At 42.1% G+C, this 72,089-nt stretch overlaps 3 protein-coding genes across 4 annotated transcripts; 1 reads left to right on the forward strand and 2 right to left on the reverse strand.

Moving 5' to 3' along the window:
* The first annotated feature begins 340 nt into the window (after positions 1-340).
* On the forward strand, positions 341-14,455 carry MFS16 (major facilitator superfamily transporter 16). Of its 2 annotated transcripts, XM_065221160.1 has the most exons (9): positions 341-522; positions 600-797; positions 12,335-13,115; positions 13,198-13,248; positions 13,358-13,541; positions 13,602-13,750; positions 13,819-13,942; positions 14,001-14,078; positions 14,141-14,455. In XM_065221160.1, exons 2-9 carry the CDS (start codon positions 670-672, stop codon positions 14,305-14,307), a joined length of 1,662 nt encoding a protein of 553 aa, XP_065077232.1. In that variant the 5' UTR covers positions 341-522; positions 600-669; the 3' UTR covers positions 14,308-14,455. The 2 variants fall into 2 exon arrangements, with proteins under 2 accessions (XP_065077232.1, XP_065077233.1); XM_065221161.1 differs by lacking the exon at positions 13,198-13,248 and having other exon boundaries at positions 342-522.
* Positions 14,456-29,182: 14,727 nt separating this feature from the next.
* On the reverse strand, positions 29,183-45,738 carry LOC135700610 (chitotriosidase-1-like). The gene is made up of 4 exons (XM_065221162.1): positions 45,587-45,738; positions 45,073-45,529; positions 29,780-30,305; positions 29,183-29,720 (listed from the first exon to the last, which is right to left on the reverse strand). The coding sequence occupies exons 1-4, from the start codon at positions 45,654-45,656 to the stop codon at positions 29,361-29,363; spliced, it is 1,413 nt and encodes a 470-aa protein (XP_065077234.1). The 5' UTR covers positions 45,657-45,738; the 3' UTR covers positions 29,183-29,360.
* Positions 45,739-57,654: 11,916 nt separating this feature from the next.
* On the reverse strand, positions 57,655-59,476 carry LOC135700575 (acidic mammalian chitinase-like). Its single transcript, XM_065221104.1, has 4 exons — positions 59,336-59,476; positions 58,408-59,267; positions 58,225-58,347; positions 57,655-58,166 (listed from the first exon to the last, which is right to left on the reverse strand). The coding sequence occupies exons 1-4, from the start codon at positions 59,400-59,402 to the stop codon at positions 57,720-57,722; spliced, it is 1,497 nt and encodes a 498-aa protein (XP_065077176.1). The 5' UTR covers positions 59,403-59,476; the 3' UTR covers positions 57,655-57,719.
* Positions 59,477-72,089: the final 12,613 nt, after the last annotated feature.

The following is a 72,089-nucleotide window of genomic DNA, read 5'->3' on the forward strand; positions in this document are numbered from 1 at the left end:
GTAGCAACAACCGTTCCCAATCGCTGGAAATGACCAATGGTGGCACCGGTGGTTCAGTGGTAATCATGTCTGCCTCTCATCCCAGTAGGTTTGGGTTCATTCCCAGCCGAGGATGTTGGGATTTTTCGAGGTATTATTTTTAAAGGTCAAAATCAAGACTCATGGTGTTAAGTCGCCTCCCTTGCAGTGACGGACGGAACATAACTAGGGAAAAGTTATAATCAACATAAAGTTCATTCGATTCATGACAAGTAACCTTGTGTTAGTGATGGCGTTGTGTTATTGATTTCATTCATTCTACATTTTGACAACTAGCCAACGTATCAGCAAAACATAAGGAAGGGTCACAGCAGAAGAAGCAGAAGATCCCACATCAGAAACATTCCCTATCTTCTGCTCATTATTCCAACGAGAAGTTGAGTTTAGGTCAGTCAGTTCGAGAATTCTAATCGGAACTAACAGCTTCTAAGTTCCATCTATTTCACAAAATGGAGCTCTGATATAAACTTGTGCCACGATATTGTGAGTCATTATCAATCAGTGTTGGATGCATTCGTGGACTATCTGATACTTGTTCTTTGTTCTTGTGCCATTCTCAGTAAGTTTAGATTTTTCATCAACCACCGCTTCTGGAACGGAGAAGAAGTGCACCGTAAGGAGGTAGTGTTCATGCCATTCTTCCGCACAAGTAAGAGAATTATGAGCACCAGCTACCCAGATGCACCCCTCGGGATTCGACTTGTTTCTGCTTTATGCGGAAAAATCTGTCCTCGATGGCAGATCAATCGATTGCTCTGGTGAGTAATAGCTATTTTTTCAATAACGATAACATAATTATATAGCTAGCATTACTGATTGGGAAAGACGCAGTGCGATTTTTTTTTCATAGCTGATAACACAGCGGCTGTTAGAAAGCAAGCATATACGGACAAATGATGCTAGATGATTGCCTTGACATTGAACTGTTTGTCCAATACAACTCGGTCTGTAGTGTTATTTAATAAGAATTGATTTTGCTGATACATAAAACGTTCCGTAACTGGAAGGAGGGAATTTTTTGATAAATTTCACTCAATTATGTTTTTGCCGTTTTAAAGTTATTCATATACACAGTACCTATCCCCTGAAATAAACAGTATGGCCGAGTTATCAAATATTGATTTGATAATCCGAACGTCTAATCCATACTAAAAATTCAAAACAAAAAGTTCACAGCATAAATCTGAAAACTTTTATTTTGAATTTCTACGGTCTAACAAGATCCGTAAAATGTTCCCAAGAAGCCCAACAACTAACCGCAAATATCTTCAACTTATTCAAAATATCATCGACAGAATTTTTAATATTTACTAAATCTAATACATCGTCGGTCTCATGCAATACTGTCACTCAAAATATTTTCTTCAAAGGGAAGTTTGTTCTACGAACGTCACTTTGTTGCAAAATGTAGGCCTGAATTCTTGGTTTTGTAGCGACCAAATTTTCAATTAATTGAATTCAGGATGTCAGATAAGGTTATAACTATCGATTGAAATCAAATGCTAAGTATATTTAGCATTTTACTATGCCTGAACTGCTTCTTCTGAACAATTTTTATTTTGGAGTTTACATCACATTGCTGTCACACGATAGACCAGGGCCTCTAGTTGACACTAAACTCCTTAGAGCACGGCGACGACGAGGAACATTAGCATGCAGTATTTCGTATAATTTATAGTAAAAGAGGAGTACGTTGGCATCAACAGAGTCACTTTGAAGATAATTTTACTAATCTACCGACGAAAGTTATACATTAAGAGAGACGGAATCGTTGAGATCGAAACAGGGGTGGGATGTGGCTGTCAAATACGAACAATCGTCGCCTACCTCGTATAACTGGTTCCAAACGTAAACAAGTCATAAGAAACCTACATGGTTTGTTTACGTTTGGAACCAATTTCATATAAGAATGATCAGTCGGCTGATTTGACAGCACTTCCCGCTCCAGGATCGAAACCGATGATTTCGGATTGGGAATCAACTTGGTCGTGTATGCATTCATCGGTGTCTGCTTGTAGAACAAATGATACGTGATGAGTATCGATGTTCAACAGTGGAAGCGGAGGTTGTAAAATTTCAAAATCGTCCGGTGAATCCACAAACACCAAATCGAGCAGCCTAACATTGCAGTTTGTAATGGAGATCATTTGTAGCAGATCACAAGTGTCCATCGCTGTAAGTATGAGCTCATGTTCACTGGAGGAATTTGATGGCAGGTAGCCGTTAACGTCTTCGTAAAAGTTGCAATACAGATGAGGAAGATTTACAATGATCGAACAGCATTCGGTCGGAGGTAGATACCGAAGATGTATATGGATCAATGTGGAAGCTTCAAGCGTACGAAAACTTGTTTGAGTTTTCCAATGATATCGCAGACTAGTTTTACTCAGTGTGGCAACGACCTGAAAAAGCCTGCAAACCTAGAATTATCAGGGAATATCAAAAGACCTGAAAATCCTGCAATCAACAGGGAATTGTGCCATCAATCAGAGATTTTTTGTAAAGTAGGTTCAATGAAATGGTTGAATCTGCTCAAATATTTTTTTATTTGGTGACTGACTATATTTTTATGAAGTATTGAAAGCTACAAACTTTTTTGACGTAGGACGTCTTTCGGCAACATATTGGGGGTGCAATTAAAAAAAAAAACAAAATCAACCACGTCTTCCTTCGGAAGGGAAGTAAAGCCGTCGGTCCCGGCCCATGTGTCTTGAAAGCAGGTGCGGAAGCTGCCTCCCTGCACATTCGATTGCCGTCAATGGATGGCAATCGATGTCCGTCAGTGATTGACACTATATTGCGGAACAGAGACCAACTTTAAATAAAGGAATTAAGACCACGTTGCGAAAAGTGGTCAGGTGTTGACCACTTATTACTGTTAATAGCGGATGGATTTTAATTCTAAATAGAGTTCTCCAGATGCACAAAAGTGTGCGTGAGACCGCGCGCTACCTTTTTAAGTAGTTGTGATATCGCGATACCTTTTTGTTTCTTCTTCTTCTTCGTTTTTACGTATGGATGTTGGATTTTAGTGTTCGTGAGATTGCGCTTGGAGATCTCTATAAGCCAATCGATTGGACATTTCTCTACAAATGTGTGTGTGTGGTGTGGATAAAGTCTATCTCCCACTGACCGACAGTGCTTTTATGGAAGAAACCTGTCAGCACCTATTTGTTGATAAAACATGTTTAACCGATAGATGCAAACATATTTAGCCCTGCAGATGAAATGTGATAGCTGATTTCAAGAATGCCTGTTCATAAGCGATATCATTGGTATTCAGAACCATGTGAACTCCATCGGTGCTATTGTTTCCAATTTGGAATTCAATGACTATGCTCTGCAGCTCGGAGATTATAACCGGCCTTTGCTTCGGTGGAGTAAGTCGTACGATGGGTCTTTCCAGGTTGATCCTCAATCGGTTCTATCGGCTTCTAGTTCAACGCTTATCGACGGTTTCGCTTTACATGGCCTCACGCAGATCGATGGTGTATTGAATAGGAACGCTCGCTTTCGAGACCTTGTTCTGTCTAACGAAGCTGCAACTCTGGCATGCACCGTTTCGGAAGCCATAGAACCTCTGATCTTTCTTGATGCAGACCACCCTGCTTTAGACGTCCTGATGAACCTCCCAGCGCCAATCGTTTTTGAGGATTGTTCGGAAAATAATCGTACACTGGATTTCCGTCGAGCCGACTATGTTGCGATTAGTGCTGCTATTTCCGCTATCGATTGGCGACCATTAGAATTAGCTGGATGTGTTGACGATGCCGTTGAATATTTCAGTCAAATGATTTGGGATATCATGGCTAAATTTGTACCTATTGCCCGCCTCGCACCAAAGCCCCCGTGGTCTAACGGTCACTTGCGGCGACTGAAATGGTATAGGGCTAAATCGCTACGAAGATACTGCCAACATCGTTCGTACATTACGAAGTAGGAGTTCAACCGCACAAGTATCGACTAAAGGAAATGCAACAGACTCCTGTATCGATGATATGTCTTCCGTACGCAATCATCTCTTCGCAGAAATCCAAAGCGTGTCTGCTCGTTTGTAAACTCTAAATAGAACGAAGTCGGTTTGTCATTGTCAGTTCATCTCGGTGAGCAAACCGCTGAATCTGAACCAGAGAAATGCCGCCTTTTTGCTCAACATTTCATGAGTTCGTTCAATGAATCTTCAGCCTCACCAAATCAAGTCACGATTGCTATAAGCGATTCTTGAACAGATGCATTTAAGTTCCGTCCGTTTCACATCAGTGAACATACCGTCAATCTAGCTCTTCAAAGTTGGAAACTCTCGTTTGCTCGTATATGTGGGGGACGGGGGGTCCACAAGAAAGGTGATAAAAGGAAAGTCCAGAATTACAGCGGAATCACATCACTATGTTGCTGCTAGAAAGTATTCGAGATCATCATCAATGAGGCGCTCTTCAGCTCTCTTGTAAAAATTACATCTCCACGGCTCAGCATGGATTCTACCCAAAACGGTCAGTTTCAACCAATTTGACCGAATTCGTGTCGCTCTGCGTTCGGACTCTGGCGGACAAATCGACGCGGTTTACACAGATCTCAAGGCTGCATTTGACCGAGCAGACCTCAACATTCTTTTGAGCAAGCTTGAGAAACTCGGAGTGTCTGTATCCTTCATCTCGTGGCTCATATCTTACCTTACGAACGTTCGCTTTTCGTTAAGATTGGAGCTTCTTGTTCTGAAGTGTTCACGAACGTTTTCGGCGTTCCCCAAGGAAGTAATCTTCTGTTTTCGCTTTTCGTCAACGAGCTTTCGTGTCTTCTGCCACCTGGATGCCGGCTATTCTACGCTGACGATGTCAAAATGTATATGGTTATCAATTGCATCGCTGATTGTGGATCGTATGCAGAGTTGGTGCTTCCGTAATTTCTTGACGCTCAGCACCGTGATATCATTTCACGATTTCACCACAAACAAAACCCGATAATATTTGATTATTCCATTTCTGGGCAACCATTAGAGATGATTAGCCAGGTCAAAGATTTGGGAGCAACACTCGACATTTACCGCACTACCATGACATCCTGACTAAAGCTAACAGGCAGCTTGGCTTTATGTTCAAAATATCTGAAGACTTTCGCGATCCGCTGAGCCCGCGGGCGCTGTATTGTTCGTTAGTACGTTCAATCTTAGAGTATAGTGTGCTGTCGTCTGGTTCCCATACCAAGCATGCTGGATAGCCATATTTGAGAGTGTACAGAGAAAGTTTGTTCGCTACGCGCTTCGTCATCTGCCTTGGCGTGACACGGCTAACTTGCCGTCTTACGTGAATCGCTGTCGTCTGCTTGGAACGGACACCTTGGAACAAAGAAGAAGTAACGCTCAAGCTGTGTTTGCTGCTTAGATCAGCGAGATTGATTCCCCCGAATTACTTCGACGTATATGCATTGTTTGACTTTAATGTGCCGTTAACTGTTTTTATTAGAAGACTGTCCTGAATTAGAACGTGTTCTGTTTTTGATTTAATTATACTTTTTTAATTCATTAAAACAACCATGTGTCAGATGAATCATTGGAACAATAAACAAATACACGTAAACTTAGCTGAGCGTTCCAAAGCGTTAGTTAGAACAAACGGCACCTCATACCACGGAACAGGAAGGATTTGATTCTATATTCAGCTCATATCACTTTTCACTGCGACAAACACTAGGGACACGTGGGATTTGATAATTATAACTTTTTAATACCACTTCAGTAATTCAATTTATCTTTTTCTGGATGAAAAGTGTAATCATTTTAATTTTTGCAAGAGCGAAAACGACGCTGCAAAATAAAAAAAAACATCATTTTCGCAGCGCGGCCTACTTCGATCGATTATAAATTATTCTACAAATCTGCTAAAATGAACACTTTATCAACATTCAATTGGTCACTATCGAAAATTAAACAAATTTTCGACTGTTGCAATGGTGATCAAAATTATCACCGATTGCCTGCAAAACACGCTTTTCCTAACACAGTTCCGGAGAACTTTGAGATTTGGGCGTAATTGCTTTTGTAAACAAACAAACAAACAACTCTACTTGTTTGTGTTGTTAGTTTTTGAGATTGAGCTTAGATACGTGAGAAATTTGCAAATGACGTGTTTGTTTACAAAAGCATTTACGCCCTAATCTCGAAGTTCTACGAAGTTTTCAAAATCGAATTCAATTCGGTCTCGCCGAACGGTGCTTATTCGATCATCGTGTGTTGTGTTGTCCGGTCGGTCGTCATCATCATCAGCAGCAGCAGCAGCAGCAGCAGCGGCAACAGCAGCAGCAGCAGCAGTGCTTTCGGCGTGTGGCGTTGAACATTACACAATACACAAGCGTGGTGCAGTCCACATGAGCGTTCATTTATCGAAGAAAGAGGAAGATGCCGCACCGCTACTGATCAGATTCAGTAGCACTTTGTGAGTCGCTGTGAGTCATCTATGCCAAACGTGTCACCCTCGTTCCACACAATATACAGCTCGCCAGCCTCATCTGTGTTGAACAGCCTAATAGCTCAGCATTACTCAACCATCAAGATAAAACGGTTGTTTTCAGGACCACCATAAATATTTTCTGGACATTTGTCAAGTTCATTAATCGGATGTCAGTTCCCATAAGTTTAAATCTAACATACCATGTATGTTTAAGGCAACATAGGGGGTGCAATTTCTAAAACCAAAGTCCGTCGCGGCATTAAAGTAGTCTGATTTTGATCCAGAGATGATGGATTGTAATTCTTAATACAATCCATAGGAATTTTGTTCTACAAATCTGTTATAATGTAGACTTCATCGATTTTCAAAAGGTCACTATTGAAAATTTCACGAATGTGCAACTGTTGCTATGATAATTAAAATTATCACCGTTTTCCTGCGCAAAGCGCTTTCCCTAACATAGATTTCAATATCGAACTCAATCCGGTCTCGCCGAACGGTGTTTATTCAATCACCGCGTGTGGTGAGTGATGGTGTCTTCGTCATCATCAGCTGTAGCAGCAGTACTTTGGCGCGTGGCGTTGTACATTTTTCTCCAATACACAACGAAAGGCTCCCCGCAAGCAACTAGCGATCAAGGCTGCCCTCAAGATCCCTTGATTCACCGAAGAAGGAGGAAGATGCCGCACCGCTACTGTTCGGATTTAGTTGCTCGTCGTGAGCCAATGTAAGCCATCTATGCCAAGCGGCGATTTCGGTATCGCTGATGAAACCGAAAATGCCAGCACAAATGCGGCAAACGTCAAGCTACCACCGTTGGTGCACATCTAAACACGCTCATCGCTAGCTTCGCGTCCATGGGCATTAAAGCTGAGTTCAAACTCAGTAGAATCGGAACACCACACGAAAGCGAAATACGAGCTGCCCACATCATACCTGAAGAAGTCTAAGGCGGAATTCTTCACTCACGATATCCCAGGCGAGAAGCCCTTCAAAGTGGTCATCCGAGGTTTACCCGGCTTTGACCCGAAGTTAATCGAAACAGAAATCAAGGACCGCTACAAACTAGCCCCAATTGCCGTCTGTCGGATGACAAGGAGGGACGAGAACGACAGGAAGTATCCGGATTGCCTTTTCCTGGTGCATTTCCAGAAGGGAACGGTGACGTTCAATGCGTTGAAGGCTATCCGCTCCATCAATTCCATCATTGTTCGATAGGAGCCATACCGTGGCAGCCGTCACGACGTCACCCACTGTCAACGTTGCCTGAAAACGAAGAGTTCAAGCGGATCCGAAAGCAGGCGTCCACAAGAAACCAACCATGACGAAAGGAGGACAATACACCGGCATTCAAAGTGGAGGACTTCCCGCCTCTTCGTGCTACGCAACACGGTCAAGCAAATCCGCGGGTGCAATGCGGCCCTTGTCAAGAAACATTTGGTGCCTCTGCTGGACAAAGCTCCCCATTCCCCCTGGATTCTGGAGACAACCATGAGCACAAAACGTCAATCCCGATATCTTATCTGCGGATGACCTGATGAAGATTTTCGTCGACATGACCAGCACTCTTCGTCAGTGCCGCAGCAAGCCCGAACAGATCCAAGTGCTCGGTAAGTTCATCATCCAGTATAGCGCTAACTATCGTCACCTGGAATGCTTGCTCTGTAAGAGCAAAAGAGATTGAACTTGCCGACTTCCTCTGCAAGAACAGCATTGACGTGAGCCTTCTGACCGAGACCCATCTAAAGCCCAGCGACAGCTTCTGGTTGCCTGATCGCACCAGCTCCAGGGGGGTGGTGTTACGGTCATCGTCAAGAAAGGAATAAAATACCACACTCTGTCCCATATCCGCTCCTCTATCATCGAGGCCCTTGGTGTGGAGGTGGAGTCGTCGACTGGATACGTCCAGTTCATCGCCGTCTACTGCCCTCGTCAGTGTGCCGCCAGCAGTGGACTAGTGGCTAAATTCAAGAAGGACCTGTCCACCATCACCCGTACCGGTTCCCGCTTCGTAGTTGGAGGTGATCTAAATGCTCCCAATGAGGCCTGGTGGAACTACAGGCAGAACCAGAACGGTCGTCTGCTGTTCAACCACTCGCAGCATGGGCGGTACTCCGTTTGGTTTTCGAATGAGCCAACATTCATCTCACCGGCGAGCAACCCATCGACGCTAGACCTGTTCCTGACAAATACCGGTAGCCAGCCAACACCAGCCGGTAGCCTTGAACGAACTCAACTCCGACCACCAACCGGTGATGGTTGAACTGGGCTACAACGTGGCCCCTGCTCCAAGTCTGCACAAGGACTACCACCGCGTAAACTGGGCCCAGTTTGGACGCGTGGTAGACAGGCACATCATCGACAAACCGCCGCTTGACACCGTGGAGGACATCGACCGAGCGTTGGAGGGACTCCACCAAGCCATAACCATGGCTGACGAGGCGTGCGTCCAACGAGTTCCTGCGAGGGGTAAGTTTATTGCCATTGATTCTCACACCCAACTTTTGATTCGCCTGAGAAATGTTCGTAAACGCCAGTTTCAGAGGACTGTAGATCTGGGCAAAAAACGTGAAATGGCCGATCTGAACAGGCAGATTGCTTCCAGAATGAAATCACTCCGAAATTAAAGTTTCGGGCGTGTTTTCCAGAATCTGGATGACCGCACCAGACCATTCTGGAAGGTAACCAAGGTCGTCAAAACTAATCCCAAACCAGTTCCACCTCTAAGAGTCGAAAATGATGACGATCGGCTTTTAATCACCCCACAGGAGAAAGCATATGCGATCGGCGCGCATGTCGCTTCATCACCTAGATTTCTCCCCTTGTGTCGTGCCTCCGGCGGATATGATTACAGTACAACAGATTTGCTCAGCACTGAACTGCACCAAGAACATGAAGGCTCCCAGGTTTGACGGTATATTCAACTTGATCTTGGGAAGGCTCAGTATGAAAGTATAGTCTCTTCTAACCGCTATCTTCAACAGATGCTTGGAACTGCACTACTTTTCAAGCATCTTGAAAGTAGCAAAAATCATACTAATACGCAAACCCGGTAAGGATCCAACATTGTCTTCAAGCTACAGACCAATCAGCCTCCTTTCAGCGCTGAGCTAATTGTTTAAGAAACTCATTCCCAATCGTTTGCTCATGTTTGTCGAGGAAAACAACATTCTCCTACCGGAACAGTTCGGGTTCAGGAAGGGGCACTCCAACAATCACCAGCTGGTACGGGTGATGAATAACATCCGGAGTTACAAACCTGTATCCAAGTCCACAGCCATGGCCTTGTTAGACGTTGAAAAGGCGTTTGACAATGTTTGGCATGATGGACTTGTGTACAAGCTTTGTAACTTCAACTTTCCTTTACATCTGGTTAAAATCACCCGTAACTACCTCCAGCAAAGGTCATTTAAGGTATCGTTGAATGGTTGTCTTTCAGACACGTTTCTATCCCAGCAGGAGTCCCGCAAGGCAGTCTGTTGGGCCCGTTGCTTTACAGCATCTACACTTCCGACATTCCTCCCCTCGGAGACGGTTGCGTGTTTTTCCTGTTCGCAAATGATACCGCAATAGCCGTCAAAGGAAGGATGCCTCGCGAAATAACGAACAAACTTCAACGATGCCTTAACGCCTTTGCTGATTATGCAAACACGTGGAAAATTAGAATTAATGCCTTCAAAACACAAACAATCATGTTCCTCCATCGGCAATCGCCCAAACTAAAACCGGCTCCATCTTGTACTGTAATCATGGGTGGCACAAGGGTTGAGTGGTCTGCCGAAGTTACCTATCTCGGGATGTTGTTCGATGAAAATCTCCTTTTCCATTCGCATGTAGAGACAACCGTAGTCAAGTGTTCTGCCTTGGTTAGGTGTCTGTATCCGCTGATTTGCCGCAGATTCCGCCTCTCAAGGGTGAACAAACTGGCCGTCTACAAACAAATCGTAGCACCTGCGATCCTCTACGCAGCTCCGGTGTGGGAATCATGTGCACAGACCAGGCCAGTGACAAGGCCTATACCAACAGCAGCGTTTGACAGTAGGCAGCATGTCCCGGGCTCAAATAATTTATTTTGCTGTGCTGGGCCCGCTGTCACTGTATAGCATGTTGCCTACGCGCCTGCCACTGGGCTGGCACAGACTCACAGGAACAAAATCCAGGTCGTTCAGAATCAACCTGGTCTATACAAGGTGTGGAATTGTAGGCCTGAATGTATTGGTGCACTTCGTTTTTCACTCGGCTTTCATTCCGCTTCGCGCGATTCGTTTCTTTCGTTCACTCAATCACCCTTATAGTGACGTCATAGCGTTTATTTTGATCGGCGCTTCCATAGCAAAATTAATATAGATTATCGAATTTATGTATGTTACCAAAATGTATGCATGGTCTGCCACTAAATGTTGAGATAATTTATTAAATATTGAACAATCACACTGTATACCATAAAAAAAACAGCCGGTTTGTGAGTTTTTGCCTGTTTTCAAGTAAGGAGTTAATAAATCACCAGCTGATATTTCGCGGCGACTTTACAAAAAAATACAATCAAACAAAATCCTCATGCAAAAATAGCTAGGATTTGTTTTACTTCTTATTTCGCAAATTTCCTTTCGAGTGTTATGACGTCGTCATCGTCTCCCGCAAAGTTTTCATTTTTCCCTCTACCAATACACACCTCAGGGCTAGATCTCCACACCTTGTAAAGACCAGGTTGGTTCAGAATAGAGTGCTGAGGATGGTACTTGATCGTCCTTTCGACACTAGAATAACAAATTAACATGAAGAGGCAGGCATTGCCAAGCTAGATTCCAGAATTAACGAAATTAAGACTAAATTTACACAAAAATGTAATATCTCAGAACATGCTTTGATAAGCAACTTGTATATAGTAGATTAGGTGTATATAGTAGTTGTAAGTTAGTTGTAGTTGTAAATAGTAGTTATGAGTAGTTTCCTTTTTCCAATTTAAAACAAACCAATTCCACCAAGGTGGACATTCCCTAAAACAGGCCTGATAGGACTAGGAACTGTAAATAATAATTAAAATATCAAATGTACTAATGTTGAAAAGACGCATTTGTGTCACTTAAAAAAATCATACATGTAAACCACACAAACACAAGAAATAAAGATCATTTAAAGTAAAAACAAAAGTCATTCAACCAGTCAAAGAATCAAGTTGACAACCAGGTTGCAGGGTGTATGGGCTGCAAAATGCAAGCTTGTTGTGCGGTACTTGAAAGGAACAGCTCATTATTGGCTTCGACTGAGCAGGAACGGAAAAGAGGATGGGATTGTTGACAATTTCAACGTGGACTGGGCGAAAACAATCCTGTGTGTCGCTATCAACTGCGGAGGTGGAGTTGACAGTGCTTTCTAAAACGATTCAGGCGGTGTTATGGTTGAAGATTCTCCTGCACTTTACTCGTGATCAAACAGAAAAGAGTGAAGTTAGGTGCATTTAACCTCCCACGGAGGTAGCCGGCCTGTTGACTAAACCATTGTTGTCTTCATAATATGTGCTGTCGTAATTATCACGCGTCATAACAAATCAAACTGTCCCATTACAATACACCAATCTACTTCAGAGAGATGTACTGTTAATCTCTATTTGCCGGCTTCCTAATCTTCAGTTATCAACACTCTCGGTCTCGAGCAAGAGAGATCCAACAAACAGCATTTGCATTTCAACCAACACGTGCTAAGATCGTGCTGCCTGTAGTAATCTTGCTGCTTCATCCCATGTGCTCGGATGTCGCGTTATTTTGTTTGTTTAGAATGTTATCTTTTGAATAAACTGTGCAACGAGTGTGAATCGCATTACTAAGTCACGCATTTTCATCTTCTGCTTTCAGGTTCAAATGCTCGGTGCTCACGCTTACCTATCTTGCGTACATGTGCTACCACATGGCAAGGAAACCGATCTCCGTAGTTAAGTCCGTACTGCACAGAAATTGTTCCGGTGTGCAGATACCGCCGGAGTTCATCCACAATGGTGGTGAACCTCCGAACGATAGCACCTGGTGCGATTATGCACCATTCGATGGGGCTGATTCGGCAGCATTGCTGGGAACGCTGGATTCTTCGTTCCTGTTCAGCTACGCTATTGCCATGTTCTTTTCGGGATTCATTGCAGAACGAGTCTCTTTGCGATACTTTTTGACCTTTGGAATGTTGTTTTCTGGCATATTTTGTTATCTGTTTGGCGTTGCAAAAGTCTACGATATCCATTCAATGACGTACTTTGTATTCGTACAAGCAATGGCTGGAGTTTTCCAAACCACTGGTTGGCCTGGTGTCGTTACCATTGTGGGTCGTTGGTTTGGAAAGTCAAAGCGCGGGCTGATTTTCGGAATTTGGAATAGTCACACATCGATTGGGAATATCTTGGGCACTCTGATAGCTGGATACTATGTGGAAAAAGATTGGGCAATGTCTTTTGTGGTGCCCGGATTTGTGATGGGGGTGTTCGGATTTGTTATGTTCCTATTTTTGGTTGACCGACCGGAGATAGTGGACTGCCATGAAAAAGTCGGAGATCGAAGAGGAGGTTATAGGAGAATCGAAGATGGCAGGATCGGTGAATCTGGTGGTAATTCCGATGCGGAAGAATCAGTGGGAACCAACAGCGAGCAGGTATGGCGGATATAATTTGGCTTAAAGTAGCTGTTCAGTTTATGTTTTTTTTTGCATGCGTATATTTTCAAAAACAAAATAGGATAATCCATCACTAAGAAGCTTAAGAGGCAGCTTTTATTCTAATATTATTGTAAGTGCATGAATAATTATTTGGAGTTTATTATTTTAAATTTTATGTTTGGTACAATGGAACTATTTCGTATGTAGACAAAAACTGTGCTCAACTCGTTATTTTTTAGGATGTAAACGAACGCACACCAATAATAGGCAGTATTAATCGAGCTCCTGCAGAGGATGATGCTATTGGTTTCGGCGGAGCCCTACGGATTCCAGGGGTGGTAGAATTTTCGATGTGTCTGTTCTTCTCCAAATTAGTTAGCTATACTTTCCTTTTCTGGCTGCCGCTATACATTCAGTCGTCAAGTAAGCTTTAGCTTCATCACTGTTTTGTTTTGATTGGTTTATATAAATCTTTATTTTTAGCAACTTTGGGGGCCCAGTTGAGTGCAGATTTATCGACGCTGTTCGATATCGGGGGTATTGTTGGTGCCATCGCAGCAGGTCTTATCTCTGACTACTCTGGGATGTCTGCTTCCACATGCACTGGCATGCTAGCCTTGGCCGCACCGGCTGTAAGTTATCCTCGTCATTATTATGTCCGTCCCTGATAGATATTCATTAACATAACATTAAATTTCAGTTACTCCTTTATCAACAATTGGGCACTGTGTCTTTGTCGTTCAATATCTGTCTACTCTTTATAACTGGAGTGCTGGTTAATGGACCATATGCTCTTATTACTACTTCCGTTAGTGCTGAACTTGGTAAATGTTACTAATCTATGTCTACTCGTACTTGTATCTAATATTTCTTACATTGTAGGTCAACACAGTTCTTTGAACGGAAATTCCAAGGCACTTGCTACGGTCACAGCTATTATCGACGGAACAGGTTCAATCGGTAGGAATTGGTTTATTTTGCACTAATGCCATGTATTTATAAACAATTTTCTCTCCCAACAGGAGCTGCTGTAGGTCCACTAATTGCCGGTTTGATTTCATCTTCCGGGTGGGAGAACGTCTTCTACATGTTGATTGCCTCGGACATTTTGGCGCTGCTATTGTTGTTACGACTTGTGGCGAAGGAATTATCACGACGTTCCAGGCGACGCAATGTCCGGATAGAATGACGAAATGTAGGTGAATGTTAAATGGTTAGCAAAGAAGGCTGTTTGGAGAATTTCAAATAATGACTACCTAGATAATACCAACTGATTTTTATGCATCATGAAGTCGATATATTAAATCATTTTTTTCCTTTTATGGGGAATGCTTTGAGATGCGGATTAGTTACTGTTGATGAACTTGAAAGAACCTTCAGATAGGCTCGTGTGAACTCGCTGTGCTGAAATTCTAGCAAAGACGTAATAATTTTCGAACCAATTTTAACTGTCAAAGTCGAACCAGTTTTTACTGTTATTTTAAGAAGGAAATGCAGGTATTGAAATCTGAGTGAAAAGTCAACTGTTAATTTTGACTGAATGATTATGAAACAAATAGGGGAATGACGGCTTCGGCATGACATACTATTTTCGGCAACCCAAATTGAAACGCTAATTTCACTGGATTTTCTTATGGAAACACTTCGCTGAATGCATTGAAACGATTCTGTAGGCTTTCATCTTTAATTTGATTATATTTTTACCACTGACAAAAATCAATCTAGCAGAGTTTTCTTGAAATGAAACACACGCACTACAAAATGCAGCTGATTTCGAGTTGCCGATGAAAGCACTGCTGTTTAACACGCAGCTTAAATAGAAAGGTTGCCGAATAAAAAGATGTTGCCTACAATAGTCGCTCTCACTAGAGAAGATTGGAGCTTTGTAAAAGCGTTTCAAAACAGTTATTGATAATTCCTTCGACTGAAATTGATATAGCAGCTGGCAGCAAAAGATTGTAAACAAACCAATACTGCATATGTGTGCGTTCTTTAGAGAAAAAGGCAATAGAAAGATGGTCGCTGCTTAGGTTGCCGAGAATACGTAAATTCCCCTATGTATTGTCTGTTTTTTGTTATGTCGTTCTTATGAATTAATCATTTTGTTCGACCATTTTCCACAGAGATGGCACTGTTCCGCTGGTAGGAAGTGATAAAAATCCTCGTATAGAAATTGAGAGAAGTGGGAATAATTCGCTTTAGGTACATATTCAGGTAAAAAAAGTGAACGACAACCTAAAGAAATTAATCATGGACTTTGTCGTTCAGTTTTTTTCCCGGAAATTATTGTTATACAAGCTACAATTAAATAAAAATGTTTTTTCCCCATACAGTTTTACCTGATTTACTACCAGCTCCCAGAGAGCCAAAAAATTCAAATTTGAGAAAGAAAATTTGCTCATACGATCTCAATCTCTCAACATGCCGTGTATTTTGTTGACACTTGATTTGTGATTTCTCTTTCACAGATTACAAAATAGACAACGTATTTGCTTTAACATTTTAAGTCCCTCCTTTTTTACATAATCTGCGCAAAAGATACTTATAGCCCATACATAAAATTCAGCGCGAAATTCTGTGAGGGGTGAGCTATTTTGTGTGCGGAATGTGTAAAAAAGGAGGGACTTCGAATAATAATCTAAATGAATATATAGAGGTACCAGACATGTTTTGCACTGCAAAGTCCTCTGTGAAAAATTATGGGAAAATAGATTGTGTCTAGTTTCCGATAGATATCACCGCAAACAACAGCTGTGACATCTGATGGAACATGAATGCAGAAGCTTGACGAAATGTTTAATTATCTAATCAGAACACACAAATTTTTCAACTGGGAAAATCACATCATGACCGAATTGCTATAGGCCTTTTTAATGCACCACCAACGTAGAGGGCACCATGCGAGTTCGAGGGAAACTGTAGGGAATGCATCCAGAAAGGCTTTCTAAAATGTGGGAATGAAGGTACTTGATACAACTTATTAGAAACTTCTGGCAACCAAGGTTGCAAATACTCATTTCAGCTAAAACAATGTTTTTTTTTTCAAATTTGAAATAATTAGATGCTATGATCATATTTTGACATATTAAACCTAGCCGGCGCCGGTGGTGTAGTGGTAAGCGTGACTGCTTTCTAACACCCCGATGGGTCTGGGTTCAATCCCAGCCGAGGTCGGTGGGATTTTTCTGAGGCATAAAAATCTCTGGTCACGTCTTCCTTCGGAAGGGAAGTAAAGCCATTGGCCTCGGCCCATGTGTGTTGAATGGGTGTGATATCCTACGCAGGTGTGGAAGCTGCCTTCCTGCACATTCGATTGCCGTCAATCGCTGATTGTGACTCATAGAAAGCACAATTTTCAGGTTTTACGTTTCAAACGCATACTTTGTAACCTCTTCTTGTAAGTTACGAGTGAAACATGTCAAATGTCATCATACCATCTTTTGGTTGCTTATTCCGAAAAGCATTATTTTAGCTGAAATGAGTATTTGCAATCCTGCTGGCAACATTGCTTTTGAGGAGAGTTGTGAATGGAGAGAATCGTTATTGAAATATCAAGTCATTTATTGGTCTATTCTTGGTTCGTACGGATGGTTATTTTCGAAGCATCCAGAAAGGCATTCCAAAATGCGTCGTCGAATCACGACAGAAACGTCAAACAAACCGTTTCTTTACATCAGAAGAAGGATTTTTCACAACGTAAATTAAAGCATTTTTCGTTGAACATCTTGCCAATTTCCATCAGTAATCGTCTTGTTTTACGATGTTCCACACATCTGCACTGATTTGCATCTAAACTATTCGCACACAAGAAATCCGAAAGATCAAAACCACTAAGGCACTGGAATTTTGCATTTTTCCAACAAAAATATTCATAAACACTAGCAGAATCCTCGCAAAAATGAATCAATTTATCAGGAAAAGTGAAAAAGTGTTCCGCTTCCAATGCCTCACGGCAAAAATGTCTGCTCACAACACTCTTTTTGACGTTCTCATATTTACCACCATCCCACTGCGTCCTAGCAAGATGTACGGTCGACTTGTTTCGCGCTCCGTTGTTTTGGAAGTTTTTTCGGTATTCGCTTGATATAATTTATCAGTTTTTTTCTCACTAAGTGACTCCTGGCATAGTTCCCGGTAAATTGATTGAAAAGTGAGTTTTTTTTAGTAGAAAGTGTCATTTTCGGAAAGATTAATCCGTGCTATTGGAAATTCGCAAACAAATTTGGACATCATCGTTGCGTGGTCACGCATACGCGCTTACGCATACCCGCTCACGTATCATCATCATCGAGTGTGAGCACCCGTTTCTACATCTTCATCGTTCATCAATCATCGTGCGCCTGTGTGCGCTGAGTGCCGCGCCTCGATCAAGTGCACCATAGCGAAGGTCATCCACGCTGCGCGTCGCTTCCCAGTCATCTGTGTAAACGCCTACACATATAACGCTCGGTGGTAGTAGTATAGGATTATCAGATAAGTTTTTGTTTTTTCCTTGTTTCTTTTACTCCCCCATTAGTCAAATTTTCATTTTGTATTTCTGTGTTGTAGTGTTTTCTGTGTATTGTGTCTGTGCGTTCAGTGGGAGAGCGTTTTGCGCTCCCACTAGTTGAACAAAATGGATGTTTTGTCAGAAGACGACATGGATGACCATTCATCTCAGAAGAATGATGATGTCATCCCTGGTTCGTCGTCTCAGTCTGTCGATGGGCAGGCTGAGAAAAGCACCAGATTGCGGGCCTACCCGAATGACTCGACTGGCCCATGGGTTGTCTATTTTCAGCCCAAAAACAAACCCTTGAATGTTGTTCAGATATCTGATGATCTGACAAAGCGATTCTCTGCCGTGACCGAAATAACGAAGGTTAGGCACAACAAACTTCGTGTGACCGTCGCTAACCTGAAACAGGCCAATGAAATTGCTGTTTCCCAATTTTTCACACTGGAATATAGGGTGTACATTCCAGCCTCTGATGTGGAGATCGAAGGCGTGGTCACTGAGGCGAGTCTGAACCCCGAGATACTGGAGAAGCAAGCGGTTGGCCGATTCAAGAACCCCTTGCTTCCTCCGGTAAAGATACTGGCCGTTCATAGAATGAAGTCAGTATCGCTCAGCGAGGGTAAAAAGAGTTTTACCCCCACAGACTCGTTTCGGGTGACCTTTTCTGGATCTGCCCTTCCTCAATACATCGAGCTGGGAAAACTTCGTCTTCCTGTGCGGTTGTTTGTACCTCGGGTCATGAACTGCCAGCATTGTAAGCGGTTGGGACATACGGCCTCCCACTGCGGCAACAAGGCACGCTGCTCCAAATGCGGGGAGAAGCATGAGGATGGCGCCTGCGCAGCTACTGCACCAAAATGCGTGTACTGCAACGGAACTCCTCCTCATGCTCTCTCGTCGTGCCCGGCGTACAAACAGCTCGGGGACAAAATGAAACGCTCCCTTAAGGAACGTTCCAGGCGGTCTTTTGCAAAAATGCTTAAGACAGCCACGCCATCGACCAATGACAAAAATCCCTTTTCTCTTTTGTCAGATGACGAGACTGACTCTGACTTGGCTGAGGAGGGAACTTCTTTCTGTTTTCCGGAAGGTTCTGCACGGAAACGAAAGCGCATCCGTTCGCGGATTGTTGCAAATAAAGAACCCCAAATCAGCTTGCCTAAATCAAGGAGTGGTGGAAAAAAGGAGACTTCTACTCCTCCTGGATTCCGCAGAACTGACTATACCCAGGATTTTCCACCACTTCCGGGGACATCCAAAACCCCTGATGCCCCAATTTTAAGAACAGAAACCCCTTCTTCATCTGGGTTGTTCTCATTTGATGACATTGTGGACGGTATTCTCAAATACCTCAACATTTCTGATCCTCTGAAAAGCATTGTCCTCACATTGCTTCCCACTGTGAAATCCTTCTTGAAGCAATTGACTTCAAAATGGCCCCTTCTTGCAGCTATCATCTCCTTCGATGGATAATTTTCCAAACGAGGTCGGGGATTTGATCACTGTTCTACAGTGGAATTGTCGAAGTCTTATTCCGAAATTAGATTCGTTCAAGTATTTAGTCCATAACAATAATTGCGATGCATTTGCCCTCTGTGAAACATGGCTCTCTTCAGAAATTGATCTCCCTTTTTACGATTTTAACATTATTCGATTGGATCGTGAGGATTCACGTGGAGGAGGGGTACTTTTGGGGATCAAAAAGTGCCATTCCTTCTATAGAGTGAATCTTCCCGAATTCCCTGGTATTGAAGTTGTCGCCTGTCAGGCTACCATTAAAGGTAAGAGCCTTTGTATTGCTTCTGTATATATTGCTCCTAGAGTCTCTGTTAATCGCAAACAACTTTTCGACATATGTGCGGTACTTCCCGCTCCATGGTTGATCATGGGAGATTTTAACTCCCACGGTACAGGCTGGGGGGAGCTGTACGATGATAACCGTTCTACTTTGATTTATGATCTCTGCGACAACTTCAACATGACAATCCTTAACAATGGAGAAGTAACACGTTTGGCTGGTCCATCCTCGAATGGTAGCAGATTAGACCTCACCTTATGCTCCAATTCACTATCGTTGGATTGCACTTGGCATGTAATCCAGGATCCACACGGTAGTGATCATCTGCCGATCAAAATTTCGATTGCCAGTGGGTTCAACTCGTCAGAATCCGTTAACGTCGCGTATGATCTAACCCGTAACATTGATTGGACTAAGTTCCAATCCGCGATAGACGATACAGTATCGTCAGTGGAAGAGCTTCCGCCGTTGGAGGAATATAATTTCCTCTCTAATCTCATCGTCGACAGCGCACTTCAAGCTCAAACACGACCGGTGCCGCGATCGTCTATTCGTAAGAAAACACCATCGCTCTGGTGGGATCAACAATGCACGGAGGTTTACCGTAAAAAGTCCGACGCGTTTAAACTTTTTCGGAAACGCGGAACACGCGAGCATTTCGACGCATACACATCTCTTGAACGCGAACTCAAGAGCCTCATCAAGGCCAAAAAACGGGGTTACTGGCGGCAGTTTGTAGACGGATTGTCGCGCGAAACCTCTATGAATACGCTTTGGAGTACGGCGCGAAGAATGCGTAACCGGTCTACTAACAACGAAAACGAGGAATGCTCGGATCAATGGATTCTTAAATTCGCGCGAAAAGTGTGTCCGGATTCCGTGCCGTCGCAGTTGATTCCTCGCGAAACCGCGAATTCGGTAGACGAAATCAGTCAGCCTTTTTCAATGGTCGAACTTTCACTCGCTCTCCTTTCGTGTGGCAATTCTGCCCCGGGATCTGATAGAATCAAGTTCAACTTGCTGAAAAACCTCCCAGACGTCGCTAAGAGGCGCATGTTGAACTTGTACAATCAGTTCTTGGAGCTCAATATTGTTCCCGACGATTGGAGACGAGTGAGGGTGATAGCCTTTAAAAAGCCTGATAAACCCGCGTCGGATCACAATTCGTATCGGCCCATCGCGATGCTGTCGTGTATTCGGAAATTGATGGAGAAAATGATCCTTTTTCGCCTCGACAAATGGGTTGAGACGAACCACCTTCTTTCAGATACTCAATTTGGTTTCCGTAGGGGTAAGGGAACGAACGACTGTCTCGCGTTGCTTTCCTCGGAAATTCAGTTGGCTTTTGCTAAGAAAGAGCAAATGGCTTCTGTGTTCTTGGATATCAAGGGGGCTTTTGATTCAGTATCCGTTGAAGTTCTTTCAGAGAAACTGCACGCTTGTGGATTGTCTCCATTAATGAATAATTTTTTGTACAATTTGCTGTCAGAAAAACATATGAGCTTTTCTCATGGAAACTCTACAGCTTTTCGATTTAGCTACATGGGTCTCCCCCAAGGCTCATGTTTAAGCCCCCTTTTGTACAATTTCTACGTTAGAGAAATTGACAATTGTCTTAGTGACAATTGCACGTTGAGACAACTTGCAGATGATGGCGTAGTGTCTATCACAGGGCCAAAAGAGGTTGACCTGCAAGGACCCTTACAGGATACCTTGGACAATTTGTCTACTTGGGCTATTCAGCTAGGTATCGAATTCTCCACGGAGAAAACTGAGTTGGTCGTTTTTTCTAAGAAGCATAGCCCAGCACAACCGAAGCTTCAACTTTTGGGTAAACCGATCACTCATTCCATGTCTTTTAAATATCTCGGGGTCTGGTTCGATTCCAAATGCACCTGGAGATCCCACATTGAGTATCTGAGAAGAAAATGCCAACTAAGGATCAATTTCCTTCGATCAATTACCGGAACGTGGTGGGAAGCCCATCCACAAGATCTTCTGACGTTGTACCGGACAACGATTTTATCGGTTTTAGAGTACGGCAGTTTTTGCTTCCAGTCGGCAGCTAAAACGCACATCATCAAGCTGGAACGGATCCAGTATCGTTGTCTTCGTATCGCGTTAGGATGCATGCACTCGACTCATACTATGAGTCTCGAAGTGCTGGCGGGCATGTTGCCACTATCCGTCCGTTTTTCAGAGTTATCTCTGAGGCTCCTCACCCGTTGCGAAGTAATGAACCCACTGGTGATTGCAAATTTTGAGAAGCTTCTGGAGCTAAATCCTCAAACATGTTTTATGACTTTGTACTACCTATATTTAACACAGGATGTCAGCCCTTCAAGAAATATTCCCAATCGTGTAGTCTTCTCCGATTTCGGCAATTCAGTGAATTTTGATTTATCTATGACGCAGGAAATCCGCGGAATTCCAGAGCATCATCGTCCTATGATTGCTCCGTCATTATACGCTGCAAAGTTTGGCCAAGTTGATTCCGCAAGATCGTTCTTCACAGATGGATCTCTAATAGAGGAGTCCGCTGGTTTTGGTGTATGTAATGAATTTCATAGCGCCTCTCTTAAACTTGAAGCTCCTTGTTCTGTGTATGTGGCTGAACTGGCAGCAATTCACTACACTTTGGAAACTATTGCTTCACTTCTTCCAGACCACTACTTTATTTTTACGGATAGTCTCAGTTCTGTCGAGGCTATCCGTTCCATTAGGCCGGTAAAGCACTTCTCGTATTTTCTCTTGAAAATACGAGAACTGCTTAGTGCTTTATCCGTGCGCTCTTTCATCATCACCTTCGCGTGGGTCCCTTCGCATTGCTCAATTTTGGGCAATGAGAAGGCGGATTCACTTGCGAAGGTGGGCGCTATGGAAGGCGACATTTATGATCGACAGATCGCCTATAGTGAATTTTTCTCTATTTATCGTCAGCAGTCGCTCGTTAGCTGGCAACATCAATGGAGTGAAGGGAGCTTGGGACGATGGCTACATTCAATTATCCCTAAGGTGTCGAAGTTTGCATGGTTCAAAGGGTTGGACTTGGGTCGAGACTTCATACGCGTGATGTCTCGTCTCATGTCCAATCACTATTGTCTAAACGCTCACTTGTTCCGTGTGGGGTTGGGAGACAGCAATCTATGTGAATGTGGACAAGGTTACCAGGACGCTGATCACATCCTTTGGTCTTGTGTGGAGTATCGTGGAGTCAGATCACATTTTTATGATTCCCTTCGGGCTCGAGGTAGACAACCTAATGTTCCAGTTCGGGATATTTTGGCTAGACGCGATCTGGAGTTTATGAAACTCATATATGTTTACTTTAAGGATATTAACCTTAGATTGTAAGTTTGATTAACCTTGTGTTTAGTTTGTGTTTTGTACGTCTGGGGGTTTTTTTTTTTCAATGTTTGTTTTCAAGATGAATAGAAATAATTTCATGCTTTAGGATTAATTAAATAGTTATATCGTAAACCACATTTAAAACCTCCTTCTTCCCTTTTCCCATCCAAAAAATTGTAAATCTCCACTAACCTCGAGACGACCGCGAGTACTCGGTCCAGTTCCTTTAACTTTAAATATAAGACAGTAACAATGTATAACGCAAAGGATAACTCGGCTCTGTAAAGTTTATTCGATTGAGCCTGTACAAATAAAGTAATTACAAAAAAAAAAAAATATTTACCACCAGAGGTTGGATCGATCCCTTAGTTTCTATTAAAAAGGCGTATTGAATGTGAATGAATCGCCTTTTCTCAATTTTAAACTTCTTCCTGTTTTTCAAACGGTATGAAATGAATTAATTGATCAGCATAGATGGCATTCATGGCATTCAGGCATATCAATTCGAACTTCCGGTGTACAACATTTTGTTTCACTTCCATATCAACCGATTCAAAACGTGCACAACACTGCCAGGGACTACCGGGAATTGCCGTTTCCAGATCTATTTCGTAAAATATCAACCATCCACACAGCGCAGGAAGCAATTTTTCGAGAAACGAAATAAGCTTACAGTGTAGCTACAAAACATCGTGTAACATCGTATTTCAACCATAGAGGTAACTCTAAGACTAGTAGGTCCCGAAGAAATGTGCTCAACTTTTTGGTTCAGCTTTGGTACTCTCTTCGGTCCCAAGCTAATCGATTCACCCCTCGAAACAGGAAAATCCACGAGCCCCTCATTTTATCTAGGAAAGAGTAAGTATTTCCTACTTACTATCTGTCCAGTAATAGATATCCGTTTTGCTCTTAATAGTTTTTAATTCGTACCACCTACGATATTGTGCAACTTGTTCGATGCTAATGCTAATACTCATGTGATTGAAAATTTAGTTAATGGCTGAATTTATGTTTGGGCCCAAATTATTCCACCTGGACCCTACCTATCGACCCATCAACTCATGAACCGGGGACCAACGGCTTTACTTCCCATCCGAAGGAAGGCGTGATCAGAGATGTTATGCCTCAGAACATCCCGGCGGCGCCGACTGGGATTGAACCCAGGCCTGCTGGGGTGAGAGGTAATCACGCTTACCACTACACCACCGGCGCCGTTGGTTGACCCGGTGTTTTCGCAGTAACCTTATTTGCCAACGTATAATTTTAGGTCTCTGGGCGGTAAAGGTTGACTTTTTATGTTCACCTTGCAACGTCGGTACACTGACTTGGATACAACTCACTAGACTACGGCAATGGTTCACTGGTACTGGATTATGGTTCGATGTGAAGAAATAACGCGTTGAGTGACGGTTCACTTTTGGAGATAGTTTGTAAACTGAACTTATATTGCAATCCTGGTCCGTTTTTATATCATTTCTCTCCTCATGGGTTCATATGGAAGCCTTTGTGGCTTTTTAAGCTATTGTACAAATTTAAGTTGTTTTTCAACCTTCATCTGTCCCCTAATTTTCTTATGGACTTTGGATGTTAATATAATTGCATATATAGAGGTACCTGATATGTGTTACCGTCAGTTGTGTGTAATTCACCAACTTAATATCATCGAATGTCTTTCAAGTAATTTTTTTCTTAAATTTGAAAGTTTTGGTGCTGGAAGAAATTATTGGAAAAACTTTTGTTTTACTAAAAATTGTGGTTTTGCTTAAAATTTATTCCGGAAAAAAGTGATCGTGTATTTTTCGGGTTGTTGTTAGGGGTGGAGAAGTTGTTGGTAGGGGTTGGGGGGGGGAGAGGGTTTGGCATGCATAATTTTTCAAGTATCATTCCTCATTGTGGTGGACACGCCGTGATCCAACTTTAGCCGCTGACTTGGTCATGATTGCTGCAGGACCAAGTGCCACGCCGTCCGAAGTGGCAATGAGCTGAGGCACGACAACAGCACTGTTTTATATCTTTCCAGGTTCAAGCAGAACGATTTGCAACCGCACCTGACAGGATTTCACGCCGTTTTTTTATGAATGGGGCGAAGCAAAAAGTTTCTTTTGTGCAGAATATGTAAAAAAGGATGGACTTTGGATGTTAATATAATTGCATATATAGAGGTACCAGATATGTTTTACAGTCAGTTGTTGGTAATCCATCGAGTGTATGTCTCCTGTTAAGCAATTGTTTTTTTTTTTAAATGTTGGCTCTCCATGTAAAAAATTAATTGTTTATACATAATTGTGGTGTGCTTAAAATTTATTTCCCGGAAAAAAATGATCGTCAAAGTCCATGTCTTTTTCGGGTTATTGTTAAGGGGGGAGGGAGAGAGGTTGTTGTTAAGGGGGAGGGGGTGTAACATGCATATTTTGTCATTCTCATTCCTCATTGTGGTGGACACACCGTGATCCACCTTTAGCCGCTGACTTGGTCCTAGTGCCACGTCGTCCGAAGCGGTAATGAGCAGAGGCAGGAGAGCAGCGCTGATTTATATCTTTTCAGGTTCAAGCAGAATGATGTGCAACCAAGTGGTATTCGTTTATGATGACTGGGTTTGGGAAAAAGGCTTATTTCATGAAAACAGTGATAAAATTATCATTTGGACATTTTCAAAAGCTTAATTACAGAAAAATTGGAAAAATATTTATTTCAGAAGGTTTGTAATGTAATATCCTATCGATTGGCGTATTTGGATTTTTATTTCATCTATAAATGACAAAGTTACAAGCGTTCAAAACCTAACACTCCTTCACCACACATATTTTTTGATTTGTACCTCAGTATAGTCGACAAAGACGTAGTTCTACGTCAAAAGAGGCAAATACCGTATGCGTGATAATGTTTGTACCATTGAGCAATGTCAAAATTAAAAAAAATCTCAAAAATTTCGTTTTCGAGTTTTTTATTTATTCATAGGGGGATGTTTCTCAGAGTCTTAAACTTTGTTAATCATCGATCGAGTTTCCACTTACTGCAATTACGGCCTCTACACGCTTCCGGAATGCACGGCAGGTTCTAATAATGTAGTCTGGATCCATTTCTCTTCAGGTACAGGTCAATGTTTGTCTGAGGCTTGCTGTACTCGGGTGGCGTTTAGAACAGGCCTTGGCCTTCATGACGCGCCATATTGAGTAATCCAGCGGATTAAGATCGGGGCTGGATGGCGGCCACATATCCTTCGCCCATAACGGAAGATGTTCCTGCAACCACTTCTGAGTGCGGTTCGAGGTGTGGCAAGGAGCCCCATCGTGTTGAAATACAAAATTTGGCTTCGGACGGACCGTACTGTTCTTTGATCCACGGAAGAACATACTTACTTAAAATCCCGATGTAGACCTCCGAGTTGACCGTGTCGTCTTATGTAATGAACACCGGGTCCATTTTTTGCCATCGGAAGCCACCAATCCAAACACCATAACGCTAGCAGGATGCTTGGTCAGATACACGTTCTTGTGCTCGTTGGCCACGTCTTTTACCGGAAGAGAACTAATATACAGGTCGGTTCTGGAATTTGATACGGGATCAACGGTAAACATGCTCTCGTCCGGATGTATTCGCTTAAGGAAATTCAAGATTTTCTTGCATCGTTCGACTCGTAGCTCCCGGATGCGGTTGGTAATCATGTGAGTTTTTTTCCGTTCCCTCGACTACGCCCCGCAATCTTCTTTTACGATCTTCCGTCCCGTAAAGTCACTGATCCCGTGTTCTTTTGCCATTTTCCTTATTGAACGCACTGGATTCACCCGAATCTTCCTTTTGATAGCAGCGATAACCCTCGGAACCCGAGCTCGGACGACCTGTGGCCACCTTGGCGGATAGTTGTCCTTTCTTTTCCCGGTCTAAAACCCTCTTGACGGTCCACCGGGACACTCCCGCGGCGATTGAAATATCTTTTTGCGACATTTGCGCGTGGGACAAATCACGAAATCGCCTTGACACCAGTCCCGAAGTGACGTTTCTTCACACACATTTTGACAGTTCCTTATGGGGTTTTGCGTTGGAGTGAGAGAATAAGAAAAAGTCCGCCATGTTTCACACATAGACTGACAGTTACATATGAGATTTCTCCATAGGAGTAAATAGTTACAGAGCTCTCGTCAACGCCAATACGCTCCCACTTCGTCATGTTGCAACTGTCAAACTAATAGCGAATTCGTTTATTGTTCAGTTCCAACCTGGATCGGGTATCAAGATTGGGTCTGCTTGTTTTCTGACAAACGTCAGTTTGCTCGTTTGTTTTTAAAACCTAGCTCAGGTTGAGGTTCACACTGACAAAAAAGTTCGGTTTCGCACTGGGTCACAACCAAAGACGACATTCACCAGTTGCTTTTACTTCGTTCGTCAACTTGATGGATGGTCATGAAAAGAGCTTCGACGAGTACATTGATACGAATGTACAAAGCGTTACTACCATCAGCTGTTTGACGATCGTGATTGTGATAGGTCGCAACTCTGACCCCGATAGTAAACGAATTCGCTATAAGTAAATCATTTTCTTTTATACACATCCTACTACGTTATGAGCTATAGGTTACGTGCATGCAAAGAAAACCAAGGCATTGTATGCACAGGTGAAACGGGAACCTTATTTGTACGATGGTGCAAACATTATCAAGCATACGGTACCCATCAATACGTCAATCAGTCGATTTTGGAAACTAATAGCATTATCCCAGCAAGGCATTACACTACGAATAAAGTTCACTGCCGTACTAGGAAGTTGTTCTCCAAATGTCAAAGGGTTCTATCAGCCCCTTATCGAAGAACTTACGCCTTTTAGTAAAAATTGCCGGACAATGGCATAGCAAATGTTCCAAGTCTTCCTTTTCTATGCCACAGACGCGACTTACATCATCTTGAAGTTTTCCGATCAGCTTCAAGTGACAACGGCTCGGACAATTACTTGTTATAAGCTCTGTATATATGCTAAGATCTTTCTTAGAAAGTGCCAGGATTTTGTGGGTCACAGAAATGTTTGGATTAATGAATCGCTACGACTGCCTAGCAATGGAAGTATCCTACTAGTTTTCCTGCTCTTTTAAAGATTCCCACGCTTTTATCTTTTCTCCATCCAGTCTTCGTTGTTCCTTACTGGAGAGTTGATACTAACAGTTTTGAAAATCCTAAGATGTCCTCTAAGGCCTCCTTCAAAGAGTTTCACTGACCTTGCAATCCTTAGAGCACACTTTTCGGCTTCTAATTGTACAAATTGATGTAATGGTAGCATATGAAGCAAAGCATCCAATGCCCTCGATAGTGTACTTCTCATTGCACCTGTTATTGAGAGAGTTACTAACCTTTGGAGTTTTTCTAACTTTCTCTGAGCACCACTCTCTTTTCCTTTTCGCCACCAGACCACCATAAGTAACCCTGGGTTTCAGATTTGCCTAGTAAATACAATGGATCATTTTCAGTTTAAGTCCCCAAGGTTTACCGAATGTTTTTTGCATATCCTTCGCGTGAATGGCACAATAGTAGTTTTAGAAGGATTTATGAGTAGAAGTATTAGTGAGCTAATGAAGAAGATGCTGAATGGAAATACAGAAGATGACCGTGAGAAAATCGAAAAGATGGAGTTAAAAAAGATGAAGATCAAGGAAGAAAATGCGCCAGCAGGCGTGAATGAGTATGAAGATGCAGAAAGATGAAGATAAAGATGAAGTGGGGAATCAAAGAATGAAGAAAAAGATCAAGAGAAGCAGAAATCCGAGAAGACGATTAAAGCTGCTGTCATGAGCAGAAGAAGACGGAAAATAATGGATGCTCAAGCAGCAGGAAGCGAGAAGATGATGGAGGAGGAACAGAAGAAGCCGAAGATGGAAAAAGGACCTCAGTTGAACTACGTAGAATGATTGTCATCCCAAATTGAAACGCATAAATAATTCTATCGAACGTCATTTGCTGATCTGAACTGACAAACGAGATGGAATCATAGTCATCTGGGTGGTACGAACATTGGTAGATTGTCTAATTCGTGGTGGAGGAAGTTTCCTCTACCAACAAACGATTTTACGATTTTTTTTTATTTGATGGATACATTATCGAAATCCTGTTCATAGCTATTCAAAATAAATATAAAAATCTAGATGACTTTCTAGAAATCCTCGAGAGAAGTTGTTACGCCCTTATTCCAGCTCTATCTAGAAATGTAAACAATCGAATTATAAATCTAATTTAAATTATTTGCAAGTCATCATATTATTAAATTGCTGTCCGTTTAGCAGCCATTTTTCATCGTTTATTTATATGACAGTCATATATGGATGCTCATCAGTTGATGGTAAATTCAACCATAAAATAATCGTCTGGAATTCGAAAGCATATTGTTAAATGGATCAAGCAATGCAATAATCATTCGAAATATTGCGAATGTTTTCGATCAGTGTAGTGCTCTCAATAAACAATTGCGGAAGTCTTCGATATAAGTTCTATGCTGAAACAGCTGAGATGTGATAGCTTAACAAGTAGAAAAAGAAGTTTTGATGTTCAGTGAGATAAGTATTTATTAAACGATTGTGTGCATATTATTCTCCGTTCTGGTTTCGGTGTTTCAGTTCTACAATAGATCTTTCATATCACAGTCAACTTGTTCAGGCCAGTTACAAACTAGCTCGAACGGATCGAACAATAGCCCATCGGGACATGAAAATTCAATGATTTGACCGTTAGAGCAAAAGTAAAACTTGTCACAATATTCAGGATGGGGAAACCCACCCACGCCGGTACACACACCAGGATCTGCTGCAGTCGTTGACGTTGTTGCTGCTGTAGTAGGCGGCTGTGACCCATTGTTCAGAGCTGAGTATATACCATCCAACAAGATATTTGCCTTACCGTGGCAAACGCCAAGAAAGTCGTCACTTTCCAGCGACCATACCATGGCACCTCCAAGATCCATTTGTAAAATATAGTCCAACTGAAAAAGAGCATCAACTTGTTTCTTAATTTGTATTATGAGACATAATGCCTTTTCACCTTGAACTGCACCGACGTCGGATCATCGAAACCAAGCCATTGATTGCCTCTGACAGCATAGAATCCACGTTGCTCATCACTTGATCGGATATCCCATTCCTCAGTTTGAAGTTTTTCGCAAAACTCATTGTATCCCAGCACACCAGGTTCTCTGGAGTAAGGTCCCTCAATTCCGGGGCCATTGACTGCCGCACCAATATAATTTTCCGCGGCGTTTGTTAGTGTGAAAGACCTTCCATAAAGTGGGATACCCATTATGAGCTTTTCCTTCGGGGCTCCTTGTGACAACCAATAGTGGATGCTGGTATTCGCGTTCAGTTGTTGCTGTATCTCTGTTACGTCGGATGGCCCTTGATAAAGTGGTGCGTTCAGTCCGCAGTAATCATTCCACGCTCCATTCATATCGTAGGTCATCACGTTGACAAAGTGAAGTGCGGCTGAAACGCGTGGGATGTCGTACGAGACACCGGCAGAAAATTCTGCAGATGCCACAGCCGCACTTAGGAGCAGACCTTGGCGATCAAATCTGCAACATATAAGTGCGTAGTGGTTGAGTGTATGAAACTGACATCTGCCTTAAATGTATTGTTGTTTATAATCAATGATAGAGCATCAACCTAAACTACGTACAATTTGAAATAGCGTTGATTCTATGAGGTATGAATACGATGAAATTAAATCAGAAGGTGCATGTCCTTTGATTCATTTATTTTTTTAATCATGAATTTTGATAATTATCTCAAAATGGCAGTGAGTCGAACTGAGAATATTTTAATCAACCGAGGGCACACGCCACCTTCGGCTGGTGGAAAATTGAACCAGGGATGCCTGATACTTTTGCAAGATGTCGGTAGGGAAGCTAAGGATATGTCTGTATTTGTCTGTATCAGTGATTTGGAATAGTCATGGAGGAGGGGGGGGGGGGGGAGGTATCTCAGGACTAGGTTGCAAATGCTCAGTTCGCATAGACACATATTGTTTTTAATAATTAGCAATTGCGAATTGCTGTCAGTGTCAAGGTTGTATAACGCGAAATTTGAAGTAAAATCAGCCCTAAATCCGCTTCAACTTTAATTCAAAGTAAACTTCCACTAGTAATATCTCATTGGGTTGTGCAAGTTCTGTGTACCTCCATAAGCCTATCATTAACTTTTCCAGAACTTCCTGAACTTCCACAAAGGGTCATATACTTCCATGAAATTCTCTAAATTATTATGAGGTTTCCTAAAGTTTTTTTTTATGTTTTTGAAACATTTTTGACGTTCTTTGAGTTTTGTTTTGGTTCGGTTGACAAATTTAAAGTACTGAATTTCCTTAAATTTCCAGTAATTCTCCCAGATCATAAGAGCAATTTCCTAAGCATTTTCAAGATTCCCTTTTTTTAAGTTCTCTAAACTTCTTTGAGGCACTCTTAACTACTCTTTAGTTGATTTAAAATTCTCTGAAATTAATCTAAGCTTGACCGAGGATCATTTGAACGTCTCCGAAGAGACTTTCTGACGTGAAACATAAACAGAAAAAAAAAGTAATATCGATCAATGTAATTCAACCATTCCACTGCGTCCTAGCAAGAAGTACGGTCGACTTAGTTCACGCTCCGCTATTTTGGAAGTTTTCTCGCTATTCGCTTGATTTAAATTGTCAGTTTTTTCTCGCTTAGAGTTCCCAGCTAAATAATTAACTAAAAGTGAGTTTTTTTTTCTGAGAAGAAAGTGTGTTTTCGGCATCATCGGAAGGAAAATTGTTTTTACGATTGCCAATTCGCCAACCATTTTGCGCACCATCAGTGCGTGGTAACGCATACCTGCACGACCTGCACACGGATCATCGTCATCGAGTATCAGCATCTGCCTCCGCATTTACACCGCTCATCTATCATCGTGTGTTTAGCTGAGTGCCGACCCTCACATAAGCACACACCAACGAAGACCGAGACGGCTAATACATAGGTGTAACAGTCGGAAGAAGTGTTAGTTTGTTTACTTAAATGAACCATGCCCATTTTCTTATGGCATGTTTGCTATAAGAAATGCGCCTCGTGTTTATTAGCGAATTTCACATCAAAGATTGATTAATTGAGTAGGAAATCAGTTTGGCACGGCATTTGTGACCAGCATACACCTTCCGGTAGTATGAAACAGGTCAAAAACTGTTCAAATCCGCAGATAAAATTTTTGTTTTGAATTTCTGTATAGCAAAATAGTGAACTTTTCGTGAACATTAACGGCAAAGAACTCACCAACACTGGGAGACTGTGAGTTCCTGCCCACCTGTTCATTTTCCATCGTGAACGAAGACCACCCGCACACGCTGATCGAAGATCATCCACGCTGCGCGTCGCTCCGCTGCTGCCGTTTAAACGCTCGGTGGTAGTAATATAGGATTATCAGATAAGTTTTTGTTCTTGTTTCTCTCTTTCGCCCACAGTTAAATTTTAAGTTTGTGTTCTGTGTTTGTAGTTTTTTTTTGTGTATTGTGTCCGAGTGATTATCGTTTCAGTGGTAGAGCGTTTTTCGCTCCCACTAGTACGGCAAAATGGACATTTTGTCGCAAGACGAAATGGACGTTTTGTCGGAAGATGACACCACTTTGCCACGCGATGGCAAGAAGGGTCGAAAACGTACGTCATCTCTCCCTGGTTCATCGTCTCAGTCTGGCAAAGGACAGGCTCAGATAAACCCCCGATCGCGAGCCTATCCAGATGACTCGACTGGCCCATGGGTTGTCTACTTTCAGCCCAGAAACAAACCTTTGAATGTAATGCAAATTACTAATGATCTGACGAAGCGATACTCGGCCGTGACTGAAATCACGAAGGTTAGGCACAATAAACTTCGTGTCTCCGTATCTAACCTGAAGCAGGCTAACGAGATTGCTGCCTCCCAGCTCTTCACGCTCGAGTACAGAGTTTACATCCCAGCTCGTGATGTGGAGATCGAAGGTGTGGTCACCGAAGCGAGTCTGACCCCCGAGATCTTGGAGAAGCAGGCGGTTGGCCGTTTCAAAAACCGTTTGCTTCCTCCGGTGAAGATACTGGATGTCCAAAAACTGGGCTCAGTATCTGTCAGCGAGGGTAAAAAGAGTTTTACCCCCACAGACTCGTTCCGTGTGACCTTTTCTGGTTCAGCCCTTCCTCACTACATCGAGCTGGGAAAACTTCGACTACCTGTGCGTTTGTTCGTTCCCCGGGTCATGAACTGCCAAAACTGTAAGCAGTTGGGACATACGGCCTCCCACTGTGGCAGCAAGGCACGCTGTTCCAAATGCGGAGAGAAGCATGGGGATGACACCTGTGCAGCTACCGCACCAAAATGCGTGTACTGTAAGGGAACTCCTCATGGTATCTCGTCATGCCCGGTGTACAAACAACGCGGGGAGAAATTACAACGCTCACTTAAGGAACGTTCCCGGCAGTCATCGACCAACGACAAAAATCCCTTTTCTCTTTTGTCAGATGACGAGACTGACTCTGACTTGGCTGAGGAGGGAACTTCTTTCTGTTTTTCAGCACGGAAACGAAAACGCATCCGTTCGCGGAAAGTTGAGAATGAAGAACCCCAAATCAGCTTGCCCAAATCAAGGAGTGGTGGAAAAAAGGAAGTTTCTACTTCTCCTGGATTCAGAAGAACTGCCCAAGTAGCACACATATGACACACAAAGTTGCAGCAACTTGAATGTGACTAAAATTAGTCCTATATCAGTTACCTCAACCGGTTTGTGACAAGTGTGCTACTAGGGTGACTATACCCAGGATTTTCCACCCCTCCCGGGGACATCCAAAACCCCTGATGTCCCATTTTTAAGAACAGAAGTCCCTTCTTCATCTGGTTTGTTCTCATTTGATAAAATTGTGGACGATATTCTCAAGTACCTGAATATTTCTGATCCTCTCAAAAGCATTGTTCTGGCAATGCTTCCTACTGTGAAGACCCTCTTGAAGCAATTGACATTGAAGTGGCCCCTCATTGCAGCAATCATTTCCTTCGATGGATAATTTTCCAAACGAGGTCGGGGATTTGATCACTATTCTACAGTGGAATTGTCGAAGTCTTATTCCTAAATTAGACTCTTTTAAGTTTTTAGTTCACAATAATGATTGTGATGCATTTGCTCTTTGTGAAACTTGGCTCTCTTCAGATATAGATCTTCCTTTTTATGATTTTAACATTATTCGACTGGATCGTGAGGATTCGCGTGGAGGAGGGGTACTTTTGGGGATCAAAAAGTGCCATTCCTTCTATAGAGTGAATCTTCCACAATTTACAGGTATTGAAGTTGTTGCATGTCAGGCTATTATTAAAGGTAAGAGCCTTTGTATTGCTTCTGTTTATATTCCTCTTAGAGCCGTTGTTAATCGAAAACAACTTTCAGATATCTGTTCGGTACTTCCTGCTCCACGGTTGATTATGGGAGATTTGAATTCCCACGGTACAGGCTGGGGGGAACTGTATGATGACAACCGTTCTACTTTGATATATGACCTCTGCGACAGCTTTAATATGACAATTCTTAACAATGGAGAAGTAACACGTTTGGCTGGCCCATCCTCGAATGGAAGTAGATTAGACCTCACACTTTGCTCTAACTCATTATCGTTGGATTGCACGTGGAATGTGATCCAGGATCCCCACGGTAGTGATCACTTGCCGATCAAAATTTCGATTGCCAGTGGGTTCAATCCGTCGGAATCCGTTAACGTCGCGTACGACCTCACCCGTAATATCGATTGGACAACGTTCAAGACCGCGATAGAGGAAGCCGTGTCGTCGGTAGAAGGGCTTCCACCGTTGGAGGAATATAACTTCCTCTCCAATCTGATCTTGGACAGCGCGCTTCGAGCTCAAACTCGGCCGGTTCCAGGAACGTCTTTGCGTAGGAAACCTCCTTCCCCTTGGTGGGACCACCAATGCACTGAGGTTTATCGTAAAAAGTCCGACGCGTTTAAGCTTTTCCGGAAACGTGGAACACCCGTGTATTTCGAAGCGTACTCGGCTCTTGAACGCGAACTCAAGAGCCTCATCAAAGCTAAGAAACGCGGATACTGGCGGCAATTCGTGGACGGATTATCGCGCGAAACGTCGATGAATACGCTTTGGAACACGGCGCGAAGGATGCGTAACCGGTCTTCGAACAACGAGAGCGAGGAGTACTCAGATCGTTGGCTTTTGCTAAAAAAGAGCAAATGGCTTCTGTATTCTTGAATATCAAGGGGGCTTTTGATTCAGTATCCGTTGAAGTCCTTTCAGACAAACTCCACGCTTGTGGCCTTTCTCCATTAATAAATAACTTTTTGTACAATTTGCTGTCAGAGAAACATATGAGCTTTTCTCATGGAAACTCTACAGCTTCTCGATTTAGTTACATGGGTCTCCCCCAGGGCTCATGTTTAAGCCCCCTTTTGTATAATTTCTACGTCAGAGAAATTGACAATTGTCTAAGTGACAACTGCACGTTGAGACAACTTGCAGATGACGGCGTAGTGTCTATGACAGGGCCCAAAGGGGTCGACCTGCAAGGACCCTTACAGGATACCTTAGACAATTTGTCTACTTGGGCTATTCAGCTAGGTATCGAATTCTCCACGGAGAAAACTGAGTTGGTCGTTTTTTCTAGGAAGCATAGCCCAGCACAACCAAAGCTTCAACTTTTGGGTAAACCGATCACTCATTCTATGTCCTTCAAATATCTTGGGGTCTGGTTCGATTCAAAATGCACCTGGAGATCCCACATTGAGTATCTGAGACGAAAATACCAACAAAGGATCAATTTTCTCCGAACAATTACCGGAACGTGGTGCGGAACCCATCCGCAAGATCTTCTAACGTTGTACCGGACAACGATTTTATCGGTTTTAGAATACGGTAGTTTTTGTTTCCAGTCGGCGGCTAAAACTCACATCATCAAACTGGAACGTATCCAGTATCGTTGTCTTCGTATCGCATTAGGATGCATGCACTCGACTCATACGATGAGTCTAGAAGTGTTGGCGGGCATGTTGCCACTATCGGATCGGTTCTCGGAATTGTCCCTCAGGCTCCTCACCCGTTGCGAAGTTATGAACCCACTGGTAATCGAAAACTTTGAAAAGCTTCTTGAGCTGAACCCTCAAACTCGTTTTATGTCATTGTACTACGTGTACATAACACAGGATGTCAGCCCTTCACAGCATAATCCTCATCGTGTATGCTTCTCCGACTTCGGCAATTCAGTTAGTTTTGATTTATCTATGACGCGGGAGATTCGTGGGATCCCAGAACATCATCGTTCCATGATTGTTCCGTCAATTTACGCTGCAAAGTTTGGCCAAGTTGATTCCGCAAGATCCTTCTTCACAGATGGATCACTAATAGAGTCGTCCGCTGGTTTTGGTATTTTTAACGAATTTCATAGCGCCTCTCGAATGCTTCAAGCTCCTTGTTCCGTATATGTTGCTGAGCTGGCGGCAATACATTATACGCTAGAAACGATCGCCTCACTTGCACCAGATCATTATTTTATTTTTACGGATAGTCTCAGTTCTGTCGAGGCTATTCGCTCTATGAGGCCGGTAAAGCACTCCTCGTATTTTCTCATGAAAATACGAGAGCTTTTAAGTGCTTTATCTTTAAGATCTTTTGTCATCACCTTTGCATGGGTTCCATCTCATTGCTCGATTCCGGGCAATGAGATGGCTGACTCACTTGCTAAGGTGGGCGCTATGGAAGGCGATATTTACGATCGACAAATCGCCTACGATGAATTTTTCTTCATTTATCGTCAACAGTCACTCGTCAGCTGGCAGAATAAGTGGAGTGAAGGGAGTTTGGGACGATGGCTATATTCGATCATCCCTAAGGTGTCGAAGAGTTCTTGGTTCAAGGGGTTGGATGTGGGTCGAGACTTCATTCGTATGATGTCTCGCCTCATGTCCAATCACTATTCGTTAAACGCTCACTTGTTCCGTGTTGGGCTGAAGGACAGCAATCTCTGTGAATGTGGACAAGGTTACCAGGACGCAGATCACATTATTTGGTCTTGTGCTGAGCATCGCGGAGTCAGATCTGAACTGTACGATTCCCTTCGGGCTCGAGGTAAACAACCTAATGTTCCAGTTCGGGATATTTTGGCGAGACGCGATCTGGAGTTTATGAAACTCATATATGTTTACTTTAAGAATATTAACATTAGATTGTAAGTTTTATTAACCTTGTGTTTAGTTTGTATTTTGTACGTGTGGTTTTTTTTTATGTTTGTTTTCAAGATGAATAGAAATTAGTTCATGTTTTAGGATTAATTAAATATTTGTATCGTAAACCACATTTCAAACCTCCCTCTCCGTTTTCCCATCCAAAAAAAAATGTAAATCCCCACTAACCTCGAGACAACCGCGAGTATCCGGTCCAGCTCCTTTAACTTTAAATATAAGAAATCAATAATGTATAACAAAAATGATAACTCGGCTCTGTAAAGTTTATTCGATTGAGCCTGTACAAATAAAGTAATTAATAAAAAAATAAATGTAATTCAACCTGATGTATGAAATAATGATGTAATAGCAAAAAGCAGATACAATATGGATGTAATTTTGTTCGCCAAATCGATGTACATCGTACAACGTTATATAACACAACCGGTATATTGACCTGGTTGCAGCAGTTTGGATGTAATGTTTAACAACTTATTTTTCTGTGTATAATTTTGCCAAACTGCCTTGAGGTGTTATATGAGCCTTTCTGGTATTACCTAATATACAATAATGTTCCTTGAGCTTCTTGATAGTTCACTGAAATTCTTTGAAGTTTAAATTTTGGGAGAATTCACTAAACTATTATGTTATTCCCTCAAACCTATTTTAGAAATTTCCTGATACAAGCAACACACTTCCGTCTCGACCAATTGCGACAACTTGATTGAGATCTGAATATGTTACATAGGAGTTGCTACAACCATTTTGCGACAAGTTTGCTGCTAGGGGAGTATATCTGAGATTTTTCAAACTACAATGAAGTTCCTTGAGTTTCTCCAAATTTCACTGACTTTATCAGAAGGCCGCAGCCGTTCTTTGGAATTCAGAAAATTTATTAAAAATCTGCAACACTTCCCTGGAGTGCATCAAACTTCTGTGCTGCTCTCTGGACTTTTTTTTCCTCTGTTCGGGACCTAACACTACTGCGACCAGTAAATTGATCTATTGTAGTATATCCCGTGTCCTTAGTTTAGTGCATGTCGTATTACTCCATCACTATTGAGAAATGATGAAGTATTCGATTTTTTACAGTTGCCACTCTTGCATTTATCGCAAGGATCCGATTCTAATTGAAAGGTCCTGCTATTTATACCCTTCGGAGTGTTGAAACACCCTCCAAAGGCGCGCCCTTTGTCAGTCAAAATTGGATTCCTTAGCAACAAAATTAAGGTATGACACCGATAATGACCATGCATCAGAACCCTAGTCTTAACCACTTCAAACTACACACTTAATCTAGCTCTGTAAAATCTCCAACAGCCGATTACATCGGCATTTACTTTTGCTGATATCTCTGCAAAATATTTGTTTGTTAGCTGAGTCTCGGCAATTGAGTAACTGAATCTTAGCAAAATAAATTGCAGAACTGCTCGGCTGTTGGAATCTCGGCGAAAAAAAATAAGTGTGTAGGGAACAACGAATAGAAGATTAGGAATCACATAGATGAAGACAATTAACTCATTTTGTTTCCTTGTTTCAAGATCATCCTCGGTAGACAAAGCCGATTCTTGTCACTATCAACAAGGCATAAAAAGTAGCAAGGACTAAGATGTGTTCCTTGGATTACTGAAAAATCCTGTTCCCCTAGTTTGAAGTAGTCAGGACTAGGAATCGGTGGTAGATCTTACATCCCGTAACGTACCACGAAAAGGTGATCTACCCACGTTACGGGGCACTCTCTGGACTTGTCTGGAGTTCGCTGAACTTCTCAGATAATCTGGGATATAATCAAACGAAGGAGCTGCGAAGCATGAAAAACTCCTGAGAGCTTTGACGAATTGCATATAGATTCAGTGAACTTCGAAGATCTTAAAAGTTAATAATAGGGAATCTTCCAATTCCAGAGCTGTTTATCAGACTCCAGAGAGGTTCAGATACTTTCTGGGAACTCCAGAAACGTTCTGAAAACCTAGGGGACCTTCAGAAAACTTCATCAAACACTGCGACATTATAAAATCAGAGTATTTTTTCAATGATTTCATTAAAAAAACCGATGAGAAAATTATAATTGAAGACATTTTATTCTAAAGCACTTACAGTAGGAATCATTGCCAGAACAATGCTTTTGAGAGGATCAGAAATATCCAGGTACATTAGGATACCGTCCACAATGTTATCAAATGAGAACAACCTAGCTGAAGAAGGGGCTTCTGTTCTTAAAATTGGGACATCAGGGGTTTTGGATGTCTCCGGAAGAGGTGGAAAATCCTGAGTATAGGCAGTTCTGCGGAATCCAGGAGGAGTAGAAGTCTCCTTTTTTCCACCACTCCTTGATTTGAGCAAGCTGATTTGGGGTTCTTGAATGACAACTTTCCGCGAACGGATGCGTTTTAGATTCCGTGCAGAAAAACAGAAAGAACTTCCCTCCTCAGTCAGAGTCAGTCTCGTCATCTGACAAAAGAGAAAAGGGATTTTTGTCATTGGTCGATGCATCGCAGTGGTGCCAAGGGTTTAAAAACACGCGCTTTTTTTATTTACGCTGAAATGGTTGATTAAAGCTAAAGCTGGTGTCTTCTGAGAAGTTTCTTGGGTTACAACACTCCTTCTTATGGTGAAAGAAAATTAAAGATTAATCCACCTAAAAGTGAGATGCAAAATTTATTTTTTTAACATAATAAGATACAAAATAATTGTGCAGGGCAAAGCTGTTGGGAACATTACTGTAAACAACTTTGCTGAAGAATATAACTTTCTAGATCTTATAACTTCTGAGATAAAAAGGTTTTTTTTTGTGGAGACATCGTTAAAATCAGTTTTGTATAGGTAACTTTTTCTATAATATTTCTACATGTCTGTCATGTTCTACAAAGATGTTAGAAATATCAAATTACATATCTTTTTACAAGACTACAAATTGCTACCATCAAAATTTGAAAAGTTATTTACATTTTTTGGTTGAAAATTACCCAACTTCCAATATCAATAGCTTCTAAACGGGCAAAAACAAGCAGGCCATTCTTTGAGGAATTGAAAGCACAAGAAAATGCAATAAAATGGTGAAGAAACCAGACCGCCCCACTTGACCCTTAACCAAAATACTTGCATTAAAACTTGTCCCTTTTCAGAATTTGAAATGCCGATTTTGTGAAACCACGGGACTGCTATCGAGTAGGTGTGAAAAGAGGCATACAAATGGATAACCAAGCAACCTGGGTTATTTCTAGTGACTAACAAAATGACTCGGGATCAAAACGTCAAACGAAATTAACTGCAAGAGTTTCGAAAGCTACGGAATAGAAACGGCTCGTAAATTAGTCGGTCTATATCCATGGTACTATCTTCCCGTGTCTATGCATAAAGTGCTCATACACGGGGCGAAAGTGATTTCTTCGTTTCTAATACCCATTGGGCAACTGTCTGAAGAGGCCCAGGAAAGCAGAAACAACGATACCAAGCAATACAGAATCTACCACACGAGAAAGTTTTACAGAGAAGTTACGAATACAGATCTTCTTCACCGTCTTCTGGAATCCTCCGATCCATTCATTTCCAACATGAAGGAACTACCGAAAAACACAAGTGACGTGTGCTCCGGGGATGCTTTGCAACTTTTAATCATCAAAGATGACAACGGCGAGAACAGGAAACTGCAAGCGCTCTTTGATATTCGTACAATTTGAATCGGAACGTAATGAACATTAAACATGAATGATTTTGGTATTGTTTATTGACAAAATCATAAAATATTTAAAGTACATAAGCGATTCAGTCAAGGGTCGTTTGGGGGTGGTCTGGTTTTGATCCCGAGTCATTTTGTTAGTCATTAGAAATAACCCAGGCTTGGTTATCCATTTGTATGCTTCTTTTCACACCTAAACGGCGAACACGAAATTATTACGACACATTCAACAGGGCATAACTTTTTTACCATTGGGTAAAAATCAACCAAATTTTGCATACTTTCTCATTGATGTGTATTGTGTACATGCTGTCAAACTCGAAGTCGTGTTTTTCGATTCAACGAAAATGGAGGTGAACCAACGCGAGTTGAGAGAACAAATTCTTTCCAAACACCTGGAACAGAGCTGGACTACATACATACAAGGTACAGAACTTCCCAAACCGCTATGAGCGGCAACAATCGACGGCTAAAACTCGGGCACGGAAGCTCTACGAGAAGATGCTGACAAAATATGGCTGCTGTGTGATGGACGACGAAACGTATATAAAAGCCGATTTTAAGCAAATTCCGGGGTTGGAGTTTTTCACCGGCAAGAGCAAGTTCGATGTGGACGACAAATTTAAGAAGAAGAAAATGTCGAAGTTCGCCTCCAAATATCTCATTTGGCTGGCCATCTGCTCTTGCGGACTGAGGAGTGAGCCTTTCGTGACAAGGGGCACAGTAAATGGCGAGATCTACAAATCTGAGTGCCTCGAGAAGCGCCTTTTGCCGCTCTTGCAGCAGCACGACGAAGCTCCGCTATTTTGGCCAGATTTGGCATCATGCCACTATTCTAAAAGTGTCCTGGAGTGGTATGAGGCCAATTCTGTCCATTTTGTTCCAAAGGACATGCATCCGCCAAACTGTCCGGAGCTGCGCCCGGTGGAGCAGTACTGGGCAATAATGAAGCGGGAACTTCCGAAGAGCAAGAAGACAGTCAAAGACGAGAAGGACATGTTAAGAAAATGTAAAAAAAACTGAGAAACTGGTACCGGATGACACTGTAAAGACTTTGATAGAGGGCATCAAGCGAAAATGCGTTCAATTTTACACTCAAGGCTCCATCGATTAACTTTTCTTTTGATTTTTGAAGTAAATATATGTATAAAACTACCCTAAAATTTTGGTTTGATTCTAAACATTATAAGAAAATTGGCATGACATTTTCGGTGTCGCAATAATTTCGTGTTCGCCCATTACTTTAGCAGTCCCGTGGTTTCACAAAATCGTCATTTCAAATTCTGAAAAGTGACAAGTTTTAATGCAAGTATTTTGGTTAAGGGTCAAGTGGGGGCGGTCTGGTTTCTTCACCATTTTATTGAATTTTCTTGTGCTTTCAATTACTCAAAGAATGGCCTGCTCGTTTTTGCCCGTTTTTGCCCGTTTAGGAGCTATTGGTATTGGAAGTTGGGTAATTTTCAACCAAAAAATGTAAATAACTTTTCAAATATTGATGATAACAATTTGCAGTCTTCTTAAAAGATATGTAATTTAATATTTCTAACATCTTTGTAGAACATGCCAGACACGTAAAAATTTTATAGAAAAAGTTACAGATACAAAACTGATTTTAACGATGTCTCCGCAAAAAAAAACCTTTTTATCTCAGCAGTTATAAGAGCTAGAAAGTTATAGTCTTGAGCAAAATTGTTCACAATAATGTTCTCTACAGTTTTGCCTAACACAATTATTATGTATCTTATTATATTGAAAAAATAAATTTTGCATCTCACTTTTAGGTGGATTAATCTTTAATTTTCTTTTACCATAAGAAGGAGTGTTGTAACCCAAGAAACTTTTCACAAGACACCTAGTAGCTTTAATCATCCTAGCAGCACACTTGTCACTGAACAATTGTGGTTACTTTTGTGCAACTTATTCCAGTCACATTCAAGTTGCAGTAACATATTTCGATGGAAGTGTGTTGCTTGGGCAACAATTTCAGCGTAAATAAAAAAGCGCGTGTTTTGATACCCTTGGAACCACTGTGCGATGGCGTGGCTGCTTAAGCATTTCTGCAAAAGACCGCCTGGAACGTTCCTTAAGGGAGCGTTTCATTTTGTCCCCGTGCTGTTTGTACGCCGGGCACAACGAGAGAGCATGAGGAGGAATTCCGTTGAAGTACACGCATTTTGGTGCAGTAGCTGCGCATGTATTTAGAAACCAAACCATACGCAACTCGACGAAAAGTGTGTTTGACTGTATTGAATTTTTCGTCTCTTTCAAGTGATCCTTAAGCAAACCCCACACGTATCAATATATTGAAGCGAAGGGGAATTATTGACAATAATATGATTCAAATGATCGGTCATCCATGATCATGTATCATAATGATTATGTTAGCAAGTGGATATCTAATTCACAATTCTGTCTGGTATTGGGTGCATTCACACGCTACGAAAAAGTCATGTGAATGTCGGTACCCTGAGACCGACACATGCAAGCTACCCCTATGACATAAGTGGACCCTACACGATTGCTTATATTGACAATAATCGCGTTGCCAATACATTCTATATTGACGTAAATTCTTCATTACACGACGTGTAAATATTTACATGATTGACAAATCCCTCATGCTTCTCCCCGCATGTGGAGCAGCGAGCCTTGTTGCCGCAGTGGGAGGCCGTATGTCCCAACCGCTTACAATTCTGAAAGGTTCCATTTACTTGTGTGCAATTCTTATGGAATTTTCCACTCGCTTTCTATCCAAAAGTATGTTAGTTGTACCCAAAAGTAGGTAAATATGATTATACTCAACATTGGGTTCCCACAACTCCTGTTGTACTGTTTTGCTCCTCCGTTTTTGACAACATTAGAATTATTATTATTTATCTTTATTAGGGAGGCTTTCAGCCTTGGGCTGGTTCGCCTCCAAACATTAGAATGAGAAAAGGAGACAAACAAGTAAAAGGGTTTTCTTCGGCAATACCTTAACCTATTATCGTCAGGGGGGTAAACAAAGCCCTAGAGCACTAAAATTTGGCCAATAGATGCTTTGAAACACAATGTATCAACATGCCAAAATTGAGCTCTCAAGGACGTTGTTTACCCCCCTGACGATAATAGGTTAAGGTATTGCCGAAGCCAACATTTCCCCTACATAGGTAAAAGTGTGCACTTTTTTCCAACCGTAGGGTGTGAACTCTTTATCCAATTTAAACAAATTGTGGACGTCTAGGGGGTCTGAAATCTCTCCAAAACGTCTACATAGTTTATAAACAGCCCTATGCTGGAAAATGAACGGGCTAGGTAAATCATGGAAACTAAACAAACATGTCTTGTGGGCGTCTTAGTCTGTCTGTATTACCTGTATAAAGAGAGATAAGGATTAGTAATTTCCATTTAATTTCACTACCTTATTTGCTTATCATTCGAAGATACGCGTATTACGTCTACAATGTGCAAACTTCTTCAGTGTCTTGTACTAATGCTCGACTAGTATTAGTACAAGACACTGAAGAAGTCTACACATTGCGGACGAAATACATGCATCTTTCAAGGATAAGCAAATAAAGAATTGAATGGAAATTACTAATCCTTCTCTCTCTTTATATTTCACGTAAAATTAAGTATTTAGAAACCAAACCATACGCAACTCGACGAAAAGTGTGTTTGACTGTATTGAATTTTTCGTCTCTTTCAAGTGATCCTTAAGCAAACCCCACACGTATCAATATATTGAAGCGAAGGGGAATTATTGACAATAATATTGATGGTGTGAATACAGAAATATTGTCAATATCGATATATTGACGTCAATATAGAATGTATTGACAATACGAATATTGCCAATAAAAGCAATCGTGTAGGGTCCACTTTATAGCGAACAGTACACGTATCAATATGTTGATGTTGATGATGTGAACACAGAAATATTGTCAATACCGATGTATTCTTCACTGCACACAGCGTAAATATTTACGATTTTTTTTTAACAAAGCTCCGATAATCATGACAGATCCTGACGCAGTAGGTCTATTTTTCTCATGCGCGTTGTTTTCAAAGATCAAAATGACATTATTACCTGAGATTTGTCAATCATGTAAATATTTACACGTCGTGTAATGAAGAATTTACGTCAATATAGAATGTATTGGCAACGCGATTATTGTCAATATAAGCAATCGTGTAGGGTCCACTTATGTCATAGGGGTAGCTTGCATGTGTCGGTCTCAGGGTACCGACATTCACATGACTTTTTCGTAGCGTGTGAATGCACCCAATACCAGACAGAATTGTGAATTAGATATCCACTTGCTAACATAATCATTATGATACATGATCATGGATGACCGATCATTTGAATCATATTTTGCCATAATAATAAACTTTTAAAAGTGCGCCCAACACCCACGAATCCTTCATCAAATTTTGTACCTAATTAGCTATCTAAATTATACTCACTCTTGTCTCAGTTCTTCCAACCACCTCGCGTAATTTTCCTTATCAAAAGTTTCATTTCCACCACGCTGGGCAGGATACTCCCAATCAAGATCCACACCGTCAAAATTGTGCCTTCTGCAAAACTCCACGCTGTTTGTGATGAAACGTTGTCTCAATTCTGGATTCGCGGCAACGTTGGAAAATTTGATCGAACCCTCATTCCAACCTCCTACTGCTGCTATGGTTTTCAAGCCTGGATTGATGGACTTAAGTCCGTTGAATCGTTTGATATGTCCTCGACCCCAATTTTCCTCAAGGTCCAGATAGGGATCGATTATTCTAATCGAGCCATCTTCGTTGATTCCAAAGAATGAGTAGATCAAATGTGTACAGAGAAACGGATCAATGTGGTCAATGTCGAAGCGGCCTCGGCCTGGTCTGTAAACTGCCCATGTGCCGACGTAGCAAACAATTTTCTCTAAAAGTATTCATGAATCAACTATCCATTTTAGCACTTGCACTAGAAGATTCTTACTCTCAGCATAGACGTTCGTTATGATGAAAACAAGCGATGTCAGTATCAATTGAGCGATAAAAGAGTTCATATCGACTTCTTTAAAATATCACAGACGTTACACAAAATCACTCCTATCACTTCTATCCAATCGTGAACGGCACTGCGCTCAATGCACTCACCTGGACATGCTTTTATAGGAATTGTATCATCAGATAGAAGAGGATCTTGAACTCAAAATCCTGAAACGATACCGTTGAAAGAGTGTTTGGTTCAACAAATAGATGACTATCAGTACTCAAGGAAGGGGAATTATGCTGCATTAAAAATTAGCTCACCGCTATTGCAACAAATTGATTGGAATCAATCAAGCTGAGCGTACTTTCTTAATGAATAATTAAGTAAGTATCTACTCGTCCTTATCAGTGAGCGTATGACTTGGTAGCGTAACTGGTACAGTCATCGTAGTATCATAGGCCACTTAGGCATAATCACGTTGCAAATCTATCTTCTATCTATATATATAAAAGCGAATTTCTGCCTGTCTGTCTGTCTGACTCGGAAACTACTGAAGCGATCAGCGTGAAAATTTGTATGCAGCGGTTTTTGGGGTAGGGAAAGGTTCTTATGGTGGTTTGAGACCCCTCCTCCCTCTTTAAGGGAACCAAATTTGGCATGTCATAGGAGGTAGCCTCTTAGATAAAAGTTGGGGGTCTACGTAATACAGCATGCTTTTTTAAATTGGCGCATAAACTCAAGCTAATATTGAATCCCTCGCAAGGCCGGGCACACTCAGCTAGTAAATTGATAAATGCGGAGGAATAGGTGCTCAACTCTCTGTATTTTATTTAATCAATGGAAAAAAATATCTGATTTGATAAAATGTATTTTTTTGCGAAAAAATAGTGAATTTTATTGAAAATAAAAAAATGCAAGCATTTTCAATTTCCAATATTATGGACCACTTTTGAGCCAGCTCAGTATTATGGGTCAATGTTTCCAGTATTATGGGTCAGTTAAATTAAAATTCATTGTTTTTTTTTTAATTTATTAATGTTTACACAGTATGCAGTGCTGCAAAATATCGACCATACACGGCGATATTGACAAAACAGCATTGATCGCTCATTCGAACTGAAAGTCACATATAAACGAAACCATGCCAATTTTCGTTGACAATCCTGTCAGTGACAAACATGTGCAATTTTTGTTATTATTTAAATCTGAACCGACATTAAATGAATTCAGTCACGGAGCAGCAAAGCCTTGAAGCTAATGTTCTTGGCTGCGCAAAACTCCTCCGTCGTCCCCTACACGTAATTCCCTTTTCGAAAATACCCACATTTTAGAGTATTTGACGGTTTTTCTCGAACCGATTGTTGCCATATTGGATTCCAAAATGGCGTCTGGCATCGATTTACAGTCTCTACACGTCATCCCCTTTCCAGAAATACCCATATTGTAGAGTATTTGGCAGTTTTTTTTTTTGAACTGGTGGTTGACATCTTGGATTCCAAAATGCCGTCTGGCATTGATTTCTGGTCTTTACACGTCATCCCCTTTCCGAAAATATCCATAATGTAGAGTATTTTACAGTTTTTCTTGAATCGATGACCACCATCCCCTTTCCGAAAATACCCATATTGTATGGTATTTGTCAGTTTTTGTTAAACCGATGGCCTCCATCTTGGATTTCAAAATGGCATCCGGCATCGATTTCCGCCCTCTACACGTCGTCCCCTTTCCGGAAATGCCCATATTGTATGGTATTTGACAGTTTTTCTTGAACCGATGGCCTCTCCCAAGTAACATTGCAAGTTTTATCGAGGGTTTAAAGCATTCTTCAAGTCTAAATCATAATCTACAAGACCATGATAAAACTGAAATAGTTACTTGGGCTATCTAAAATGTAGCCTGGAGTCGATTTCCAGCCTCTACACGTCGTACCCTTTCCGGAAATACTCTACACGTCATCCTCTTTCCGGAAATATCCATATTGTAGGGTATTTGCCAGTTTTTCTTGAACCGATGGCCACCATCTTGGATTTTAAAATGGCGTCCGAAATCGAGTTACAGCCTCTCTACCCTCATCCCTATTCCGTTTTGTGTTCTCATATTGCACAGCAACATCTTATATGGACAAGCTTTCCAGAAATAACATATTAAGGACGTTCATGTGCAGACTAGCGCCGCGTAGTGAGTGAGTTCTTAAATAATATGACCACCATCCGAAATAACTTGGTCACCTGAACAACTTTTCTGAAGACAGCAACGTTCTATATGGCCAGGTTCTCGAGATAAAGTTTATATAGGAAGTTCACATGCACACTAGCGCTGCTTAGTGAGTCAGTTCTGAACTAATATGCCCACCATCCGAAAGGACTTGGTCGCCTGAACAACTTTGCTCAAGACAGTAACCTTCTATATGGCCAAGATTTTGAGATACAGCTTATATAGGAAGCTCATGTGCACACTAGTGCTGCTTAGCGAGAGAGTTCTGAACTAATATGGCCACCATCCAAAAGGACTTGGTCACTTGAACACCTTTGCTGAAGGCAGCAATTTTCTATATGGCCAGGATCACGAAATATTATATGTTGGACCTAAGATCCATATATTACAGCACCCGTCATAAGTAACATAAAAGTGAAGCGTCCCTAGCGGCGTAATTCCCAATTATCTAATCTAATCTAATCTAATCAACACCAACACAGCCAGTTCTTGAAAGCATCCTGGAAAATGATATATATGCCTACATCATTTTTCTTGTCTATTTGATATATGTTTCACATCGAAGATGCGTCACACATATCAAAACGGCCAGGCCTACTGTGCAGCATTTAAGGGGCAAGATGATTCATAAAACATCGGGCCTGTTTGAATCGAAGATTTAAACACGATGCCTCAGAATCCAATAAATGGATGAAACGTGGACATCTCGTACCGTACGTTCCGATTTTGGAAATTATATGATTGGTTGGTCGTTGGAAGCATCACAGCTAGAAAGGTTAAGTGATGCTCCATTTTCTTCTGACGGTTGGGGCATTAGCACTAACTATTGTCTATGACTTATGGCTATAGCACCATTACTCGCTTTCTGAAAAGATAATATGGAAAGGAAAAGGAGAAGGACAAAGGGAAAAGGATTATGTGAAATCTATGAACATAAACAATATTTTTGATTTGAAATATACAATATAGAAATGCATAACGGCGCGGTGGTCACAACCCGAGTCTTTCCACTATTATCAAGTCATAAAAAGTAACAAGGACTTAAATGTGATCCTTTGATTACTGGAAAATCCCGATGCTTGGGAACAGAACACCGAGACCCTCAATCACAACGACCAATTCTCCGTTTCACCTAGCTCAGCTGCGCCCACTACTGGTTCCAGTCCTGGTCAGTTCACACGCCCCCACCATCTAAGTCGTCCCGGCCCTGAGTCTAGTGCTGGGGACAGGGCTTTCCAAGCTGCCATCCACGGCAAGTACCCTTATTCTTTCGACGTTGCTCTGCCTGATGCTGCCTCCACTTCCAGATTGCAGCCCGCTGTTCCATGCGTCCCAGCATCTCAAATTCTGCTATACTACCAGAACGTCGGTGGCATGAACAGCTCACTCGCCGAATACCAGCTAGCATGCAGCGACGCATGCTCCGACATATACGCCTTCTCGGAAACCTGGCTAAATAACAACACTTTGTCAAAGCAATTGTTTAACGATACATATTCCGTCTACCGTCAAGATCGATCAACCCTCAACAGCAACAAGACCTCCGGTGGTGGAGTCCTTCTGGCCATTCGCTCCTGCTTCGTATCTCGCTACTGAAACCTCCTGAAGATTCGACGGTAACTGTGGGTTACAATTTCAACTCTAAGTGGTACAATCTATATCTGCGTGATATACGTTCCTCCCGACCGCGTTAACGACCACAGCCTGATTGAGAAGCATGCACTTTCGCTGGATTGGATTGTCTCTCAAATGGATGCCAGGGACAGCATCGTCATCTTGGGCGATTTCAACCTTGGCACTGTATCGTGGCTTAGCGATGCTCACGGCTTCTTCTTTCCTGACAATTCCCGTTCATCGTTCAGACCGGCTTCTCTCTCCTTGCTTGACGCGTATTCAACCGCAAGGCTTCAGCAAGTGAATGGCGTTCTGAATGCAAACAACCGTTTGCTCGATCTGTGCTTTGTCGGGGAGGATTTGGGACAAAGCTGCTCTGTTACCCATGCTCCGGCACCGCTCGTCAAAAACTGCAGACATCATTCACCTCTACTGTTGACGCTTGCAATCGATCCTGAGAAACGCTTCCAAGACCACGCCGAAACCGTCTTCTACAACTTTCACAAAGGAGACTTCGAGCGAATGAATAACTTTCTCGCTAATGTGGATTGGAATGCGACACTAGACTCCGGGGATGCGAATCTGGCTGCCTCGACCATGTGTGGTATCATATTCTACGCTATCGATCAGTTTGTGCCTAAAAAAACTACGGTGTAAACCTGCCAAACCCGCCTGGTCGAACTCTGATCTTAAGCATCTGAAAAAGGTGAAAAGGGCTGCACTGAGGAAACACAGTAAATATCACACAGATTCTACGAAGGCTAATTACGTCCGCGCCAACAACGAGTACAGAGATCTCAATGCAAGCTTGTACAACGCACATCAGTCTCACTTGCAGAGTCGTCTCAAAGCTAACCCTAAGGAATTCTGGCGATATGTGAACGAGCAACGGAAAGAAACGGGATTGCCGTCCATTATGACTGATGGCGTTACTGATGCCAACTCCGTCGCAGATATCGCCAATATGTTTCGCACACAATTCAGCAGCGTTTTTTCAGACGAAGTTCTTGATGCTCAGGAAATTGCTGCTGCCACGAGTAATGTCCCTCGTACGTCGGTGTTTGGTTCTCCATTCACCATCCACAGCGACATGGTGATTTCAGCCGGGAAACAGATGAAAACATCAACAGGATCTGGTCCAGATGGCATTCCCTCATTAGTACTGAAACGTTGCTTAGACACTCTTTCAGAGCCCTTAGCTAAGGTCTTCAACTTGTCAATGACCTCCGGAGTTTTTCCAGAATGTTGGAAGGATTCGTTTGTTTTCCCTGTTCACAAAAAAAGGATGCAAGCAGACTGTCGCCAATTACCGCGGAATAGCTGCATTGAGTGCTATCTCCAAACTATTCGAGCTAATTGTCCTGGAAAAGTTGGTTCAAGACTGTTCGTACAGTATTTCTCAGGATCAACACGGCTTCATGCCTAAGCGCTCGACGACGACTAATCTAACTGTTTTTACATCGTTCATTATTCGTGAGATTGAACGCGGCCATCAAGTTGACGCCATATACACCGACCTCTCTGCAGCTTTCGATAGAGTGAACCATGAAATTACCATCTCTAAATATGACAAAATGGGTGTTCATGGGAGTCTACTTACCTGGCTTCGCTCCTATCTGATTGGCAGATCTATGTCTGTTAAGATCGGTGACTACGCTTCTCCACCCTTCATTGTTACATCTGGTGTTCCTCAAGGCAGCCACCGTGGGCCATTGCTTTTCCTGTTGTATATGAACGACGTGAACTTGATCCTCAAATGCCTTAAACTCTCGTACGCCAACGACATGAAGCTCTACTACGTAATAAAAGGGCCTCAAGACGCTCATTTCCTCCACCAAGAACTTGAAGTCTTTGATGATTGGTGCCGGATAAACAGGATGTCTTTAAATGTGTCCAAGTGCTCGGTCATCTCCTTTGGCCGTAAACGGGCGATGCATTTCCACGATTACACCTTAAGAGGAATAAGCTTGAAACGCGAATCGACTGTCAAGGACTTGGGAGTCATGCTCGATTGCAAATTAACGTTCAAGGATCACATTGCTTATGTTGTATCTAAAGCTTCATCGCAGCTAGGATTTTTATTCCGTTTCGCCAAAAGCTTCAAGGACGTGTATTGCCTGAAGGCTTTATACTGTTCCCTGGTTCGACCTATACTGGAATACTCTGCCGTTGTTTGGTCGCCATTCTATCAGAATGCCATCCATAGAATTGAAGCTGTTCAGCGAAAATTTATTCGCTTTGCGTTGCGACACCTTCGTTGGCGCGACCCGCGTAACTTGCCGAGCTATGAAAGTCGCTGTAACCTCATCGACCTGGAGCTCTTGGAAGGAAGGCGTAATGTGGCGAAGGCTTGTTTCGTTGCGGATCTTCTGCAAGGGAACGTCGACTGCTCCACACTTCTCAGTCTTCTTGACATCAACACTCAACGACGGGACCTCCGGCTGCATGCGTTCTTCAACAACCGGCGTTCGAGGACCAACTATGGCGTACACGAACCAATGTTGAGTATGTGCCGCGTTTTCAATAGTTGTTATTATGTGTTCGATTTTAATGTGTCCCGCGAGAAAAATAAGCGTAGCTTTAAGAGATGTTTGCGTTAATTTTGTGTTTGAAGCAGTTTTGATGTTTAGATATAGAAAATTGTCATTAGGGTAACTATTTTATCTGTTGACAAGTAGAAATAAATAAATAATAAATAGCAATCATCCTCAATGTGTAAAAACTTGGGATCTTAAACTAGGCAATACCAGCGCCGGCCGCACCCTAACGCAGGTCATGAAAGGAATGGGTAGAAATGTGTTGACGTGACACTCGCTTTAATGGAGGCCGAGAAATCCTCCGCACTTCCACGAGGAATCACTTCAATTTTGGCAACAAGCCCGAAAATTTAGTGGATGATATCCATCTGGTACTATTCAACAGAATTAACATGTTGCCTCTCCTTGAATACATCCTGATTCCTAGTGATTCCTTTTCTTTAGGGAGAATTTCCTGTAGTCCTGTATCTGATCAGCTTCAGCCCAGGTTCAGCTAATATTAAATATCACTAAAAGAGTCCCCAGGATCAGCCCTTGTGGTTTGCTTCTCCATGACGTCGTCGCAAACGAAAGAACTTCGGGGGTTCACTGGAGGAGTTTGTTTTCGGAGCTGCTGCCCTCTGAAGCTCTGCAAAATCTTCATGACACGGGGTTTGTTGAGAGTCACGGAAAGGCAGCTCCAAACTTGAATAGCTTTGAAAATCACTATCAGATTGGTCTTTTTACTGTTTTAAAATATGGCGCAATCGTTTCTGCGAAAAAAAATCACAGCAAAGAAAATGCACGTCAAACTTGTTCAAAGGCAGAGCCTACTCTCTAGCGGCGTAGATCCCAATGACACAGGCTTGTTGGTCATCTCAGTACAACAACTTTGTCGAAGACAGTATAGCTCTATATATTGTAACAAATGTGATAACCCACCACAACCCCTATTAATGAAAATCCCATAAGCTGTGGGTATCCTTATTCGCGGTTCCTTATTCACGCCCCTGTTACCCCGGCAATAAGGATTCCTGACTGTATTCGATTTTTTTTTTCACAGTTGTAATTCTTCAATTTATCGCAAGGATCCGACTCTAATTGAAAGGTCCCGCTATTTATACCCTTCGGAGTGTTGAAACACCCGTCCAAGGCGATCCACTTTGTCAGTCAAAATTGGATTCCTTAGCAACAAAATTAAGAAATGACACCGATAATGACCGTGCATCAGAATCCTAGTCTGAATCACTTCAAACTAAGGAACAACGAATAGAAGATTAGGAATCACATATATGAAGACTAACTAACTCATTTTTCCTTGTTTCAAGATCATCCTCGGTGGACAAAGCCGAGTCTTGTCACTATCAACAAGGCATAAAAAGTAACAAGGACTAAGATGTGTTCCTTGGATTACTGAAAAAATCCTGTTCCCCTAGTTTGAAGTAGTCAGGACTAGGAATCGGTGGTAGATCTTACATCCCCTAACCATAAGATTATAAGGACTGCAAATTACAAAAGATTTAGCTTTAGGTTTTAGTTTTAAGATGTCTACACTTAGATATATAAAATAATAATTAAGGCTCGTACGTTACTGTAGTAGCTGGAACCTAGGTTTAAATTAAATGTTATTTGTTTTGAATTTAGAACAAATAAAGAGTTAAAAAAAAATCACAACAATGCGCACCCCTATTGATCAATTGGGTTGTTTTTTTAGGTGTACTGAGGTAAATAAATATTCAAAATCTGCATTACAAATGGAACCGAAATCAAAAATTTCATCAATTTTGGTGCTCTGGAACTATTTTAAATATTTACGATTACATTAGCAAAAATCATCATCTTAGCGCCTTTCGGAGTGACTTTGTATGGGAGCGAGCTGTCAACTAAAATATTTAGTTAAAAGAAAAATTAAAAATTTAAATCTTGATTTAAAAATCGTGATGAATGTCTATGGGATTGATAAGAATATCGTTGTGCTCAGAAAAAAAAGTTCTTTCAGATGAGTCAAAGTTTTTGGGAAGATCCCAGGCATCAGATCTTCTCGCTGCGTTTATGGAAGCCCTTGCCGGTATCCCTTGGAACTAGTTGCTGCAAATGTCCATGGATGGGCCCAAAAAGGTGGCGAGAAGCTGATAGATCTGTGCTGTGCTGTGGGCTGCATATTTTGCATAATACATTCAAGGATAGTGTTCGCAGTATCAGTTGGGATGTTGTCAAATATTTGCGTGGTATCTACAATATCTTCAAAGATGTACCAGCAAGACGAGCGTTTAACACGATGTATTCCGGATCTACCATATTCCCGTTAAAGTTTTGTGGCCACCGATGGCTGGATAATAGTGGTGCTGTTCAGAGGGCAACCGAAATGATTCCGCAAATACGAAAATTTATTCAAGGCGTCCAGAAAGACAAAATCGAATGCAGAGAGAGGTTTTTCAGTAAATGCAGAATGTCTTTTTGAAAACATAAGGGAAGAGTCAGTCGTAGCGCGACGTCAGATCTATGATGGTGTTACTCATGCAGGCGGGCTGGAAAACCTACAAAAATTGAATGAACTTATTCAGCGAGTTCGAAATTCGTATGCGCTTTCCATGTAGTCAAGAATCGTCGTATGAAAGAAGCTCTCGATTCCGACAAAGCGAAATTGTTGAAACGCCAGAGAGAAGCAGAAGCGAAACATCTAGAGAATAATAGCATAGATGTAACTCTAAGACTAGAAGGTCCCGAAATAACGTGCTCAACTTTTTGGCTCAGCTCTGGTACTCTCTTCGGTCCCAAGCTAATCGATTCACCCCGCGAAACATAGGAAAAACCAATAACCCCTCATTTTATCTGTCAAACTTTCATAGCGAATCAAAACAAACATTGCGTAGTACTAGAATTTCGACTAGAATAGGGTACGTTAATCGTTTGCTTGGGACCAATAGGCTACTTAAGTGGTGAGCCAATTTAAAATCGTTAGTTTCGTATTGATTGTTGATAATGCCTTGTTCAGACTACAGAGTTATAACATGTTATAACGGTTGTCAAATAATTGCAACACAGAAACCACCATCAAGATAGCGCTATAACATGTTATAACTCTGTAGTCTGAACGTACTATAATAGTACGTTCAGACTACATAGTTATAACATGTTATAGCGTTATCTTGATGGTGGTTTCTGTGTTGCAATTATTTGACAACCGTTATAACATGTTATAACTCTGCAGTCTGGACAGCGTTTAAGTGAAGAAAGTTATTGGAAGATGCTCAAAAAGAAGCCGAGAGTTTGAAGGAGAAAATTGTTCTGCTCAAATCACAAGCAGAAAAATCGATCGTCAAAACAAACATATTTGAGGTAAATTTAAACGTTTGTTTGTTCTGGCCACTAATTGCAAACGTATTCCATTTTTGAAGTCAATACAATCTATGTTTAAAATAAAAATAATGTTACGTTTATTTAAAAAATATTCCAGCCTCAAATAAATGAGAAAAAATTTTGTTGTCAAAGTGAACAAGCATAAATTTGTTAATTTTAAATATGTTTTTCATTTTTAAAACAAACAAACTATTTTTAAACTATTTTAGTATTTGAAAGCGCGAAAAAAAAACAGAAAATGGATAGCATATAAATAGAAGGAAAGTCTGCAGACATGACATGTAAATTCCCACTATTTTCGGGGTCGATAAAGGGTGGTCTGTGGATGGGGTGGATGGTGGTGTTCTAGTCCGGGTTCCAAAAGGCCTGTAGGGGTGAGTTTTCGGGGGTTCCAATTCAGTGGAATGTGTTGTTTCTGACATTGGTCCTCTTTCTACGTTTGCTGTCGGGAGAAGGGAGAGGATCCGGAATAGATTCAGCACCCATTTCGAATTGTCGTTTTTCTTTCGACGTCTTAGGAAAGGGTGTTATGGGGATCGGAACTGGAACATCATTTGGACACTTACCTAGATGGGTTTTCGGATCCTTTTATTCGGATTCACGTCCATTTACTCGGTTTCACACTTTCCGAGGAATAGCTTGAGTCAATTTCTGCCGAATGTAAACAAGGCAGGACACGCTAAAAATCGTTTACCCAAATTCTATATTGTTTGAATTTAATATAAAAATAAATATTTTTTTTTCAAACATGTTTCAAATTTACTTTAAATTACTCATATGTTTATATAATAAACATTAATATTTTTGATTTAAATTAACAACATTTGGTTCCGTGATCGTCGCAAAAACCACAGATGAGTTTTCAGGCTAAAAAATTAATAAATTAATATTTTGGCGTTATTTATTGTTATTATTATTGTTTGCGCATAAGGAGTTGGAAAACTAACAAAACATGCATAACCATGGTATCAATTTTCGTTTGAGTGTTTTTTTTTATGAGCTAAAGTTGAAATGATTTTCGACGTTGTGAGTGTGAGTGCGTGAATACTGATGCAAAATTTGAAATTTTCGCTCCAATGTGCTCAAACGGATTAAAACTGGGCCCTGTTTAGCCTCCCAAAATTTGAACTCATTTAGTGAGAAACTGAGTTGGCACAAACCATTTGAAGTTTATATGGGAATTACTATGGAGAAAACATAATTTTGGTTCATATCTATCTCAAAATTCATCAGTTTACTCTACTTTAGAAAATGATATCTGAACTTGTTGAAAATTTTTTCAGCTACAACTTTGTTCAAGACCAGTTTTCGATCAAATGTAAGGAACAAAAGTTATTAATGATTCAAATCACTGATGTCTTATGATTATGCTCAATCATCTGTTCAGCAGGCAACATTGGTGTTTATGGCGCGTAGAATAGAGGACAAAAATCATGACTACTATGTCACACTGCAGAATACAGTGTTGCTCACAATACAGTTGCTTGCCAAAAGATTATCAATCTCTTTACAATTAATAACTATTTAATTTGACGTTTGGCTGAAAAACGATTTTCTGCAAAGTTGTAGCTGCTAAAAATTCCCATAAGAATAGCAATAGAATTTGTTAGCAGTACAATATGTAAAAAGGCTAAAAGACAATGAACAAACAGTTTTGGTTACCCATAGTAATTTCCATATAAACTTCAAATGGTTTGTGCCAAGTCAGTTTCTTATCAAATGGGTTTAAACTTTCGGAGGCTAATCAGGACCCGATTTGAAACCGTTTGAAAACTGTGGAGCGAAAATTTCAAATTTTGCATCAGTCTAGTGAATATGCATGAGAATCTCAAGCGTAAATTTTGTTTGCCACATTCGCACGCGAGTTTATTCTCGCAAGGACACTCAATCAATGAGATTTGAGAATGATTTTCCGAACACTGGTAAAGAGAAAGGATCGTCTACGGGTTGATTTTTATTTAGTTGTGAAATTATGAAACCAAATTGAGAGCTTGGTGACATTGATTAAATATTCCTATTATTACTTAGTAATGAATAGTGAGCCTAGTTGTGAGCAGTTGTTATTCATTATTATAGGGTTATAAAGCTTATTCACACCCTTTGTAGGTAGTCGGTCATATGTTCTGTAAAAATTGTATTAGTATCAAGTTCTGTTGTGCGTGCCATGAGTATGCTATTCTTGATATTTTCGAAAGCTTACTCTGCTGCTCATTTTAAACTAACCATAATTTGCACTACGGTATAATAAAGCACATCACGTTGTAGCTTCTTAGGTTTAAATATTGGAGTTTTGTGGACTGGAATTTTTCTGAAAACCCACTGGAAAGTCAGGGAAAGTCAGGGAATTTTTTTTTTTCGACTTTGAGTCGACACCCTGTTGAACTAAATGGTACAACATTGTTTGATCGTTTCTTCACATTTATTTAAAATCATTAGCAATGCACAGCGATTGCCCAATTGCAAACAAATGTTGTCTCATCAAAGTACAAACCCGGAGGACATACAAATTCAAACCGCGTGGTTCTATCACAGTAGTAAAATTTCGTACAATCCTTTGGATCGCGGAAATAACCCGTTGAGACGCATTGGAATTCGTCAGAGACGGTGGTAGTACTTTGTTGAGTCGTCGTTGAAGAGCCCTCTGGCGTTACTGTAGTTTGTGCGGTACTTGATGACCATGTTGACCATGTGCTGCTTGTTGCAGTTGTCGATGAGCTACTCGAGCTTATAGTTGTGGTTGTAATTACTCCATTGTTCTGTAATCTACTGTTTAGTGTGTTTAGTAGAGTAAACTTTTCACCACAAGTGCCATGAAAATCATCTGTTTCAACAGACCATACCATTCCGCCTCCAAGTCCGTTTTCATAGATGAAATCACACTGCAATGAAAATTCGTGTTAGAACTTAACACATTAATTGATTCTAATCGAAAGTTACCTTCTGGGATAGACTTTCTTCGTTGTCGTAGCCAACCCATTGATTTCCACCGTACGCAAAAGGCACCTTTTGGTGAGCATCCCAACACTGATTCCATTTTTCAACGGTAAGCTTTTCACATATCTGCAAAACAGGAAGATGCTCATTTATCCCAATTTCTAACTTCAATCAATCGTCTGTCACCTCATTATATCCGAGAAACCCCGATTCATAGGTATATGGGCCTCCTTGGCCCGGTCCATTTGTTGGGGCTCCAACATCATGTTCCCCAGCCGATCGCAATGTGAACGATCGGCCGTAAAATGCAACACCTAAATTAAGTTTCGCTGGTGGAGCGCCATGCTGCAACCAGTAATTAACACTACTGTTCACGTTCAACTGCTGTTGAGTAGGCGTGACGTCGTGAGGACCTACATAAAGTGGCGCGTTGTGACCTGTTTTAGATTCCCACGGACCATGCAGGTCATATGTCATCAAATTTATGAAATCCAGATATTTGGATATTTCCGGAATGTTGTAAGAAATCGAGGCCGAACTCTCGGCAGCTGCTACAGCGGCAGTCAGCAAAAGTCCACGTTTTGAAAATTCTACCTTCAGATCGGATAAAAGCGACACAAAATTTTCACGATCAACTGAGGGATCTCCATCACGCTGCCCGGGATATTCCCAGTCTACATCCAAGCCATCAAATCCCTGATTCGTACAGAATGCAGCAGCGTCTTTTGCAAACCTAGCTCTGAGGATTGCATTCTGAGCAACAGTGGAAAATTTCTGAGACCCTTCATTCCACCCCCCAACGGCTACCAATGTTTTCAGGCTGGGGTTGACTGTTTTCAAATCATTGAATTTCCTCATTGTTCCAAGGCCCCAGTTGTCTTCCAAGTCCAGCCAAGGGTCCAGAATTCTGATTGTTCCATTTGTACTGATGCCAACGAACGCATATATTAGATGCGTGCATAGAAAGGGGTCGATATTTTCCACTGAGAATTTTCCCGCTCCATTTCGGTAGGTGGCCCACGTACCGTAGTAGCAAACAATATTTTCTTTAGGAATCGTAGAGAAAAGGCGTTTTGTTTACGCTTTGAAAACAGATAAATGCATTTTTACTCACTGGCCGCGACTATCGTTGGAAACACAAGTGTCGCCAATAGTAATCCTATTATTTTTACTGATACCATTCTGGAGTGGGGCACTTGTGCAAACCTTGTACGAATTTCGATTTACTTGAAAACAATCTTTTTGTAGTGGAATCTTGTATCGGACTGAAGGTACGAATCATGCTTCCTGCATTTATATGAAGTACCTGTAGAATCGGTAATCGGGATAATTCGTTTCTTCCGAAACATCAAGTGCATCCAAGATTTAATCGGGTGATGTAGTACACCTTACGCCACTATACTCGGCACTGTGTCAATAGTGCGATGAAGTACCTGGGTGGATGAAATCAATGCACAGTGGGGATATAAACGCACAAATGTCTCCAAATTCACGAACTCCTGTTCCCGCTGAAGAAACTTGATCAAAACCGTTGTTATGTTAGGAAAAACATCTTAGGCATCGAATGGAATAGGTTTCATCTTCTGCAGTATAGGGAAAGTTGATGTTTAGGTGACTTTTGAGCTAAAAACCATATTTTTCAAAAACATAACTCTAAAAACTTTTGATTATGAGCAGGGGAAATGGATGTAATGTCGGCCTAAATGCCCCTAATTTGGGCCCATACATAAATTCAGAAATCGATTAAATTTTCAATAGCAACCAAAAATATCCATTAGTGCCGTCCCAATGACGCGTTCATCTAGATAAAATTGATAAATAGCAGATTTTTAGCGATGGGTACAATGTTAGATCCATAGATCAACATTAGAGCCATTTCCCCTATGAAACTAATCCTAAATCGGATCTTCTCCGTGAATTTACGAGGATTTTCCATATGACTGATTTTATTTTATATGATTGATTTTATGCTCCACTTAAAATAAAAATTAGTTTTTACAGCTAAAATCCTACTTTTTGAATTTATGAAATTATTAAGATATTATAATTCCGTGGACTCCCTCTAATCTGAACGACACTTTATTCTTATTAACGGGGTTCATTTTTAATTTCTAGTAACCCTATGACCCTATGAAAAGCGTGTTTCTGGTTGCTGTTTTATTTTGATTCTGCGTTCCGTATAGCAATTGACGAGTGCACGGATGGATTTGAGTTCACTCACTCGACCAAAAGTGACACAACAGCGGGGCCCTGTTTACTAAAAATGAACACACGAATAATACTCACGTAACATTTGAAACGGGTCTATCAACTTATGTACACACAACTTGTTAAGCCTTTTTCGCGTGAACCGAATACGCTCACGTAAACTACCAATACCATCGGACAAAGGAAATTCTCCCCTTCCCCATAGTGCTCTTGGTTTGCGTGGGCGTACTTCGGTTCTCGTGAAAAGGACCTAGCAAATTATTTACCAAAGTTGATAGGCCTTTTTCAAATGTTACGCGAGTTTTATTCATGTGTTCATTTTTAGTAAACAGGGCCCCGCTGTTGTGTCACTTTTTGTCGAGTGAGTGAACTCAAATCCATCCGTGCACTCGTCAATGTTGCATTTTGCTTTACACCGTTCCGCACACTGTACCAAACTACCGTCCTCTGTTCGAATGAAACCTCAGACCATTCAAATCGAAACATCGAAATCGCCTTTTCGAATGACAGCTGCAACCGGATGACGATTGTTTTGAAATCAGATGATTTTCCTCTCGAATACAGGATGAACATTGTTATGAATTGGATAGGGCCTTCAGTTGGAATGCGTAATGCTCTCTGCATAGTGATAGATATCTTAAAATATAATCTTAATAACATTGGTAAAGCGTGGAAACCGTACATTGTCTATTTCGTGGTTGTTCGGATCGACTTCTAACTATTTTTTCTATCTCTTTCTCACCTGTCACTTCTACTTCACCTGTCACCTTGTCACGCCTCATCGGCCAAACCGCTTCTCGCCTCATCGGCCGATCGCGAGGCGGAACGGTCCGTGTTGCCAGAACATTCCCCGGCCCGTAACTCTGTCCGAGGGGTCACGTCCGGCTCAGGGTTACCCTCAACCAACTCCATCACGGCCAGTTTCGCTGTCGCTCGCTTGTATCGTCCGGTGCTGGTACGCACCCACGCTTGACGGATCCTACCGTCACCGAATACGATGGGCTCTTCCACCACTCCGCGGATCCAACACTTTCTATTTGCTCCCTCCACGACGTACACCAGGTCTCCTGCTCGCAATGGTCGTGTCTCACCGAACCACTTCGTCCTCTGGTTCAACGACGGCACGTACTCCTTAATCCACCGCTCCCACATCACGCTGGCCAATTGCTGCGAACGCTGGAACGCATCTCGAAGGGCCACGGCAGGATGGGGAGGTGGAAGAGTGCCACTTGGTTGGTTTGGTGACGCTCCCCTCAAGAAGTGATTTGGGGTGAGCGCTTCTACTTTGTTGGACTGCTGCGACACGTAGGTGAGCGGACGGGAATTGATGATGTCCTCCGCTTCAACGATTGCTGTCTGCAAGATCTCGTCCGTTAGTCGCCTTCCATCGTTGAGTGCTGTCAGCGCTTCCTTCACAGAGCGGACCAGGCGCTCCCAAACACCTCCCATGTGGGGTGCAGCGGGAGGATTAAACGTCCACTTCGTTCTCGCGTTTGTTAACTGGTCTGCACAGTCGTCTGTAATGCCGTGCACAGCCTCCACCACTTCTTTACTGGCTCCTCGCAAGTTCGTCCCGTTGTCCGAAAAGAATTCAATCGGCCAGCCCCGGCGACCCATAAATCGGTATATCGCCATCAAACACGACTGAGTGGTCAGCCCGTGTGCCACCTCCAAATGCACGGCACGTGTTACCATGCACGTAAACAGCGCAATCCACCTCTTCTCCGTTCTGCGTCCTATGGTCACATCAAATGGTCCCAAGTAATCGATACCGACGTAGCTAAAGGCTCGAAGATTCGGTGTGACTCGCTGTACTGGCAGCGAGGCCATCCTTGGAACTTCAGGACGACACCGATTCACCTTACACCACACGCAGGACGCTGACACCTTCCGGACAACTGCATCTATGTGTGGAATATAGTACAGCTGCCTCAGTTCGTTCTTCACCGCCTGGCGGTACCCGTGGCCACTTTTCTCGTGGTAGTGCTGGACTATCAATCTCGTAATCCGATGGTCATTCGGCAGAATCGCTGGAAATCGCAGATCAAACGGTAAAAATTCTGCTCGTTCCACACGACCCTCCATTCGAATCAGTCCATCTTCATCGACCATGGGAGTCAGCCTATACAGAGGACTTGACTTCTCGATTGGCAGCCACTGATTCACCGAACGCTCCTTGTTTCTCGACAGCACCTTCAATTCATCGATGAAACTCTCCGACTGCGCCGATTTTAGGAGGCACCGCTCTGCTTGTTCGTATTCGTTCTGCTGTAACGGTATGCGAATACTCGCCATCGTGGTTGACTTTTGCACCTTCATCTGCTCGCTCGTCGCCCGCAATGTCTCGATAGGCAGCCCTTTGAACTTTCGCCTGCAGTTCGACACGAAACGAAATACACACGCCATCGTCCGAACCAACACCGTCCACTTCGAGAAGCGGACTGCATCTACCAAATTCGCTGACACCTTCACATCGTGCAGTAGGAGATGAACCCGGAGTTCCTCCGTCGTGTTCGCCGGCGGTAGATTCTTCTTCGGCCACTCTTCCTCACGGCTGTACAGAAACTGCGGTCCTTTTATCCACGAGCTGTTCGGATGTATTTCCGGATCCTTGCCCCACTTCGTTAGCTGGTCTGCCACGTTCAATCTCGTCGGTACCCACCGCCAGTCTGCAATCCTCGTCGAACTCAGGATCTCTCCGATACGGAAACCGACAAACTGCTTGTAGCGGCGCTGATCGGATCGAATCCACGATAGCACCACCTCCGCATCTACCCAGAAGACCACTCGACTAATGGAGAAGGTATGGTTTTCGCGCACTGTCTGTGATAGTCGTACACCGAGTACCGCTGCCATAAGCTCCAAACGCGGAATCGACAGCTGTTTCAATGGTGTTACCTTCGCTCGACTCATCACCATGGCGCACATCACATCTCCTCGTACAACGGCTCGGAAAAACGCCACGCATCCGTAGGCCGTCTCGCTCGCATCCGCAAAGATATGCAGCTGCACGTCATCGATCTCATCTGATCGCGCACTGCCGAAGTAGCTGCGTGGTAGTTTGAAGGCTTGAGTGTCCATCAGGATGTTCGTCCACCGTTTCCACTTCTTGAACGATGCGTCGTCCACGATGTCATCCCACTGGCAACCAATCCGCCACAGGTCTTGTACTAACATTTTTCCCAGAATGGTGACTGGTGCGAGGAAACCCACCGGATCAAACTGCGCCATCACGATACTGAGTACTATTCGCTTCGTCGGACGTTCTTCTCCTCGGAGGACTTTCAGCTGCTCTAATTTCGAATCTTTTGCGAAACAGAAGACGTCTTCGATCATATTCCACACGATCCCCAGTACACGCTCGTATTCCGTGTCTTTATCCCGGGTCAAGTGAATTGCTGCGTTTGCGGTGCGCTCCCCAAGCTCCTCTAGAAACTTCTCCGAGTTCGACATCCAGTTACGTATGTGGAATCCTCCTTTCAAGTGAATGTGTTTCACCTCCTTGGCTCTTTGGATCGCTTCCTCGACGGTGTCCACACTGTCGTAGTAATCGTCCACATAGTGCTTCTTTATAATCGCTGCTGCTGCCTCAGGGAATTCTTCCGCAAATTGTTCCGCGTTCAGATTCTTTACAAATTGCGCTGAAGCAGGCGAGCACGTAGCGCCAAAAGTGGCCACGTCCATCACGTACACTTGCGGTGCCCCTGTTGGGTCTGTTCCGAACAAAAATCGGAGCGCTTGCTTGTCCTCAGCTCGGATTTTCATTTGGTGATACATTTCTTGGATGTCTCCTCCAAATGCAACCGGACCCTCCCGAAAGCAGCTGACAACTTTCGGAAGAGGAACTAACATATCCGGCCCCTTCAACAACTGCGAGTTCAACGAGACTCCTCCAACCGATGCTGCAGCGTCCCACACCAGGCGAACCTTTTCAGGTTTCTTTGGGTTTCGCACCACATTTACTGGCAGATACCAAACCGCCGAGCTTGGTGTTTCAAGTTCTGCTACGCTGATCTTATGTGCGTATCCCTTGAGCTGATAGTCCTTAATTTGTTGGCACACATTTCGTTTCAACGCTGGATCCTTCTCTAGATTTCGTTCAAGTGCTTTCATTCTTCGCATGGCCATCGGATAGCTGTCAGGAAACCACCGCACGTCTTCTCGCCACAGCAGACCCGTCTCGAAACGATCGCCAATTTGTTTCGTTGTTGTTTCGAGAATCTCTCGAGCCCGCTTCTCCTCCGCCGGTTCTGGTACGGCAAACGATGTAATCGCCGTCTCATCCAACACGTACTGCTCCCGCATCAAATCATGGAGCTCTTGATTGCTTACCGGTGTGACAGAATGGAGGTTCAGGTAAGTCTTCACGCTAGGCTTCAGCTTCTCGGAACCATAGATTGTCCATCCCATTTTCGACCGCACGGCGATGGGTTCGTTCGGTTTCCCAACCCGTGACTCCAACGGCGCGAAAAGATGGAGGTTGTCCAAACCGACCAGAATCATCGGCAGTCCGGACGGAAAATCTTTCACCGGCACTCCAGTAAGATGCGAATACCGGTTCATCACGTCATGATACCGTACATCCTGTTGCGGTAGCTGCAACTCGGACACCGTTCGTGTGTTGAATAGCGGAAATTTTTCCTTAGATCCCTTCGCCGACATCATCATTTCCACACTACGGGAATCGTTCTCATACCGGTTGATGTTTCCGGTCCACGTGACTATCAGCGGCTCGAGAGTCCCTTCTGCCTTCAGCCGTTTGGCCACCCCATCATCCACCAACGTAGCAGACGATCCTTCGTCCAGGAAGGCGACGGTGTCGTACTGCCGCTTACCAACATGAAGTGTCACCGGCATCATCCGGAAAATCACCATGCAATCTGATTTTGCTCTCTGCAATTGCACCGATTCTTCAACCCGATGCAAAAGAGAATGGTGGTTGCCTTGGCAATTCCGCACCATACATCGGATCTTTGAGAAGCATCGATTTCCACCGTGTTTGTTGAGGCAGACTCCGCAGAGTTTCTGCTTCTCCACTTCTTTTAGCCGTTCTGCGATATTCATCCGCTTGAACTCACCGCAGCTCTTGATCATGTGATCCGTCCGCCTACAAATCCAACAAGGACGGCTGACCACCTCTCTGCGTAGTTCTTCGCTCTGCTTCTGCTCAGAGTCGTGCACATGCACAAACTCCTTCTTTCTAGGATTCTCTCGCCCATGCGACGCTCGCTCGTTCACCGACAGCGTAGAAAACTCCGTCACCTCGGACACGTCGGATACTATTTCAGTCATGAAATCCGTGAACATCCTCAGCGGACTATCTTCCTTTCCTCGCTTGTACCGCACCCAATCCAGTTTGTAACTCGGTGGTAGCTTGTCAACCAACTCCTGTACCAGCATCGGGTTATTAAGATGATCGTTGAGTCGCGCAGCCTCAAGATGGTCGCACAACTGCTTCACCGTAATCCCAAATTTAACGAACATCTCCAGTCGATCAGCTCTCGGCGCTGGAGCGTTCCTCACTTTCGTCAGCAGCGACTTCAGCAGCTTCTCCGGCCTTCCGAATAGATTCCGTAGGTCACAAATCACGTTCGGAACGGAATTCGGCAGAACGAGCCGACTCCTCACTGCTTCGAGCGCGTCACCTTGCAAACAGTCCTGCAGTCGCTTCAAGTTCTCCAGGTTTGAGAACCCACATGCTTCCGTCGTATATTCGAAGCTGCTAATAAACAGCGGCCAAACTTCCGGTTCTCCACGAAATTTTGGAAGGTGATGCGAAATCGCTTTTCTAGCGGCCAGCTGATCCCTCGAGATTCGACCGCCGGTTCGCCCCGACCCGTCACCAGCTCCGTTACCACGCACACTGCCAGGTCGCTTGCTGCTCGCACGATCTTCCGACGAGTCGCTGCTTCCACAATCTTCTGACGAGTCGCTGCTCGCACGGTCTTCCGACGAGTCGCGGATTTGACCCTCATCACTTGATTCGGCCTCCCGATCTTTAGCAGGCACCTCCTTCATCTTCTTCTGCTTATCGGTTTTTCTAGAACCCGACTCCATTCCATGTCGGTCCTCCCTTTTCGGGTACGCTCCTCGAGAATCCGTACCCGCTGGCTTTTCGGCTATCTTCTTCTGTTTCTGCAACTCCAGCTGCCCTTTCTGCTCCGGCTGCCTTTTCTGTTCGGATCGACTTCTAACTATTTTTTCTATCTCTTTCTCACCTGTCACTTCTACTTCACCTGTCACCTTGTCACGCCTCATCGGCCAAACCGCTTCTCGCCTCATCGGCCGATCGCGAGGCGGAACGGTCCGTGTTGCCAGAACATTCCCCGGCCCGTAACTCTGTCCTAGGGGTCACGTCCGGCTCAGGGTTACCCTCAACCAACTCCATCACGGCCAGTTTCGCTGTCGCTCGCTTGTATCGTCCGGTGCTGGTACGCACCCACGCTTGACGGATCCTACCGTCACCGGATACGATGGGCTCTTCCACCACTCCGCGGATGCAACACTTTCTATTTGCTCCCTCCACGACGTACACCAGGTCTCCTGCTCGCAATGGTCGTGTCTCACCGAACCACTTCGTCCTCTGGTTCAACGACGGCACGTACTCCTTAATCCACCGCTCCCACATCACGCTGGCCAATTGCTGCGAACGCTGGAACGCATCTCGAAGGGCCACGGCAGGATGGGGAGGTGGAAGAGTGCCACTTGGTTGGTTTGGTGACGCTCCCCTCAAGAAGTGATTTGGGGTGAGCGCTTCTACTTCGTTGGACTGCTGGTGGTGGAGGAAGTTTCCTCTACCAATAAGTAATTTTTGTATCGATGATGAATGGCTGTTCTTGGCTAATCAATATGGAAATATAAACAATCGAATTAATAACCTAATCTTAACATTCTAGACATTTTCAAGTCATCCTATCCTTAAATTGTTGTCCTCTGAGTTCTTTATGTTTTACAGCCAATTTTCAAATAAATATCATCCTTTATTTTGAGGACAGTCATATGAAAGCTCATCAGTTGAAGACGAATTCAACCATAAGAAAATCATCCGAATTTAGACAGCATTTTGCTAAAGGGCTCGAGCAATACAATAATCAGTCGATGTATTGCGGATAATTTCGTTCAGTGTAGAGCTTTTTGAAGTTTAATCGACGCACACTAATGCACCATTTAAATTGAAGGAATGTGAGCAAGAGGAAAACAGATTAGTGGGAAAAAAAACCATCCATTCATTCCTGTGCGCTAGATAGAGGAAGACGAATAAACGCCAAAAAGGTCTATGGGCAAAATGACGTTTAAGCAATTTTTAGTTTGCACGCCGTGCATATTAGTGGGGTTCAGATTAAATAGTGCTCAGATTTAAAATGACCAGATTACTGGGGGTTCACGGTAATTTATTTTATACACACGGAGAAAAAATACCACCCAAAATTTGAAATATTTTTACTAGATTTTGAGTTGAGCCTTTCACCAAAGATGAATACTAAGATGAAACTGTCGGAAGAAAAACTTTCTATTTTAGTGTCTTCTTTCACGGTCCCTTTCATCCAATGAGAACCCCCCGTATTCAAGGTAATTTTGTGGTTTTGTTGCCCCCTCGGAAGAGATGAAATTTTGCGCTCATTTTTATCAAAACAATCAAACCAAAATCAGAGATGTCCCATTTTTTAATTACTCGATTAACAACTAATCGATTATTTTTTGTTCGCTGTGCTGCAATTTTTCCACGAATGAGAGTGCAGCACATGTTTGAAACGATCGGTGATGATCCTGTGGAGATGTTAATGCTTATATCGGCATGATCTAACCGATTATAAATAGTTTACTTTTCGGTTCGTTAATCGATTAAACGATTATTCGAATGAAAATCGGACATCACTAGATGAATGTGAAACGTCATTTCAAATAAAAGGCCGTTCATAAATAATGATACAATTTGAAAGGGACCGGGACTAATCACAAATTACGTCTCCATGGTAACTGAAATAAACACGAGTGTTCACCGGTTGCTTTCACTTGCACTCGTTAATGTTGACAAAAAAAAGTAACGAGAGCAGGGCTGCCAAATGTCATTTTTAATGAAAGATCTCTCGCGATATATACAGAGATACTGCCCGAGTAGCACACTTCCGTTAATAAAAGTTGCAGCAACTTGTTTATGACTGAAATAAGTCGTAAAGAAGTTTTTACAACCGATCTATGACAAGCATGCTACTAGGGTGTCTGTCACTATCATTGGATGAGAGAACGATGATAGAGATTTTCTTCAAAATCTCATCGAATTTCTTGTCATGACAGAACGTGACAGTGTTGTGATCATCGTAATTACTAGCTCATTTAATGCTATTAAAGTTACTTGTACCGAGGAAATCTTAATAATATATTAACTCTACCGATTACATACGATTGTTTGCTTAAATTCATCTATTCAGTTAGAAATGGTGATGTCAAAACCGCATAAGAATTATTCTCATTAGTGCTTGATCATTAAAAAATGACAAGAAAGCCAATGATAGGTAGTTTCGTCTCGTGATAGTGAGAGGACCTGTTTTCTCACCGTCACATGAGTACCGTGATATTTGCCAGCTCTGAACGAAAGATTCGAACCAACCCACAGTGGGGAAAAATCGACCCAAAATCGCACATAATTAGACGGTGCACGGTAAGAGTTCTGCGAAATAGCATATCGTATGTGAAAAAAATCGGAGAATCGATTGGTGATGGTCCCGTTTAGGGTTGACTTCGGGAAGTGGTCCGTTTTGCCCGATTTACCCCTAATATTGGAAGAAAAATATAATTATCATCCAGAAATTGAGCTTGGTGCGCTTAGATTGAACCAATGTAAACTTTATCCTTGTAAAAAGAGCTGGGGAGTTGAATGGAGCTACTTTTACTTTGATCAGACGTCAGGAAGTGATCCATTTTACCCGATTTCCCCTCGGCCTATAAAAACAAGATTAAACACACGGAAAGCAGAATTTGTCGGACAAAATATTGAACTTTATGCACTTTACTATTGTACAATTATCCAAGGAATCGAATGGTATGAAGTTCGCCATGTAGTGACCACTGTAAAATCCCATTTTACCCTGTACTCCCCTCATACCTAAACAAACTCATGTATCATGTGGTTTTATACATTGGCTTCATTAATACGACACGCACTTGAACTGTACTTATGTAAAAATGTCCGGAGAATCAAATGGTGATGGTCCTGTCGTGGTCAGAATTCAGGAAATGGTCTATTTTGCCCGATCTCCACTCAAATTAAAAAACCAATATAAATCAAGGGGAAATTTTAATTGGTATTATAATCAATGAACCAATATGCACTTAATCATCGTAGAAGTATCAAAGGAATCGAATAGTACTCAAACTCTTCGTAACACCATCTAAAGGGATATGTTTGCTCTACAAATAAAAGCTAATAACATCATTAGAAGATTTCCTCAATAATAAAACACAGATTTAGGTCCTTTCGGACCTTTGAAAAAAATAATGTATTAAATCCAACCCGGGGGCAACTTGACAAGTCTAGTACATTTCCAGTGTACTCCGAAAATTTGGTGCTGGTGGTTCTGTCAAACTCACAAATTTCAGAAGTGTTATCTGAATAGGGCGAATGCAGATATGTAAATAAAGTAAATAAAATACTGAACATAAAAACAGATAGCCTCATCTGTTTCTTGAAACTTCAAGTTGGTGGGGAACAATGTTAATTAAACGGACGGGAGTAACAAAAGACAATCACTGAAATTTATTCGTTTTAGAAGCTCATTATGAATATCTTTTGTTGAGAGACGCTTATTTTAATTTATTTTATTTATTTCTTCATGTTTGAATGAATATACGAAATGTTAGTGTTCACACAGCAAACCTGCTACTCACCGCGAATAAGAATCAATTTTGTATTTTTTTCACCCCTCAATAGAAAGATGGGGAAGTAAACTGTTTTTAATAATACGGCTTTTTATTGCAAGTCTTCACCGCACAAGTATGCTCAGAAACATTATTCTCGAGACTGATAATATTCAAGAGCAAAATATAATAGAATTAACCAATGTGTTTTTATTTCTATTTGATTATATAAGAAAAACTTCCATCAATCTGTTCCAATTTGTTTGGATTTATCTCATTTCACCACGAAAATCATAAATCGCTCTTTTCACATGGCATTCTTGCTTGTTGCTTGACATCCACACATGGTGAAACAAAAAGTTGCCTTCCCATAGAGAAATACCATTGCGGCGGTGAAGGGCAGTCCCTTTGTTTACGTTGTGTGGCGACATCTACTATTTGCAAGTGGGTACGTGAAACTAAGATTATCTGTCACCTTGCCGGGGAGTTGATTAAATCGAACATCGAGTACCGTAGTTCGTTTTACTCCGCATCATACATCCGCAATGTGTCAAATTCACGATTCAGCCATGTTGGATTTTTGTATGGGACAGCGACCGAGTTTGTTTACAATTTGCTCTAAAACCGCACTTTACCCCCCCCCCCCCCACGCGACCTCCTCGCCTATAAAGTGACAAAGCTGTATCACCATTTATATACCCACCATGGATGGTACTATGATGCCTACCGTATTTAAAGCTGAACATTGCATTAGGTCCTAAGTAAAATTGATCGATTCTCTTCATCGAATTTCTCTTTCGATAATTACTTGGGTATAGAGCCATGTTTTGTAATGTTTGTCAAATTAGAAGATAGATAATAGCTTCTTTCATCGATCTGTGAGCTGAAAATAGCTGGGAATGTCTTAACATGGACGTGAGGATGCAAAGTGAAAGTCGACGAAGAGAATCTGTCAATGCTATTTAGGACCTAATGCAATGTTCAGCTTGATTTATGGATGCACTCCGGTGTTCAACTGCTTCAATAATTCTTGCCATTCAATTTTTATCAAACAGTTAACATAAAATTAGACTAAAAATAAAACGAGGTGAATGGAAAACTAAATGTTAAACAATGTTTAACTGTATTTACCAGTTTTGGTTTTGTAGTTCAAAAGAATCAACAACAGAGTTTGTTTGTAAAAAAAAGTCATGTGTGAAGATATTTGACGTTTTCTAAAAATGACCCAATTATCTAAAACCCAGTGCAACACGTAATATTCACAGCAACCTTAATTTTCACTTGTGAAATTACTAAGAGTAAAGCGAAAAAGGACGCTACAAGAACTTACTACACGGCCAATGAGAACGACCAAAATTTGAGCTTTGACTATATGTTTAGTATTACTTCTGCGTGAAGTCAACGATTTACATAGTTGAAGATGCTAATAACAGACTAAAGTGGTAATTTTTATAAGATAGATGAGGAGATGAAAGTATAGAATTGATAGTTCCGTTAGAGTACGTGCTCCTCTATCGTATAAAAATTACCACTTTAATCTGTTATTTGAAATTAGCATCTTCAACTATACAAAATTTGAGTTTAGTTCACTCATAACCGCCAAAAGTGCAAGAACTCAGCGCCTGCCTCATGTTTTCCTGTGGAAAACTTCAAAAATCTGCCCAAAAATGAGGAAAATTGATGAAAATTTTACTCAGTCTAAGAGTGGTACCAATAGACTGAGTGAATCCATTCTTTACTTTTCTCGAATTCGGGATTTTTTTCCCGGACAAACCTGGAAAATCCTGGAAAAATATGAGGCAAAT

The sequence above is a fragment of the Ochlerotatus camptorhynchus genome, unplaced genomic scaffold (assembly GCF_037179485.1).
Source record: "Ochlerotatus camptorhynchus isolate MF236.1 unplaced genomic scaffold, CSIRO-AGI_Acam_v1.1 ptg000139l, whole genome shotgun sequence".
Taxonomy (NCBI): domain Eukaryota; kingdom Metazoa; phylum Arthropoda; class Insecta; order Diptera; family Culicidae; genus Ochlerotatus; species Ochlerotatus camptorhynchus.

Bases quoted from the DNA above. Each gene is read 5' to 3' on its own strand.
- LOC135700575 (XM_065221104.1), bottom strand. From the start codon at position 59,402: ATGGTATCAGTAAAAATAATAGGATTACTATTGGCGACACTTGTGTTT. The intron at 59,268-59,335 runs GTGAGTAAAAAT...CGATTCCTAAAG, and splicing joins TCCAACGATAGTCGCGGCCA to AAAATATTGTTTGCTACTAC. The intron at 58,348-58,407 runs GTGACAGACGAT...CCTGTTTTGCAG, and splicing joins GGTTTCTCGGATATAATGAG to ATATGTGAAAAGCTTACCGT.
- LOC135700610 (XM_065221162.1), bottom strand. From the start codon at position 45,656: ATGAACTCTTTTATCGCTCAATTGATACTGACATCGCTTGTTTTCATC. The intron at 45,530-45,586 runs GTAAGAATCTTC...GAATACTTTTAG, and splicing joins AACGAACGTCTATGCTGAGA to AGAAAATTGTTTGCTACGTC. The intron at 29,721-29,779 runs GTGAAAAGGCAT...GCTCTTTTTCAG, and splicing joins CGACGTCGGTGCAGTTCAAG to TTGGACTATATTTTACAAAT.
- MFS16 (XM_065221160.1), top strand. From the start codon at position 670: ATGCCATTCTTCCGCACAAGTAAGAGAATTATGAGCACCAGCTACCCA. The intron at 13,249-13,357 runs GTAAGTGCATGA...GTTATTTTTTAG, and splicing joins GCTTTTATTCTAATATTATT to GATGTAAACGAACGCACACC. The intron at 13,943-14,000 runs GTAAATGTTACT...CTTACATTGTAG, and splicing joins TTCCGTTAGTGCTGAACTTG to GTCAACACAGTTCTTTGAAC.